Raw genomic sequence first — 52,577 nt, 5'->3', positions numbered from 1 at the left:
CTTGAGAATCAGCAGCAGAGGGGTGTCTGCCGACAGCCTTCCCGGCCTCCCCAGATCCAGGACCACCCCCCCACCACCGCCCCCCGCCGGACAGCGTCTCCCCAACCTCCGACACTGGCGCCCAGAGCCTGTTTGCAGCTTCCCCCAGAGCCCCCGGGAGGGGCATCCCCTGAGAAGGAGCCAGGAGGGAAGTCACCCGCCTTTCTTACGTTAGAACTAAATCTGGCTCAAGGTGGCCGGCCCTCCAGGCGTTTGGGGCCAGTGTGGACGGAAAAGGGAAAGGCGGACCCATCTGTGGCTGGGTGCTGAGGACAGGAATGGCGAAAATCCCCTGGGCTCAACCCTCCTTCTCTCCTCCCAGATCCACCCCAGGCAAGTTAAGGCTGCCAAGAAGAGAGAGGAGGGAAGCCCAGATCCCTTCTGCACAGGTATGGGGTGGGGGGGTGGGGCACGGGGGTTTCCACCTGAGCCCGAGAGAAGGGGTGGGGGGGTCTTTAGGTGGTCTGTCTGGTTTCGTTTCTGCTGAAACGAAAGAATGAGCAGCTGGTTTTAGGTCTAAATCTGTCCCCCTGCCCCCCCCCCTCCCAAGCCACCCGGGAGGAGGGGCCAGGCACCCTCTCTCTCTGCCCTGGCCCTGCCCCCTCCCTCACCTCTAGCAGAAGGTGAACAGTCCGGTAGAAAAGAGATCCTATTTCTTTGTCGGTTTGGGGCTTTTTCCTTTAAATTCAGCTTAAGGCAGAAGAAGTTTGGCAAAGCGAGTCTACGTAAGGCCGCGTGACGGGGGGACGAGGGAGCTGCCACGGGGGTGGGGGGAGCCGCCACTCACAGATCAGCAGCAGTGCCGGTCAGGGTCATGACCGGCTCCGCCTCCTCCCGCCCCTGAACCTCGTAAAGAGGTGTTTAAAAAACAAACAAAAAAACAAAAAACAAAAAAAACGAAGAAGAAGAAGAAGAAAAACTGAAAAAGCAGTTGATTCGGGGAGGCTTGCAAGTGAATGAACTGCCAGGAGAGGAGACCCGAGGTGAAGGGGCACGTGGGGTCAGGTGTCCCGGCCGGGCCTCCCCCTCCCCGAAAGGAAGCAGGTGCCAAGAGGGCTGGGGGAGGCCATCCCGGGGCCTTTGCACAGTGAGATCCGCCCGCTCGAGAAGGTAGAGTGGTTGTATTTTGCTGAATGACCGAAGAGTCCGTGCGGGTGTGGGTAGGAGCAGCGTTATAATTCGAGTCTAGCCTAGCAGGGCGCCCTGGCCGTTACCGGTGCTTGGGCGGGATCACCACGAGTGGCTGCCCGTACTTGGGCCGCCACATGAGGACCTGAGCGTCGTTGGCATTGGGCTTGACCAGGGCGCTGGGCGGTATCGGCTCGTTCTTGCTCAGGATCTTGGGCTGGTCCTGGGCGATGGGCTCCCGCAGCCTGGCGCGCTGGCCGAGGGGCCGGTTGGGGTTCACCTCGATGCTGAGCTGCATACGCCAGTGCAGCGTCTGCAAAATGATCATGTCATTGGTCGAGGTGTTGGTGGCCACCAGCCACGTGGTGAAGCTCTGGTCCCGGTAGATGTTGGTCAGCTTGGCCACGTTGCTCTCACTGACGGGCACGGCCCATGTGACGCTGGGGTAGAAGTTGTCGTTCATGCTGATGATGAACTTGGAGTCTCTCTTGGTGGGGCCCACGATGGTGCACGTCTCCGTGGTGTTGCCGTACCAGGGGTAGTTCACCCCGTCTGAGTCACTGATGGCCTCGATCTTGCCCTCCTGGAGGTCCGGGAGCTCCCAGCTGGACCTGAGGACAGGAAGACCAGTTTACTCAGTCGGCCACCCACAAGGCTGCATCCCTGAGGCTTACCTCGCGGGGCCAGGGCGGCACCAAATGATACACAGACAGCCACCGTCACGTCTGGGCTCCCCCAGACACAGCCCCCGTCAAAGCCACATCCTGTCCTCCTGCACCATCTCAACTCGGTCATGGCAACTGTTACTGTGACAGTAACTCTCAGGCGGAAGGAGACACCAACCTGTCCTAAGTTACTCTGGGGACACGTGCCCCCGGGGGGCTGGGAGCACAGCAGCGTCTGGGGCATCAACACTCATCAACAACACTCCTGTCCATCGTGCGCCCGGCAGATAAAGAGAGTGAAGCCAGGGGCTGGATTTTTCTTCCCCAAGCAGTGGGGCCTGGGACCCAGGCGGCCAGACTTCATCCAGGGCCACTCCCACCCGAGCCCCCGTGATCCCAAAGGTCAGGACGTGCTGCACCCAGACTTCGGCACAACCGAGGAAGCCAGCGGTCCTCTCCAGAATACACTGCTCCCTGCGACGCGTTCTGGTTCATAGCCGCATGATTCGCAGTGGCCAAAAGGTGGGAGAAACCCAAGTGTCCATCGACGGGAGCGTGGATAAACAAAATGGGGTCTGTCCACACAATGGAATATTCTTCAGCCTCGAAAAAGAAGGAAACTTTGCAGTATCCTACAGCGTGGATGAACCTTGAAGACATCATGCTAAGATAAGTCAGACACAAAAGGATAAATACTGTATGATTCCACGTATAGGAGATCTCCCTCGGGTCATCAAATTCATAGAAACAAAGTAGAACAGTGGATACCAGGGGAGTGGGGGCGGAGAGTCAATGTTTAATGGGTGTAGAGTTCCAGGTGGAGAAAATGGGAACGTTCTGGAAACAGATGCACAACGACGTGGATGGACTTAATGCGACCCAACTCAAAAATGGTTCAGATGGTGAATTTCATTGGGCATAACTTATCGCTATAAAAAGACGCACCCCTCCACCAAAATGCATCGCTTCACGTCAGCGATTAGCAAACCTGGGGCCACCCTGGGAGGGATGAAGAGGCATGAGATTTTGCTAATTCTCCTGTTTATTTCATTTCTGTTTTCATTTCATTGAAAAAGTCACAAATTAGGGTAACACCTGCCTACCAGGCCATCTCCTGCCCGGGGCCCTGAGCTCATCAAACTCCCAGGGAACTGGGGCAGCAGCTCAAACGACCTCCCATTTCTGAAGTCCCCACCGGTCCCCGAAAGCCAACAGGCCACAGCAGTCACGGGCAGGCGAGGCCGGGCAGGCCACCCACACAGCAGGTCGTGAGCCTGCTGACCCGGCTCTCCTCGAAGGTGGGTATCACGGGCCGGAAAAGGAGTTTAGGGTCCCTGTCCTGGATTTCTTAGAAGCCTATGCCTTTGCCCCACCTGTGTCCAGGCGCCTAGAAAGCACCCACTCTGTGCTCTCACGGTGACCGTACTCACTTGCAAAAGGTTTTCTTTTTTTTTTTAAGGCAGAAAGTAAACTTGCAAAAGGAACTTTACTCTTCAGTGGCTGTCTTTCACTTCCTAAGAGCTGGCTTGTTTTGAGGGAGTGGGGCTCAGCACCAGAGCGGCCCCCCTCTCCCCCAGCCTCAGGTTTCCTTTCCTCCCCAGCCTCCAAATGCCCGAGCCTCGGCTCAGTCACAAGCGGGTGACGGTCCTTATGAGCCAGCAGACGGTCGTGTCTCATGTGGGATATTACTCAGAATCAGGTTCTGGGGCCTTTGTCTTCCAATCATCACAGGCCCGCATGGGCTGCCTCTGTTCCCCAGGGCCCCAGCCACCCCCCGCCGCCCTCGCCTAGTCGACGAGGTGGGAGTGAATGCAGTTAAGGGAACAACTTCTGGGGGACACACGCCAGCCCGGATCTAGCCTCAGTCCAGCTACTAGCTCTGATTAAGTTACAAGTCTCTGAGCCTCCGTTTTCTCATCAGTTAACTGAGGATAGTCCTACCCACCTTGCAAGGTTTTTGTGATGATTAGATGTATTGATATAAACATAGAAACGGCCATACGTAGAAGCTTCCAGAAACCACGTTGGGGGGCATTTAGAGGTATGCCAGCCCTGACTGATCTGAAGCCTTTGTGACCTCCGCAGTTTGGGGATCATACATGCTTGGAGAGGAATGAATTGCATGCAGTGACTGCCTCCTCCAAGATTCCCTGTTTGTTCTGGGACGACCTTGAACTTCAAAGCAGACCCTCGGTTCTTTGCTCCATGGCAGAGAGGGGCGAGGTGGGACCCCAGCCCTGCACACACCGAACCTTTGCCTTGTTGCACGGCAGAGGTCCCACAGGCGGGCTGTGGTGCACAGAGGCCACTTAAAGGTGTGAGCAAGGCTCCCAGGACTGTGCACACACACGTCGGAATCAGACTCCTCACTCTCCCTCACATGCCCTGTTCCTGTGGCAATCCCCATCCACCATCCACTCACCAAATGTTTGCAGAGCACCCGCCATCGGTGTTTGCAGAGCACCTGCCATCAGTGTGTGCAGAGCACCTGCCATCAGTGTGTGCAGAGCACCTGCCACTGGAGGACGCTGCACCCTCCGGGCACCTGGCACCATCCTGGACTCTCTCTCTCACCTCTGCACACTCCCCTTCTCCTCTGTCTTCACCCTGGCCAGGACCCCTCCCTCCTCCCGGGTCTCCCGGCCTCTACTCCTGCCTCCTACAATATTCTCCCAGAAGCGGGAGTGATCTTGTCAAAACACAAATCTGTCTGCACTGTCCCTCAAAGCCAACGCATCTGAAGCCCAGGACCCCTCATGCGCACACACGCACACTCTCCCCAGGCTCCAGACCCACCAGCCGCTCTCAGTTCCTCTAATGGGCCGTGCCCCTCCTGTCCCCCCCTGTCTCGAGGCCTTCTGCCAGGACCAGTGTCCCTCCTCCTCCTGTGCGGGTCACTGCTCCTCATGGCTCAGCTCCGGAGCCCCCCAGAGAAGCCCACCCTGACCCAACCCAGGTGGCCCCATATCCGCTGCCATTCAGTCCTTGCCCTGCTGCTTCCTGGAGCATGCACAGGGGTGATCCGATGACCATGCGATCGCTTGGTGATGATCTCTAGAGGGCAGGGGCCAGGCCTCCAGGATGTAGGCAAATAAGTGTTGGTGGCCTGGATCGGTGACTGTGGGCGGCCTGCCCGGCCTCGCCTTCAGGGCCTGGGCCCCAAAAGCGGGTCTCCTTAAGGAGTTTAGAGTGCCCAAAGCCACCCCGTTCATGCATTGTCTCACCTGGAGTAGCTGTCCCTAGCACCCGCTGTCCTTGCAGTGACGCCGGTGACAATGGTCATGTTCCCTAAGCACAGAGGACGTGTCAGGTACCCTATGTACGTACGTCCCCCCAGTGCTTCTCCTCAACCACCCTGGGGACACGTCAGAGGGGCACGTTTTATACAAGAGGCTTGGAGACGGTACAGGCCTATCTCAAGGTCACACAACCACAAAGCCGCCAGGCCAGGACCCGCAACCTGAGGGAGCTCTTAGCCAGTGGTTTCAAAAGACCCTCACTCAACCATGCACACACACACACACACATGTGCACACACACACAGAGGCCCTTACCCACAGGCCTCCAACACAGGCCTCGCCCAACACTCACACACACACACACGCACATACACACACGAGCTCGAGCATCACAGCTGGCCGAGAGTGTGGGTCTGAAGGGGTTAGAAAGGCCTTCCCCGGAGACCGAGGAGGGTAGAGGCGATGCTGAGGGCCACCCCTGGGGGCCGGGGAGCATCATGGGGGCAAAAGCTTCTGGGTGGAGGTGAAGGAAACCAGGGATGCCCAGCGCGGTGCCTCGGAGGGAAGGTGAGGCTGGCCCTTTCATTGACCTTGGACGACAGGAGCACACCTCTCCCAGCCGCCCAGAAGAGCCTGAAGGGCGCTCCCCCCAAAACAGACGGCCCCTCACACCCCCCGGGGTTCCCCCGCCTCTCCCGGGGCTCTGACCGCGTTTTGAGTTCTGGACCCCAGAGCCAGACTGGACCTCAGACAGGGGTCTCAGAGAAGAGTTTCCAAACTTCCCATCTCTGTTCATTTTGGTCCCATCTACGTTCTATATACTTCCTGTACTATTATTCACTTCATTGTTTTCCTTAAAATCATTTTTTTTAAAAAACTGCATTTAGTTTTTCCTAAGAAACACACGGAAATAACATGTTGAGTATCCTAGATACATTTTTCCCCCAAATATACATTCAAATAAATACGTTGCTTTAAATTACAGTTGTATCGGGGCGCCTGGGTGGCTCTGTTGGTTAAGTGCCGACCTCAGCTCAGGTCACGATCTCATGGTTTGTGGGTTCAAGCCCCACATCGGGCTCTCTGCTGACGGCTCGGAGCCCGGAGCCTGCTTGCGATTCGTGTCTCCCTCTCTCTCTGCCCCTCCCCTGCTCGCACTGTCTCTCTCTCTCTCTCTCAAAAATAAAATAAACATTAAATTACAGTTGTACTTAGGCTTAAATGAGTTCACTTCAATATTATTTCACATCCCACAACTGATGCCCATTAGATGCTCTGAGAAACTCATTTACAGACAAGGAGTTGAGGCTTGAGGGCAAGAGGGCTGCTTGGACCGAGGCTTTTCTGCCCACACTGGTCCCGCTGGCACTTAGGGCTTATCTCGCCCAGTCCCCAGTTTTACAGATCTCATGGTCTTGTACAATTTGCAAAACGTTCAAATTCTGCAAAAGTTTGCAACCGGAAGCCCAGTTTCCTGATTTCTGCCCCGTGTGCCCGCCTGCCAGGCCAGCCCCTTCCCACCAGGCACCTGCTCTCCGAGGGAGGGTCTGGGGGTGTCCCCCCCACCGCCTGCTCCCAGGGCTCTCCCAAAAACCAAGCCCCACTCCTTTTGCAGCCCACCCCCCCCCCTTCATCCAGGCCCCAGCACCATATCCCCTGGAAAGGACCAACGGTGCCTAATCTTAATTTTTAGTTGTAAAAGCTGTGTTTTTCTTTTAAAAAAAAAATCGCTATAGAGAAGTATATGAAGTGAGAAAGGAAAGCCACGTCTTCCACGCCCGCCCCCACCTCACTGAGGTTACTCACCACATCACGCTTTGGTAAACATCCTTCTAGACCTTTCTCTGCATAGACCCACGGTACGTGTTCCCATTCACAGTGTTTTCTTTTAAACAAAAATGGGTTCCTACGCTACATGCTTTACAACTTTTAAAGAAACGTTTTATTTTGGAGAGGCAGAGTGAGAGCGAGCGAGCGAGGGCACAAGGAGGGGAGGGGCAGAGAGAGGGAGACAGAGGATCCCAAGCAGACTCCACGCTGTCAGCCCAGAGCCCAGCGTGAGGCTCAAACTCGCGAACTGTGAGATCACGACCTGAGCCAAAGTCGGATGCTTACCCGACCGAGCCACCCAGGCGTCCCCTTATATTAAAAAAAAAAATTTTTTTTTTTGCAAGTGCTGGAGTTTTCATCCTCATATATACATCCTTCTGGCCTGGGTCTTCCATTCACACGTTAGGCAATTTGTTGTCCAGATGTTTTTTGTACGCCTACCCTATGCCAGGCCCCGGGCCAGGTGCTCAAAGTCCCTGTAAGACAAACTCTACAGGTAGAACAGCACTGAAGGTTTGCAGTTGTAACAGAGCCAGCCAAACCCACCTTCTAGACGCTGCCTGAACTGTATGTACCCCCTCAAACAGCCCGTGAGGCGGTCCATTTCCCCCCAACCCCAACACCGAATCAGCTGCGTTTCTACCCGGAGCCGATCAGCAAAGAGCAGAAGATCTCAGGATTTAATTTGTTATTTCCCTGATTGCCACGGCTGTCGGGTGCCTCCTCGCACGTCTCCGGGCGCAGCCAGCTTTTGTTTTCGGCACTCGGAAGGTGAGGGTTGGAGCCATCGCTTGGCTGGGGCCGGTCCGTGGGGAGCTCTCTTTGGGCTGGGCAGTCCCCCTCACTTCCTCCCGCCCCAAAGCCTGGAAACAAGGACTTCCCTCTCCCACCCACGCCACCCTCGCCTCCGCCAGGGCCCAGCAGATGGGGGGAGGCAGCCTTCCGGTCCCAGAGAGGAAGCTTCGTCCTCGATTGTTCTGTGTGGGCCCGCGGCTGCAGGAAGGGGCCACGTGGTCACCCGCTGGAGCAGAGCAAGGCTCCTTGGGCAAGTGGCCTCAGGTCTCAGAGGCTGTGTCCTCGTCATGAAAGGAGGGCCCCATGACGTCCTTGGGACACAGGAAGGGGAGCCCGGGCAGCTCTGTTCATCACCCAGCTCCGGCGTCCTGCCACCGGCCTGTGGCCTCAGTCCCTGCGCCCCCGCCTGGCCCCTTCCCACCAGCCTCCTTGTGGTCCCGAAGCAGGTGTCCCCCCGTGTGCTGGCTGGAAGGACCTTGCAGATCTCCTCGCTCAAGGCTCTCACGCCGTAGGCGGGTCTGCGACACCCAACCCCGGAAGAGAGAGCGGCTCTACATACAGCAGTCTTCCCGCTGACTCCGCCAGGCATCCCAGATCTAATAATCAACTACTAGCAGCTATCACACCGACATCTGTCGTGGATCGAGTGCATCGTGTGTGCCGGGCACTGTGCTGAGCTCTTATCGTGCACTATCTCATTTAACCCCTCACAGCAACCCAAGGAGGGAAGGGACCATTCTCCCCATCTCACAGATGGGAACAGAGAGGCCCGGAAAGGCTAAGAGACTGGTCTCAAGGTCACAGCACCGCGGGAGGGCGGAGCTAGGATCTGCACCCGGCTGGACCAGGGGGACAAGGGTGAGGGGAGGTGGCACTGTCCCCCCTGAGAGACCCTGTCTCTTGAGCTATTCCCCCCCACTTCACCCCCAAGTCTGCCCTTTGGCCTTGGCCGTGGGCCGGCCGCCCTGAGGGCTTCAGAGAAGGGCAAACGAGGGACGACATGAAGCGTCTCCCGCACGGGCTAGAAACTGTGACTTGTCACTTAGAAGGCTGTGCCAGCTGACAGGTGGTGGCTGAGGAATTGCGGAGGATGGGGTTGTGAAGACAGGTGTCTCCAACAGTTTGGGGTGGGGGAGGTGGCTTTTAAAGCAGTGTGGGCTGGCCCGAAAACCATATAGAATCCCGTGAAGCTGGCACGGAGAAACTCAGCGCTCCATGGCTCTCCTCTGGAGTCGGGGAATCACCGAGGTGGCTTGTGTGACAGTTCCACTGCATATATTTCCAGCCCGGGATGTCATTCTGTAAAGTTCTCCTGGATTAGGGATTAATTTTAAGCAGGGATAACGTCAAAGGGTATTACGGGTTCCGGTTAAGGATTTGGAATTAATATTTTGAATACAAGCCCGTTCGTAGAGAACGGGAGCCCTGACCTTAACCTTTGCCACCTGGCTTCCCTCTCCCCTGGCCACTGAGGTCCCGGGCGTGGGTTTCATTCTAATGATCTCGATCCTCTGGGTCTAATCTGGCGGTTCTCATTCGAGGGTGGCTCTGCACCCTTCCCGGAGACATCGGGCAGGGTCTGGAGATCACAGCGGGGGCGCTGGGTGCTCCTGGCATTGAGATCGTGCCCCGCGATCGCGAGTTCGAGCCCCGCGTCAGGCTCTGTGCTGACCGCTCGGGGCCTGGAGCCCGTTTCGGATCCTCTGTCTCCCTCTCTCTCTGCCCCTCCCCCTGATCGTGCTCTGACTCTCTCTTTCTCTCTCTCTCTCTCTAAATTGAATAAACGTTAAATATATATATATAAAAAAAAACAGGAAAGAGCGTAGTTTGGGGTTGGGAAGATGGCACCTAAATGTTTCCAATGCTCAAGAAGGAGCAGACATCAGGCTTTCTCTAAACAAGCCCTTCTCATCTGCAGAGGCCGCCGGTCGAATACAGAGCTCTGCCCAGGATCGGAGGAGCCGTGCTCTCTGCTAATTCCACTTTTTAGCACGATTTGGCCAATCAGTGGTAAGTGGAGCTTTTTCCAACTCAGCGTCTCAGCCACACGGTGGTCACCTAGCACTGTCCTCTCCCTGGCCCCGCAGAGCCACCTGCGGGCAGTTCTCTCCTTATCCGCCCTGGCGGCTGTCACCCGGCACACGAGGTGGCTGGCGGGGGGATGACTCCACACGGCCCCTGTCCAGAGAGCCTCAGGTTCTGCCCTCTCTGTGGAGCTGGTCCTGCCCCAGCCGGGAGTGCGGAGGCAGGAAGAGCGGGTGCAGGGGGACCCGAGAGGGGGCGGGGTGGGGGGCAGGGCAGGGCAGAGGAGGAAACAAAAGGAAGCAAATGGAAAGCACACAAAACGGCCTTCAACCTCGGAGAGCTCAAATCATTCGTGACTTGCGCTATTTTAACATTTTTAAAAGTCAGGAAGTGGGTGCTTTGTGAACGAGAGAGACCTGGGCTCAGGAGAAACTTCACTCCCAGGAGAAGTTTGATCTGCCCGGATTCAGCCACGATTCTCAACTTTTTACGGACACCGTGGCTCACCCCCACCCACCCCCCAGGAGAGAAGAACGCTCACATAATAACCACGTTAAAGACCACCGAGGGCTTAGTGCCGTGCCGACTGCTTGACAAACGTCATCTCTCGTAATTCTCGCAGTAAAAGCTACAGGGCAAGGACTACGACTGGCCCTACTTGCAGACGGGGAAACCGAGGGTCAGAGTGGCTGAGGTCACACACCCTGGAAAGTGGCAGAGCCTGGACGCCCGCCCAGGTCTGCCTGACTGCAGTCTAGGTGCGCACTGGGTTCCTCTAACCAGGAACCAAGGACTGGCACAGAAAGGGAAAGTCATCTCGGGTCTCCGGCCTCAGGCCTGCCTCCAGCAACAGTGCCTGAAAGTGCTCAGAGCGGAGGCTTTAAGCCCCTGTGCGCAGATGGGGAACTGGAGGCCCCGGCCGGGCCTGTTCCTCCTCGCTGCCCGCCACGCCGCCTCGGCACTCGGCCCCTTTGGTTCTCCCCCAACTTCCTCCCGGCGCTCGGATCTTTCCAATCTTTCCATGGTCAGCAAAACCCTCTGCCTTCCCTACCCCTTCTCGGGAAGAACGTAGCCTGTGCCTCAAACCCCCAGAAAACCCTCTGCGCCTGTGTCTTGTCACTCGTCCCGGATCCTTTGCAGGGTCCAAAAAAGGTTTCTGGCTGAAGGCTTCCTAGGATCTAGTCCACACCGAATAACTCAGAATCATGTTTCCCTTCTTGCAATGGAAAGTCAGCACCCCCCCTCACACATACATACACACACACACACACACCGAGTTAAAAGCCACTTTGGAGAATGAAAGGGCCTTGGGTAGAGACATCGGGTTGATGGAGGGACATGCCCCGCGTGGGCCCCTGTGGGGTGATCCTGTTTACGCCCTCATTTTACGCTTTACCGCGTTTCTCGTCTGCCTTACAACTTCAGAGTCATTAAGGAAACGCAATGAGATTTAGCGTCCTGCCGCCTTCCATCCCCTCCCCGCCCCCTCTAACTTCGGAGGGGCCCAGGATGTCCTGAGACCCGGGAAAAGGCCCAAGTCCTGGGGGTGCTCCCCTGCTCCGCTCCTCCCTTGAAGAACCGGGAAGAAGCAGCGTGCACCTGGAGAGGCTGGCCGTGGGAGAGTGTCCCCCGCCAGTCCCGGGCACAGTTGGGAAGCTGTCCCTGGGGCCCGCCTCGCTCTCTCAGAGGGACCTCGTGCTCGGAAACAGCTATTTTCACCTCCCTGTCTTCAGGCGGCCCTGGAAGCTAAGTGGCTTTCCTTCCTGGCCACCTCTTCTCTTTCCACACTGGGACGACCACCCCCAGGAACCCCAGCGCATGCCAGGAAAGAAGGCGCCGGCTCCCCGTGTCCTGCACCCAGACGTGCATTGTCCTGGGAACGTTCTGGACCCCGGGCTGGAGGGAAGAGGCCAGTGGGCTCCTCTCAGCTGTGAGGGCCCCTCTGGAGCCTTCTGGACACTGACACAGGATGTCTACATCAAGCTGCCTTCTGCCTCGGGGAGAGAAAAACGCTATACCCTGAACCGAGAAGGCTCGGTTTCTAAAACGAGCCACCCTCTCAAACAAAACACCGGAACAGCAAAGCGTTTCCCTCCCCCCCCCCCACCTCCCCGTCCTGATATGCATGTGAAAACACTGCAGAGACAAGTTCGAGCCGGCACCTGTGCAAGTAACTATGGAGGGCTCCACTGTCTTCTCCTTAACTTCCGCCACATGGACCTCTCCGGGAGGCCTGAGCCCCGGGGTGGGGTGGGGGGCAGCGAGAGGGGGGTGCCAAGCCTCAGCCTCTCTAGCAGCCCCAGGACAGCACGCTTGTTTTGCCAAAGAGACACCTGGTGGAACGTGCCTCTGCTTTCTCAGCATCTCGCAGGGAAGGACGCAGGAACCCCAGGGGCCGGTGACAGCAGGAAGAGAGGTCCCAGAGCCGTGACCCCGATCCGAATCACCAGGCAAACCCTGGAGATCACCTGGCCAAGGAGGACACAGGGACGGCTTCCACCGCTGCCTGAAGCTTCCCTCCCACCCCAGGCCTCCAAGCTCCCCACCCCGAGCAGCACCCCCCCGCCCCCGACAGCCTGTGTCCGAGCAGTACTCACATGCCCTGTTCCCCATACTGGTTGTAGAACTCCATGTGGCTGCACGCCTGAATCCAGCCAACGACCCAGGTCTCTTTCTTGGGGATGGGTGGCATGACCACCTGGGCCGAGGCCCGGAAGTGGGGTGTCCTGTAGCGGAGCACCACGCTGGAGGACTCATCGATGCTGGTGGGGATGGGGTCAATAGAGGCTTTCACGTCAATCACGGTGATGCCTTCCCGGAAGACTCTGGCTTTGCCCCCGATGCTCTGAATACAGCCCATGGCACAAAGCAGCGCTCTGATCTCCAGGGAAGGCCAGCAGTCCCAGAGAAAACTGGGCATTGAAAGGACGGAGGTTGCGGGACCCAGTGCAGACAGGACTGCTCTCCGATCTCAAATCTCAAGACCCATATCCATAGGATAGAAAACTTCACTGAGCAGAGGGGGTCTGCATATCACTATCTCGGGCCTGCTTAGAAATAAGGATTTTGCTGCATTTCAAGAGCCCTGGGTCCTCTCCTCTTCTGCTAGCAGTGGACAAAAATCACCGATATTCTTTGGGTTAAGAAAAAGGAAAGTTTGGAGGTTAATGGGTAATCATGGTGCTCAGACAGCCAGCCCTTCCGTGCCTCACACGCGGGGAACGCAGCTCGGAGACGCTCCCTGAAGTCTTCGGGCGGCGAAGGCGAACGCCGGCAGACACATAAATAAGGAAGGCTCCGTCCCCTGCGCCGCGCCGCCACCGTCGCTGCAGAAGTCCTACTTCCTGCCCTCTGCCTTCCGCACGCGCTCGCTCGGGGCACACGCACCGGCCGCTCGCCCAACGGGGCCCAATCAATGGAAGAGCAGTTTCTGTTCGAGCGCGGAGGCCCCGGCGCCCTCGGGGGCGAGCGCCGACCCGCGGCTTCCAGGAGGCGAGCGCCGGGCACCGGCCGCCCGCGGGGTCCCCGAGGAGCGCGGCGCGGCGCGGGTCCCCGTCGGCGCCCACTCGCGGGCGCGGGCCGACGCCCCCACGCGGGCGCCCCGCGTCCCCCCGCCGCTGTCGCTGTCGCCGCCCGCCGCCGTGCGGGGCTCCGGGGCTGCGCTGGGGCCGCCGCCCGGCTCGCCGCGACCGCCGAGGACCTGGTCGGGGGGGTGGAAGGGACAGGGCGTCAAGGCCCGCCTCAAAGTTGAGCCGAACTTTGCTGCGGGGAACGCGCGAGGCGGCGACGCGTGTGCGCGGGCTGCAGAGCTGACGGCGCAGCTCTGGGCGGTCTCCCCGGAGGCGGCGGCCCCCCCCCACCTCCGCCCGCCCCGTCAGTGGCGGCTGCACGACCGCGCGCACCAGCGAATAATCGCCGCCCGTGACATCTCCGCTGACACCTCCCGGCCTGGGAGTGGCGTGGGGGGGGGGGGGGGGAGAGGGCGACCGGCTACACTGCAGTGGGCCGCGTGGACTTGCCCGCCCTGGCACTGCCCCCACCGCCTCGCCGCCGGCGCCCCTTCCCCGCCGGGTCCCTCCGGCCCCCTGGGGGCGCAGTGCCACCCCGCAGGCCGGTCCGATCGGGCGTGCGCCCCTTCCCGGGCCGGGATCCTCCGACTCCGGAGGGTGCAGTGCCCCAGCCCCGCCGCGTCGGGCGCCTCTGTCCCCCACCTCGCCAGCCCCAAGCGGCCCCGGGTCCCCGCGCGTCGGGCGCGCTCACCGCCGCCGGGCAACTTTGGCGCGCACGCCCCCACCCGGGCGGCGCCACCGACTCACCTGCCCCTCGGGCCGCTCCGCGTGCCCCGGCCGCCGCCCTCCGGACGCCCCTGACCCCGCCGCGGGCACGTCCTCGGGGCGTCCCCCCCCCCCCTTCCCCCGGGCAGTGTCCTTTGGCTCTACTGGGGTCTGGGGCGACCGTGGGCGCCCCCGGCCCCCACCTCCTCCTAGCTCGGGGCTGCCAGTGGGTGGCCGGGGGCGGAGGGCTGAGGCTCGGGGCTCTCTCGCCCCCACCCCGCGCGCCCGCTTTATTTTATGATCATTGTGAGCGTGCTGTCGCCGCTCAGCCCCGCCGCCGCGCCGCAGCCGCCTGGCGCGCCCCGCGCTGCCTCGCTCTGCTGCAGCATCGGAAAGGCAACCAGGTCAAACTTTGCAGAAACTCAGCCCCTGCGCCGGCCTGGCCCCGCGTCCGCCCGCAGCCGCCGGCCGGAGCGCAGCGCACGCAGGGACCGCCGCCCGCTCGCCGGCCCCGCGGGGATGCAGGTCCGCAGGCGGCGGCGGCGGCGGCGGGCGGGCGCCGCCTCCTCCTCGCCGCCCGCCCAGCTCTCCACCCTCGCTCCCCGCACACAGCCCGCCCTCCCCCTGCTAATCCTCTCCCCGTCTCCCCCCTCTCTCCCCCTCTGCAGCTTGTGGGGAGCTGAGCCTCTCCTTGCATAAACGACATTTCCTTTTTGGCCAGCCCCGGGAATTCTGGGTAGTGTAGTTCGGGTTCTGTCTCTGGTCCAGGGGGGGCTCCTCTGCCCTTTGAACTGGGCAGCCTGTCTGGGGAGAAGGGTTGCACCGTCCTGGTGTTCCTGGCCAAGGTGGGGCCGTGACGGAGTGGAAACAGGACAGGGGTCCCGGGAGGCTCCAGGGCTGGGAAGCTCGGGGTGGGGGAGAGAAGTTTGGGGAAAGGGTGCCTGGGACTGAGCCTCTTGGCACGCTGACAGGTGGTCAGGCCTGTTGAGCCCCAGCTGTGGTAAGTGCTGGACAAGCTTCATCATTTCATCCGCCATCAGGAGGTCTCTTACGCATTCCTCACAGAGCTGGAATCCAAAGCTGGGAGACCCCAGAGACTTGCCCTAGGGCCCTGGCAGGTGGCCCAGCCGATCCTGGGACCCCAGAAGTCTGAGTGCAGAGGTTCGAAGAGGGTTTGACCCTGGACGGCGGTAGGATAACTGTGAACCTCTCTAAGCTGCCTCAAGCCAACCGCCCCACCCCCACCTTGCAGTTTACCGCCTCCCCCCCCCCCCAGGGAAAGGCCAGGTGGTTTGTGACATCAGAAAACCTGGCAGCCACATTAGAGCCATGCTCTGCCCCCGCCCCACCCCCGTGACTCTGACTTCCAAAGGTACCCACAGCCGGCTGGGGGACAGATCATCCTGACCCCTTCAAGCCTGACCGTCTTGCGTGCCAGTGAGGGCAGGGGCTGGAGAGGGAGAGTTCTGGCCGCTCTGAGGTCTCTCCTTTGAGGGATGAGCAGCCAGTTTAAGTGATCTGTCTCATGCCAGCACCAGCTCGGGCCACAGGTACCTTATTTCTAGTCCTGCTGACTGAGACCAAGGCGGGGTGGCCTCGTGACCTGCTTTCTGCCACACAGTAGAACCCCAGACAGCAGAGGTCTCCTAAGGACCCCGTGCAAGTGTCCGTTTCCAGGCAGAAGACTTCCCTGAGCTCATAACCATGGTGGCCCCTCTCTCTGCTGTAAAGTCAGGGCACACCCCCCACCCCCGCAAACATTCTGCCCTCCTGGGACTCACTACAGCCTTCCACACCCCCTTTGCCGGCAGATGATTATTAGGATATTCAGTTTGTGTGTAAGTAAGATGTTAGCATTGGGGGACGTTACAGACATCGCCCCCAGCGCCTAGAACAGAGCAGCCTGCACCGGCCAGGGTGCTCTCTGAAGTCCCAGATGCCACCCTGGTGACCAGGACAGGGGTGCTCCATGAACACGTGCTGAGCCGCGCATTTTCCTCATTTGTCGTGGAAAGGACAGAGACCAGAGACGTAACCTGCTCACTAAGCAGCCAAAGCCCTGGATAGGAAGCTGCCTGAGTGAACACCGAGCCCGGGAAGTAGACTATACAGACAGAGACCCGGGGGTCGGGGCACAGTAGCTTTCCAGAGTCTGGATCTCCAGATCCCCAGATCTGGCCAAGTCCAAAGCCCGCTCAGTTCCTCCTCCTGGGATGCTGTCCTTGCTGGCTGGGGCCAGTGCCTCTGAATGGAAGGGAACCAACCCCTAGAAAGCCCTGTCTCGAGCGAATCCCACCGGAAGAGGTGCTCAGGTGCCCATGGGGTGAGGGTTCTTGCAAAATAGAAGCCCCCTCCTCCCTTAACCTCTCAGCCCCATAGATGCCTCCCCTTTCACATCACCCCTCCCCCATGCAGTGCTTTGTCCTGGGTTAGGTGAGGGCCCCTTTGGTGGGAAGAGGGCTAAGGCAATGTCCGTAGGCCTGTTGGTCAGGCCCTGAGCTGAGGAGTGCTCCCCCCCAAGGCCAGCCCTAACAGACAGAGGGGTCTTCCCGGGCTGGGCTCATGTCCCCATCCCATCCCAGCTCCCGATGAACACTTCAAGGCTCCCTAGCTGCTGCCCCAGCTGCCAGGCCCCTTTGGCCCTTCTGCCTCCCGACTCAGTCTTCCTCCCGCTCAGCATTTTCTGGAGCTTTGTGGGTGCTGCACACAGACCCACAGCTGCCTCGGCACATGTGGAAGGCCCAGGATGCATCCACACGTGTGTGAGGCGCTGGCGTCTGCAGAAGAGAGGAAGGGGACATCTGGGTGTAACATGCCCAACGCCACGGGCACACTCACATCACCTCCACCGCCGGCCTCATCCCCTCCCCCAGACCTCAGTCTCCCTAGACTCCTCGCTAAAGTCACCATTGAAGGGGGAGGAGGAGGGACTGGAGGGCCCAATCTCGGCCCGGAGATGGTGAACTCTCCAACGTGGCCACTTTGGGGACTCAGGGCATGGTCAGCGGGAGGACGAGGTCCCTCAGTTCTGGGCACGTTGGCCCAGAGAGGCCACGGAAAACCAGTCATGCAACTAATCTACGTGCCCCTGCCCAGCTGGGCTTTAACGTGCAGCCCAAACGAGCCGAGAGTCCTCCGAGGTCTGCAGAGACAGCTGGATGCAGTTTCTCCCCACCGAGCATCACCCATCACCGTCAACCATCATACATGGCTCCCCACAACCGCCCCACCAGCTGGCCTGTGTCACCACGGCATCCCGCAGATGAGGCCCTGAGACCTGGCGAAGAGGGTGGTGTGGACTGAACGCAGCAGCCTGGCTCTAAACCCCGGAGGCTGGTGATTCAGTGTAGCAGGTGCTCTCGCTGGTGTCCCTGCAGGGGTAGGGGCCTCGCTGTCGTGGCCATCGGAGACCCTCTCAAGGCTCCTCCTCCCTCATTGGCCAACATGCATCTCAAGGCCAAAGCCAGTCCTTCAAGAGCTCTCGGCCTCCAAGGGTGTGGTCATCATGGGACTAGAAAGGCATTTCTCAGGAAGGAAAAGCCCTTGTTCTGCAGATGGAAATGTTAATGCTGGAATTCTGTTGCCCTGGGAAACAGGGTTCTCTCCTTAACCGTTTGGGACCAGACTGGAAGGCAGTGGTAAGGCTTGGAATGTCCACCTGGGAGAACAGCGGGCAGGGCTGGACGGCCAGGCAGACGGCTGGAGGTGAGGCACCGGGGGACAAGGAGGTGAATCCAACTGGAGGGCCCACCTGACCTCCTCACTGTGTACCCAACCTGGGCCGGGAGCGGGCGCAGGCCTGGCAGAGATGGGATCTCAGACCGGGCTGGTCCATGGCCTCCGCTATGGAACACAGTCCCGGTGAGGTCATCCAGAGAGGGCCCCCGGTTTGGAACCTAGGTCACTCTCCCCGGAGAGGCGGCGACATGGCGCCGGAGATGTCTGCGAGGCAGTGTGTAAGACCAACTGCTTAGAGTGGCTGCATGTCGGGAGGTGCGGGCCTTTCCGGCCAGAGGTTCAGAACCACATTTCTTCCAGAGCGCGTTCGGGTTAGGGCTTCTCAGCTGGCCCTCCCGCCATCCGCAAGTGCCTCCCTTCCCCGGTGTTGACTGGACACCTGCCCTGGGCTGGACGCTCAGAGGACACTGAGGGCATGGGCAGGGCCGGGACAGCCAGCAGGTGTGGTCCCCACACCACTTAGGTCCCATGGGCTCGAGAGAGGTCAGTGTTAATCCAGGAATGATGAATGGAGGTATGAGTTAACATGAATAATAGAGAAGTACAAATTCATACTTGAAATGGTCACAAGTATTGCTTGCTATAAATCAGGACCTATGGAGTAAGTTGTTTTGATTTGTGTGTGTGTGTCCAGTGTTGGGCTGGGGGAAAGGAGGGGGAAGGAAGCGCTCTCAGGGGGGCGGGGGGTGCGAGGGGGCGCGCAGTAAGCACAGTAGAGGAGGTTAGAGGGTGTGATTGAGCGTACATGTGCGTGTGCGGGTGAGCGTGGCAGTGTGGGTTTGTGCGTCTCCGTGTGGGAGGGTAGAGTGACGGTCGCGGGGGGAGGGGGGTATGCGTAGGAGTGTGTGTGTCCGGGTTACTGTACGCGCCCATGAGTGTGAGGGTGTGTGTGTGGGGGGGGGGGGGGGGTGTCCGTGCGTGTGAAGTGTGTCGTGTTGCGACGAGCGTAAGTGGTGTGGGTGCAGAGGAGCCCGTGCGTCTTTACCGTGGACGACAGTGCGTGTGCCTCGTGTGAGGGTGTATCTGTAGGAGCGTGTGCGTGCGCCCCGCGCCCCACAGTCCGCGTTGGCCGGAGGCGGCGTCAGCGGGCTGGGTGCGGCCCCGCTCGGTGCGGCACTGGGAGTTCTCCAAGGTGCTAAAATAAACCCCGCGAAGGATCAGGTTTCCCGACCGAAATAACCCAGGAGCGGCCTTCGAAATGCGAACTGCGATAGAGATCCGGGAGGGAGCGCCCGGGGGCGGGCGGGCGGCGGTGAAAAATGCTCCCCTCCCCTCCCCTCCCCGCAGGGGCCCCGCCGCCGCCGCCGCCGCCCCTCCCTCTTCTCCCCTCCAGCTGCGCGCGCCCCTCCCCAGGACGCCGCCCTCCGGGGAGCAGAGCTTCTCCCCCACCCCGCCCAGCCCCCTTCCCCCTCCCTTCTGGGGTCATCGCCCCAAATAACCGGCCTCCTTTGGCCATCCGTCTTTGTAGGAGTTAGTAAGTTTGTAGGAGACTTGGCGCCCGGGTTCCAGAACCAAATAGTCGTTCATTTGATGAATATTTATTGACTGCCTTCTATAGGCCGGGCAGTGCCCCTGGGCCCGTAAGTGAACAAACAGACGGCTGTCCCTGCCCCCCCTCCCTCGCCGGGGCAGACCCTGTGTTAGGAGGACACTAGCCATAGACACGCACAGAATGAGGGTGACGGCACGTTAGAAAGGACAGTGACCAAGAGGAAAGGAAGAGAGCAGAGGAGGGGGCGGGGTATTGGGGTGATGTTTGAGTCCTGGGGTACCGTGCTGGCTCACTGGACGACCGGCAAAGAATCCCTTTGCCTCTGAGCTTTGATGTTCCCATTTGTGTGATGGAGACTAAAAGCTTGACTGTGAAGTTGGCCGGAGGGTTAAGGGACCCACACTTAGCTCCAAGTAGGCAAGAGCAACCGTTAAGTACAAGCTAACGACAAATGCACTTGGCGGTAGTAAGTAATAGCAGAGTGGTGCTAAATCGTAGCAGAGATCCATCTTAAGGCTTCAGAGACAACAAATAACCCGTGTCTGCCATGTGCAAACTGCTCTAGGCCCCACAAAGCTGCCAGAAAACCTCTCCTGCTCTCAAAGGAGAGAGAGGCAGTGTATCCAGCTGGTTAGAGGCAAGGACTTGAGGCTGAGACCCAAGTCTGAATCCCGGTTTCCCCTGACGAGCTGTGGGCCCTAGCAAGTCGCAGCACCCTCCACCCGGCCCTTCCTTCAGCAGCTGACAGGGCTGGGACAGGAAGGCTGTGTGGACCATGGGCCAGGGAGGGCAATGGCTCAGGGGAGGCCAGGTAGTCTGCGGGCATGGGGCCACCCCAGAGTCACCTTCGCGCTTCCCTCGGGTCCTTGCACGAGGCCTGGTGCGTAGCGGGCCTCAAGCAGTGTTCCAGGAGTGAACGAGTGAATGAGTGAGGGCCAAGCAGTCGGGAAATAGAGAAGCGGTGAAGCCTATGGCCAGAAAGACAGCCTGCAGGCTCAGAGTTGCAGGGACCAGCCAGCCCCCGTTCCAACTCTGGCCTCGACCCGCTGTGCGGCCTCACAGGTGATGTCACCACCCCAGGCTACTCTTCCTCATCTCTAACGTGGGGACGGGGTGGTTAGACTTGCCCTGTTGGCTAGACGTCTCTATAATCCGTGCTCTTCTGGGCCTGGGTACGGCAGTGGGTGGCTCAGGGTGACCCATCGGATCTCTGGGGGTGCACTTGGCACTTGCCGCTTTAACCACGTATTCATATTCTACTCTGGTGTGCAGGGGTGTAGTGTAAGGATGGCCATGCCAGAGGAGTTCTGGAGAGTCATAAGATGGGGGACAAACTACCTGTCCAATAATCAGGGGTCGCTTCCATAAAGTGTGGCCCCTCCACATGACCGAATGCCAAGGAACCGTTGAAAAAAAATGGTGGGTTGTCATGGAAACATGGTCAGGTTTCTGCTAAGTGAAAAGGGTAGGGTTTTTTAAAATTTTTTTATTAGTTTTCTTTATTTTTGAGAGGCAGAGAGAGAATGCATGTGGGGGAGGGGCAGAGAGAGAGGGAGACACAGAATCGGAAGCAGACCCCAGGCTCTAAGCTGTCAACACAGAGCCCGACGCAGGGCCCGAACTCATGAACCGTGAGATCGCGACCCGAGCCGAAGTCGGACGCTCAACCGACTGAGCCACCCAGGCGCCCCAAAAGGGTAGGTTATTTTTTTAAAGGGCATGTAATCCAACCATATTTTTAAATGCATTTCTGTGCAGAGATGATATCTATAGATACAGTCTGTTTAATATAGATTCTTTCTGGTTATTAAAGTAATACTTGCTTTTGTAAACTATTTCCGTAACCGGAGAGGGGACCCTTTATAACCTGACCGCCCTCGTGTTAACAAGGGGTGGTCGCCAGGCAGTGGGATTACACCTGTATCATCTGTATTTATTGAGTTTATTTGAACAGGCATGTAGAACCTTGACAGTAAGGAAAAAATAAGGGTATCGGTAAAAGTATACTGTTTTATAAACTGGCTAGTTATTTCATGGGTGTGTATCCTCTCTAATTAGACTTCAGGAAAAGATCAGTGACAGCATCGATTCAATGAGTGAATGCATTCTGAGAATTCTTTTTTTTTTTTTTAATGTTTATTTATTTATTTTGAGAGAGAGGGAGAGTGCAGGGGAGGGGCAGAGAGAGAGGGAGAGAGAGAATCCCAAGCAGGCTCTGTGCTGTGCTGTCAGCGCAGAGCCTGACCGGGGGGCTCGATCCCGTGACCGTGAGACCATGACCTGGGCCCAAATCCAGAGTTGGATGCTTAACTGAGCCACCCAGGCGCTGCTGAATTCCGAGAATTTTTGAGAAGTAGGACTGTGTGGCCTATGGTAGGGCCTCGTAAAGGGGTGGAGCCTGCTTCTCAGCTGTCTGAGAAAGTGAACAGGGCCACCCTACCTGAGAGAGGAAGGAGCAGGTCTCAGGCTCAGTGAGCCCCTCACACCACCCTTCCTTCAGCCCCCCGCACCCCCCCCCCCCAGGATGGGGAACAGGGGCCAGGAGGGCTCATAGGACTTACTCGTGGTCACTAAGCTGGAGGTGGCCAAGCCAGGGTTTGAACCTGGGGCTGCCTCACGCCAGAGCCTCCCCTTAACCACTCCTGGGTCAGAGCGTAGCTGGACTCCGCGGACTTCTTCAGCATGGGTCCCACTGTGGCCCTCAGAACCTGCTGGCCGCTCTGACCAGACCGAGATGCTGACACAGACCTCGGGGTATTAATAGCCCCAATCTGGGCTAGGCTCCTCTTCTCCTCCTGAGGCCAGCCCAGGTCATGGGCCCCACGCAGGGAGAGGGAGATGCGTGCCCTGGTGGAGGACTGAGCGAGTGTGCCCAGGTCCCTGCTGTCTGAGGGATCCGTGTCTGGACGCCCTCCTGTTCCACCCCAGGGGCTGGCTTGGGAGTTGAACCTCCACCCTTTTGGGCTGCTTGGCTGGAGGCCTTCATGCCTCTGAGCCTCAGCTTCCTCATCTGTAAAATGGGGGTGGTATCACAGCTTCACAGAAAGGCTGGTTATGGGGCGTGAAGGAGCTAGAGCACACAGCTCAGTACATTGCCCGCCACCCACGCATTCCGAGCACATCTGCATGTGTAGCTGTCCAGGAGCCAGGATGAGGCAGCCCGGGTCATCAGTGCTCCACCCAAGAGGCTGGGACGCCACCCAGTCTGGAACATCGTCTTCTGTGGCTGCGTGATCTGAATGGAACAGTCTGGAAGAAGGATGCCGGGGAGTCTGCAAGGGACCCCGGACTGAGGGCTCCTGGAGTCTGCCTTCGCACCAACCAGGTATGGCGTAGGTGTGGGTCCTTCTGAAAGGGACGCTCAGAAGTGAGACGAGACTGGGCCTTTTTTTGCCAAACAGGATCAATTCCTAACCCATAGGGTTGAGGGCTCACTGTGGGGCAGGGACCCTGCTCAGCATTTAACAGACGTCATCTCACTGACCTCACAATGGCCTTTGAGAGGTAGACGCTAATATTCCCATGTTACAGGTGGAGACACCAAGGCCCAGACGGGCCACGTGACTTGTTCAAGATCCCACGGCTTAGTTGGTGCCGGATCCCAGGTCATCCCCCATTTGTCAGACTCTGGAGACCATGGCTGGTGCCCTGTGGCCAGAGAGCACTCACCTCCCCACCTTGGAAGGCTCTGAACCTGGTACCTAGAGGCTGTGGGGTGTCACGGGTGGGCTCCATGATTGGAAGGGAAGGTCACAGCCTCCTGCCTCCATCCCAGCTGGATGGACAGGCCCTGAGCTGTGAGACCAGGGCATTCACTGCTGAGCCTTCTGGTCACCCTATATCAATGGCTTTCCCTTGAGCCCAGGCCCAGCCAGCCCTCAAAGGGCTGTGGAGACTTTGGGTTCCTGTAGTCACCCAGGTGGGGACAGAGAGGCCTGACTCAAACCTCAAGTCCTCAGCTGGGCCCTCTCAGCCTGCCCTCTTTGGCTCCCAGCCTCTCTTGTCCTTCTGCGTCATGCACCGGCCGCACAGGCCTCTGGGACTTCACGTGGGGTAACCTGTCCTCCCACCGTGATTCTCAAGACAAACCGAGGCTGTGGTTCTGTGACCCTATCCCACGTCTCTGCACCTGCAATCATTTCCATGTCATTTGTCTAACCCCCCCCCCCCCCCCCACTGAACTGAGCTTCCCGGGGACAGGACGGACCTGTCATTTGTGGCGTGTGCCAGGCCCCTCGGGTCGCATCAGGCATTTGATAACCACTGGTGGGCTGTCTGAAGCTGCTGGAGTGCCCCTGTCCTTCGAAAAAACTCTAAGCAGTGGAGGCAGCCTCCAAGAGGCAGATCCATTACCAACCGATCACCCAACCCTCCCTCTAATGGAAATCAGATCTTACAGATTATTGCCATTTGATTGGACTCTCATGCACCGAAGCCAAATTCAAGACTGATCAAAAAATAGGAATAAAGCCCCAACCTGCCAGCTTAATGAAATGTTGTCACGGGGGGGGGGGGAGGGGGGGGGCTGGGCCCGGCCCCAGCCGACCCAAGATGATGCCGTCAGTGACGTCCTTCACTCCGTCTGGTGCCCGGGGAGGCCTTTGGCGTGGCCCCACTGTCCAGTCTGTGGGACGGGGTCCCCGGGCCCAGGCCAATGGGGCGGGCGGGCCTGGCTCACAGGGGTCCGCGCTGCTCCGAGGGAACCTGGTAAGAGCAGGGGTTAGTTCAGGGCCTGCGTCTGGGGGCCTCTGGGCCAGGGCAGCGGGAGGACTACATTTCCCAGACTCCTCCAGTCCCGGGGAGTGAGCCATTGGAAGATTTAAATAGCCCAGGCCCCGAGGCAGCGAGGCCGCAGCTGTGGACTCGTCCGCCTCCCCGGTGGCTCCATTGGCGCTGGCCCGCATCGGTGGGCTCGATTGGCCGCGCAGCTGGCACTGACGTCCCCGTGGAGCCCGGTGGCAGCTGGAGGTAAACAGCCATGTGCAATCCTGCACTCTATATTTAACAGCTGCTGCGGAGAAGGCAGGGAGGCAGGGAGTGGTGGCGGGATCCCCGGGCGGCTCCCGTCTTCGGGGAGAAGGCCTCCCAGCCCGGCTGGCACCGGCCCTCGTGGTGCGAGGCGTCACCATGCCAGCCTCCCAGAGCCGCGCCCGGGCCCGGGACCGCAACAACGTCCTCAACAGAGCCGAGTTCCTGTCCCTGAACCAGCCCCCCAAGGGCGCCCCGGAGCCCCGCAGCTCGGGCAGGAAGGCCCCGGGCCCCTCGGCGCAGCCCCTGTCCCCTGGCGATGGGGCCCGCGAGAGGCGCCAGTCACAGCAGCTGCCCGAGGAGGACTGCATGCAGCTGAACCCCTCCTTCAAGGGCATCGCCTTCAACTCCCTGCTGGCCATTGACATCTGCATGTCCAAGAGGCTGGGGGTGTGTGCCGGCCGGGCCGCGTCCTGGGCCAGCGCCCGCTCCATGGTCAAGCTCATTGGCATCACGGGCCACGGCATCCCCTGGATCGGGGGTACCATCCTCTGCCTGGTGAAGAGCAGCACACTGGCCGGCCAGGAGGTGCTCATGAACCTGCTCCTGGGTGAGTGTGCCCGCCGTCCGCCACCCGCCCCGCCAGTTCCCCCGGGAGGGAGCCCACACCACCCCGCCCCGGCCAGCATGAGTGGGGCCCTCAGAAGCCGCCTGGAACCATCTAATGAGGTTAGGCAGGAAGGGTGCCCCAGAAACAGGCAAACCTCCAGCCTGGGAAAGAGAGAGCCGGGGATGCGCAGGCGGGGGCCCCCCTCCAGAGCGGGGGGCCTCGAGAAGGTGGAGGCCCTGAGGGAACCTCCAAGGAAGGGCCCGGCTCTTGGCAAAGTGCCCCCACTGCCCCAGAGGCGGCTTGAAGGGAGGGGGTGCTGGAGGATGTGGCCTCGAGGGAGGCCGTCAAGAATCTGGTGGGGGTCCTGGAGCTGGGATCCTGGTAAGTGTCCAGAGAGGGGGAGCTCCCATCCCACGGGTTGGGGTCCTGGAGTTCCTAGGCTGCTTGCAAACAGGGCTTGTGAGCTGCCCCCATGCCCCCCCCCGGTTGGTTCAGAGCCCCTGCCTGCTGCCCAGGCCTGGGGGTGCCGGAGGTCCAGTCTGGGGCTCCTGCCCACTTGTGGCCGCCTAGAGTCCTTACCTGCTGCTTCCCTAGGTGAGTCGCTGGAGGAACCGGCCAGGTGAGCTGGTGCTGGTTTGTTTTACCACCGTCTCTGCTGCCGGTATCTCTCCGTTTGGCACCGTCCTGTGCTGGGGGACCCACTCCCCTCCACTCGCAAGGTGACACCGACCCCCATCCTGCGCACCTGCAGATCCCCAAGGTGCTAGGGGAACCCCGGCTTCCACCCTCCACGCCGGGCCCACGTTGGTCCCCTCGGCCCTCTCAGCGCGGCCACCAATTTGGGCACAGGCGGTCGGAGGTCTCAGGCCAAGCAAACCCTGCCGAGGGAACCCAGCTCCAGAAGGGGGGTAGTAGGCTGGGCCACCGACAGCTGCGATCCCAGATGAAGTTAGGATAATGTGCATCTCGCTGCTTAGGTCTCAGAGGGTCTGGGGCTGGACATGCTGTGGGTGGGACGTGGGGAGGAGGAAACGGTCAGGGGCTTCCTTGCAACCCCCCCACCACCACGTTTTTCCGTTCTTCTTATTAAATCGTTTACGTGACTTGTTGTTTCTCCCGAATAGACAGTCCCACGTGACTGGTGCTATTATCGCTCCCACTTTACAGATTAGGAAATTGAGGTTCCTATAAATAAAGCAACCTGGCCAAGGCTTCGGGGCTAGAGATTTGCACCGGGCCCGCCTGACACCAGGCTTGTGCTCTTTCCAGGCGCCCTGCCACGGGCTTCCCGGGGCAGAGCCCTGCGCTCATTATCCAAGGTTTCCCTGGGGCTCTTACAGCCCCAGACAGAGCAGCCGTTCCAGAAAGCCGTGTTGGGAGTTAGGTTGTCTGGTGTCCGAGGACAGGGGTGAGAAGGGACCCTGAAGCCTCCCTCTCAGCCCTGCTCCCTAGCCCCTGTCCGCAGGTCCCTTCCCTGGGTGAGGTTGGAGGTGATAAAGCTGTATTTGTAATGTGTTCAGTGTTAACTGTGTGCCCAGCACTGCGTGAAACACACCTTCGCTTCTAATCCTCTCACAGTCCCGGAAGGGAGAAGCAGCATCTTCCCCTTGTAAAGAGGAGGAAACTGAGGCACAGGGCGGCGGCTTGCCCATGGTCATGCAGCTGGTCAGAGACGGTGCGGGGAGCACTTCTAGCTTGTTAAGAGGAGGTTTCTGGCTCATTCCGGCAACCAGCAGCTGTGGGCCCAAAGGCACCTGCTTCAGATTCGGGATGCCTCCCTTCTCGAATAAGAATGGCAGTCGTTCTTAAGTTTTTAAAAACCTCATTCATTGAGCTTCTTTGTGTACCGAATACGATGCCATGAATGTCCTGTATTTCATAATCTAAAAATACTTTTAACGACTTAATAAGCATTCGTGTGCCCGCTTTACAGATGAGTTAACCGAGGTTCAGAGGGGTCCAGGGACATGCCCACTCCACACAAGCGTTAGTGGCAGGCCCAGGGAGCAAAGCCACGTCCTCCAGACGGCAAACCCTTTGCCTCCCCGCTCGCCGTCAGCCCGCAGGCTGCGGGTACCACCCCATCGTGCCAGAAGCATGAATACAGCAAGGAGGTGAAGGGTCTGGGGGGAAGTTTTCCACCTGCCAGCACCTTCGCTGGTGTATCTGGGCGCTAAGAGCACAGAGAAATAGGGGCCTGGCACAAAGCAGCCTCTCAACAGCAGGTGCTCAGAGCAGGCAGAGTGGTCCGTGGGCTCCACTCACTCTGTGGGGGTGCAGACCGAGCCCCTCAGTTCCGTGGCAGAAAGCAGGTAGCCAGGGTGGGTTCAGTGCAGAGTTCGGTCTGTCCTTCAGTCTTTGGGGGGACGGCGGGGGGTAGCTTTCCACCCTAGAGCACAGGCTCCCAGGTCAGACTGGGCTTTTTCCAATCCTTCCCTGACCCTTTCTCTCTGTGAACTTGTTCAGGCCAGTTCCCGTCTCTGAACCTCAGTTTCCTGATCTGTACGTGGGGCCCCAGGGCTTAGGGGAAGCTGATAAGGCACTTGGCACAGTAGGTTGCAGGTGAACATCCCAGTCCTGCCCTCCTGCCCTGAGCACTGGGGCACCTAGCTAATTCCCGGGGGCAGTCTCTGGGCTGGGAGCGGAGGCCCCGCCTGTGTAGTTGGGACCTAGGCTCCCTGCGGCCCCAGAAGGGAAAACTCAGGTGCCCTGGGAACTGAGAGTTCTAGCCGGTCACCCTGGGAGCGGTCCCAGCTGGGCCAGGAGGAAGTCCTCTGCACTGCCTCCCCCACCTCCGTGTTCCCTCCCCCCAGGGCCATGCTGCCCAGCCTGGAGAACAAGCCAGAAGGGGTCTTAGCAGCTGGCAAAACCTTGGACTCCAGAGTCGGCTGGACCTGGGTGCAAATCCTAGCCCCGCTGTGGGAACTCGGACACGTGACTTTGCCTCTCTGAGCCTCATTTTCCTCATCCGGCAAATGGGTGGCTGGGACAGCTCACTGAAGAAGCACGCGTGAGCAATCGGCTCATACTAATGCCAGTTAACGCTTGTGCAACTCTGCATAGCACTATCCTTGCCCCATCGCCATTATCAAAAGCAGTCCTGGGTCCCCCCCCCCCCCCCGCCCAGGCCCCAGACACCTGTGAGATGACTCAGTCCCCTCCCTCGGCCCTCCCCTGCAGCGTCAGGTTTGATGATCCCACAGAGAGCCATGCGATAGGTGACCTAGGCCAATCCCAGCTCACCAAGCCCATCCCGGTTTCTTCGTGGGCCTGTCCTTGGCGGACCATGCCTCCCATGTCTTGTTGCCATGATCTATAAAAGTGCCTCTATTGAGATTGTCCTGTCTATTAAAATTTTAGCCATTTTAAGTGTTCATGGCCATTGAACACATTCGCAATGTCATGGAGCCATCACCACCGTCCGTCTCCGGAGCTTTTCCTCTTCCCAAACGGAACCCCCATCTCCATTAAACGTTGACTGCCCAGCCCCTGGCACCCACCGCTCTCCTTCCTACGTCTCTATGAACGTGACTTCTCTAGGGGCCTCAGAAAAGTGGAGTCACACACCGTCGTCCTTCTGTGTCTGGCTGATTTCACTTTGAGTAATGGCCTCCAGGTTCCTCCGTGCTGTAGCGGGCATCAGGAGTCGCTTCCTTTTCAAGGCTGAGTAATATTCCGCGGTATGGCTACGCCACGTTTTGTTGACCCGTCACCCATCGGTGGACACTTGGCTTGCTTCTGCCCCATGGCTGTCGCGAACAGCGCCGCCGTGAACACGGGTGCGCAAGTCCCTGCTTTCGGCGCGTTGGGGTAATTTTTCGAAGAACACCCGCACTGTTGCCCGTGGCCGCTGCACCATCCCACCGGCGATGCACGAGGGCTCACGTCTCTCTGGGTCCTTGCTAACGCCCACTGGTTTCCGGGTTTTGATAATGAGCGTCCTGGTGAGCGTGCAAAGTGGTATCTCGTGGCTTTGAGTTGCATTTTCCTTAATGATCAGTGACGCTGAGCACTCTGTCATCATATCCTCTTCTAGCAAGGGAAATTCGAACATTGCGAGGACAGATGACCAAAACAGTGAGGGCTTCCTTTAAACCCCCTCCTCCCCAGGAATAACATCCCCTGCGGCTTGGGTCACGGGCCTCTGGGCGCGTGTGACAGCCTAACTCTGGGCACATGCTAACATAGCGTAGGTTTCTCAAATGACCTCCTGCAGTGTTGTTCCCAGCAAGGCCTCCTTCTCACAGGACCCACCGGGCCATGAACGTGCCCTTTGGGAACGTGGTCTCAGCCCCGCGTCCCTTTACCTCAAGCTTCAAGGTTCAGAAACCAGAACTGGCCCCTCAGCCTTGCAGCAGCCCTACACCCACCCAGCCCCCTGTGCAGACCCTCTGTATAATCTGTGATGTCATCTCTCCCTCACCACCCACTGGGTCCGCTCTTAGCGACGCCTTGGTGACGACCGCCCCCCCCTCCCTGCCTGCTGTCCCTAATTGATGGCTACCTAGGCTGACCGGCCTTCCCATCTGGAGCTCTCCTGTGGAGCCGGTGGCTGCCAGATCTGTAGGGAGAGAACATTCCCTCGCCTTTTCCTGGCTTCGCTTGTCATGTCTCTGTGCGGCTCAGTGAGACATCGGTCCCTCCACGGTGGGGGGGGCCTTCAGCCGCCCCCTGACCACGCACCGTCCTGACAGCTGCCCTTGTGGCCATGCGTGATTGGGCAGGCTCCTGTCTACACTGCCTGGTGCTCAGCTGAGTGAATAGATGATGCTGTCAGAGTCCTGTGCCTGTGGCTTTGATTTCCTTGTCCCCCAAGAGTCTTTGGAGAGAGCTGGAGCCGGCCTTGGTATCTGGATTCTTCAGATGAGAAAGCAGATCGTTCAGGCCAGGGGAGGTAGAGACAGGCCAGGGCCCTCGCATTGCCTGCCCCCCCCCCCCGCCAGGGTGCCCAGGGCTGGGGGCGTGGCTCTGGCTGAAGTCAGGGGCTGCCCAGGTCGGGAGAGGTGCCGGGCATGGGCACATGCGTCTACACACACACACTGCTCACACCGACAGAGTGGAGGTCCCAGTGCTAAAAGGCTAGAAGGTTCCCACCTACCCTCGGGACACCCGCCCCCCACTCCACCCCTCTGCTCGCTGCGCACCTCCCTGAGAGCTACATCCTGCTGGAACCGTGCACTGGTTTTTTAAAGAGATTTCGCATGCCTGTGCTGCAACACACACGAAGTTGACCACGTGAACCATCTTTAAGCGCTAAAATGCAGCGGCATTAAATGCATTCGCATCGTAGGTAACCGTCACCCCCACCCACCTCCAGAACTTTTCCATTTTCCCAAACTGGGGCTCTGTCCCCACTTACACAAGAACTCCCCATTCCCTGCCTTCACTTGAGAACGTCCCCAGGGTTCGTCCATCCCCCAACCCTTGGTAACCGCTGTTTACTTTCCGTCTCTATGAATTCGTCTATTCTAGGGTGCCTCCTAAAAGTGCAGTCATGCACCACTTGTCCTTTTGTAAAAATAACTGTTTAACAATGTGCCCAATAACGCCTGTTCGTGGGAAGAAAACGATTAAATGCAGGATGACAGAAAGACAACAAAAAAAAATCACCCTCGTCTTCCTACCTAGAGAGAAGCACTCTTAACCAGTCGGTGGAGCCTTCCGGACTTTGTGTCTCTGCGTATAGACACATTTACATCTTATTTTATAAGAACGGCATCATACTGCCAATCCCGTTTGGTACTTGTCCTTCTCCACTTAACAAAAAACCCCACAGGGCTCCTTCGGTGGCTATAAATACACACCTGCCTCATCGTTGGCCGTGGCCCCGGCACGCCATTGTCTAGACTTGGCCACGACACATCCCATCCGTCTCTGACTCAAGGGCATCGCGTTGGTGCGGTCCTCGGTGTTAGGAAGACCGTGAATCACGGTGCGTATCCCTAATTATTTCCCAAGGAGATATTCTACGAATGGAAGAGCTGAGTCAAGGAAGTCCGGTCGCAAAGGCTTCTAGGTCTGAGGCCAAATGCCCTTCAGAAAGTTTAGAGGGATTGGTGCTGCCCCAGAGCCCTGCCGGCCGGTCCCCCAGCTCCTGGAGGAGTTGGAATGGGGGGCTAAGAGGCAGGGTCGGCCCCCGGGGCCGGAAGAGCTGGGACCCCTCCTCCCTGCCCCAGCCAGTGAGAGTCACGGCCCACAGACCCGTCCCCTCGCCGGCCAACAAGGAGCCCCCACCCCACCCCCGCCCTGGTCAGGCCGGGTTTGGCTCTCTGCCGAGCGCACAGCCTCCCCCTTCCCACCTCCTGCCCAGCCTGATTCCCCCATGCTGGAAAGCAGCTGAAGCTCCACGGGGGCCAGGAGAGGTCACCTCAGCCATTCCTCTGCCTCCGGGCAGACACACACGTGCACACACACACACACACACACACACACACACACAAGCGGCCAGCCACAGGCAGGCAGGAGGCCTCAGGAGCGGCCAATTCCAAATCTCCCATGATAGCAGCTCTTTTCTCAGAAAGCTCTGGCCCCTGGCCTCGGCCCTGTGACCCCCCTGGTTCCGCAGGCAGCACAGGCCCCCAAGGTCTCTGGGGTGGGGAAGGACAGGGGACGCTGAGATAGGTCTCTCGCCCTGCTCTGAGGCGGGGAGGCTGCCGGGGCAGCAGCGCCTGGGGAACGGCTGTGCCTCCTGCCTGGGGGCCCGGACATCTCAGAGCCCAGCTTGCTGAGAGGGGCCGGGAGTGGAAATGGCTACAACCGGGATGGTGAGGGAGGCCGAGCCCTGTGTCCCAGGTGCCGTTTATGGAGCGCGTCCTGCGAGCCGCGCTCTGAGTGGCCTCCGGGACTTTGTCAATGAGGGGAAGGGAGGCTGGGAGAGGCGGACGTGCCAAGGTCGTGCGGTCGGCAAGCAGCTGACCTTGAAGCTGGCCTCTGATTCTGGAGCCCAGGTGCGTGCACAGCCACTGCCCTCGTTGACCGCAGGGGGTGAAGGCCCGGGGAGGCCAGGTGGCCCGCTCTGCTCGCACGGCGCGCCAGGGGCGACGGGCTTCTGCCGCCGTCCTGCCCCTCTCCCCCGAGCATCCTGCCGGGCCGACCTTCCCCGTCGGCCCCCGTTGCCAAGGCCAGGAGGAATGTAGGTCAGGGAAGTTGACAGTGCTGTGCGATCGGAATTCACGGAGCCCTGAGTGACGGCTCCATTTGCTTCTATTTCTGGGCCCTAGATTATGCGCTGATAGTGTAAGAATCATGGTCACAAGGAGGGCTGGCCGGGGTGCTGGAGGAGGGGCGGGCAGCCCCGTCCTGGCAGCAGGAGGTGGGGTGGGTGGGCAGAGGCCCAGGGAAGGCATCAGCTGTGCTGGGGAGCCGTCCTGCCTCTTCCTTCCTCCAAGCCTCAACACCCAACGGCCACAGCGTGGGGACTGGGAGACCACTGTCCCGTTATAGAGAGGAACTCTATAACCAGTGCTTACTGCCCACCTGCTACCTCGGCCCCACGGCACTCGGCCAGCCGGGCTCACCAGCCCGGGGCCGGGCCCGTGCCTGACCTACCCGAGAGCCAGCCGTGCCCAGGAACTGGAGGTCCAGTGAATGAATGAACAAGGCATAGGATGGGCGGGGCCAGACGGACAGCCAGCGGCAAAGGGGTAGAGTCTCTACCTCGTTATGGCCTCAAGAGACAGAACCGGCCAGAAATAGCAGCGGATTCCCCATGGCCCAGTCACAGGGGCGCCTGGGTGGCTCAGTCGCTTAAGCATCTGACTCTTGCTTTTAGCTCAGCTCACGATCTCATGGTTCGGGGGTTCAAGCCCCACGTCAGGCTCTGCCCTGGCAGCATGGAGCCTGCTTGGGATTCTCTATCTCCCTCTGTCTCTGCCCCTCCCCTGCTCGCTCGCTCTCAAAACTAAATATTGAAATCAGGGGACACAGGTAGCCTCCGAGGCCTCTGTGGGGGGGGGGGGACCGGGGAGGGTCCCCAAACGGAGCCCCCCCCCCCAGCTTCTCCACAGGGCCGCCTCTCTTATCTGTTCCACACCCTGAATCTTCGTATTTGCTTTCGACGGGGAAGAAATGCTTGGCTCCTAAAAAGTGAGGAGGGTGTGGGTCTAGCTCAGTCCTTGGCCTGTGGTTCCTGACCAGCCATGACGGGGGCCGGGGCATGTGGGGAGACCCGGGCACAAGCCCTTCGTGCCTTCAGCCACCAAATCTGAGGATGCCAACGCTGCCCCCTCCCTCCTGCCTTCCTCTGTGCACACCTGCTCCAAGATTCACGCTTGTCTGGGAAGGCAGCTTTTAAACCAGCAACAGCCTGCCAAGGTGATGAGCCTCGGTTTCTGGCTGAGAAACTTGGTCACCAGTTGGACAGACGACTATGCCTTCCAGTGACTAATGTCGCGTTTGGCTCCTTCTCAGGGCCCGATCCTGGTCCACATTAACCCCCCAGACCCCAGCAGCCCACCCGACACCCAGGCTGTGGCTGGCCACCACCCAAAGCGCCAGGGAAGCTCTGATTTCCCTGCGGGTGGCGGAGGTCTCGGAACAGGCGTCGGGTAATTTCGACCCTGGGGGGAGCCCCAGAGAAGGAGACACTCTCACCGACGCACCTGCTGGATGCCGGCTGGCCGCCAGGATCAGGCCGGCTGGGACTGAGAAGTAATAAGGGCAAGTCCTGAAGGACGAGGGAGAATAAGTCGGCGGGGGAGGGACAGGGCGGAACCTTCCAGAAAGGACGAGCCGCAGGTATGAATACTCCGACCTCTAAGGCTTGGTCTTGTCCTCCGTAAAAGGGGGACGATATGGTTCGGCTGCTGCCGCGGCCAATAGTGTGACGGTTCCTCCAGAAGTTACCAGCTAGAGTTACCATATCACCGTGCGACTCCGCCATAGGCCTGTCCTCACAAACACCGGAAACAGGCGCTCGGCAAATACTTGGACGCGAGCATCCGCAACAGCCAGAAGGTGCAAGGAACCCAGACGTCCCCTGACAGGCGAACAGATACACAAACGGCGGGGGGGGGGGGGGGGGGGGGTGTCCCGGCAGCGGACTGTTATTCCGCTTTAGGAATAACGTACCAACGCATGCTGCGTGGACGGACCTCGAACACACGATCCTGAGTGAAAGCAGCCTCACACAAAAGGCCACGTGTCTGACTCCCTGCATGAGAAGTGCCCACGGGAGGCAGATCCGTAGAGAGAGAAAGCAGATCGGTGGCAGCCAGGGCTGGGGGCAATAGGAGAGGGACAGGTCGTGTCATGGGTCCCGGACTTCCTTTTGGGGGTGAGAAGCGTGTTTTGCAACTGGGAACTGGTGGATGTACAGTCCTGTGAATGTATTTTTTTTTTAAGTGTATTTATTTTGAGAGAGAGAGAGAGAGAGAGAGAGAGAAGGCGTGCGTGGGGAAGGGGCAGAGAGAGACAAGGAGAGAGAATCCCAAGCAGGCTCCGAGCCGTCAGCACAGAGCCCGACGCGGGGCTCGAACTCACGGACCGTGAGATCATGACCTGAGCCGAAGTCGGTGGCCCAACCGACTGAGCCCCCCCAGGTGCCCCAACCCTGTGAGTGTGTTGAATGCCACTGTGTTGAATGTCACCTTCGCTTCTCAAAACCAGGGATATAGTCGTGTGCTGTTCCCAGGACCGCAGGGACGTCAGTGAGGTCCTTCCAGAAGAATCACCAGCCGGGGTTGGTGGGTCAGGACCGAGGCCCTCCTCAGGGGCCCGTGCTGCCCCCGATCACCCGCTCTGTCGTGCTGGCACCTTTACCGAGCCCCGTGAACAAATTGGGTCCGGGCCCTCGCGGAGCACGTGTGGCGTCAGGGAAGAGAGACGAGTGTGATGCTGAGAAAGCGTGTGATGGGCCAGGGCTTCGGTAAACGGGCGGTCGGGAGGCCGGTCTGCCGAGGAAAGGGAGGGCCCGGGCCGGGTGGGCGTCCCAGGAAAGGGCGTTCAGGTACAGCACAGGCAAAGGCCCTGGGGTAGAAACGCGCCAGGGGGGTCAGCGTGGCTGGAGCGAAGGAAGCAAGGCAGGGCGGGGGTGCTGAGGTGTGAGGGGACGCTGACGGTCCCTCGGGGCCTCTCCCTCTCGCCCACAGCTCTGCTCCTGGACATCATGACGGTGGCCGGCGTGCAGAAACTCATCAAGCGCCGCGGCCCGTTCGAGACGAACCCCAGCCTCCTGGACTACCTCACCATGGACGTGTACGCCTTCCCCGCTGGGCACGCCAGCCGCGCGGCCATGGTGTCCAAGTTCTTCCTCAGCCACCTGGTGCTGGCCGTGCCCCTGCGCGTCCTGCTGGTACTCTGGGCCTTCTGCGTGGGCCTGTCGCGCGTGATGATCGGACGCCACCACATCACGGACGTCATCTCGGGCTTCGTCATCGGCTACTTCCAGTTCCGCCTGGTGGAGCTGGTCTGGATGTCCTCCAACACCTGCCAGATGCTCATCTCCGCCTGGTGAGCCGCCTGCTTGGGGCTCCGGGAGCCGAGAGAGGAGGCAGGCGCGGCGGCCGACCGGCGGCCTCACGTCCCCCGTCGCGGTTGGAGGCTGGCGACCGCGGCCGGGCCGCCGGGAGGCTCGGCGCGGCCGGCAGGGGCGGGTGCTCTCTGCCCCTTGGCCTGGACCGCGCGTGTCCTCTCTGGGCCACGCTTTGCTTCCGCCACGGAGAAGGCAGGCGAGAACTAAAGGCGGCGGGAGCGGGGCCGGGTCTTGTCCCGTCCCTCGGTCGCCGTCACGACCGCTGAGTGCTTGGCTGTGCCCGCCGTGCCCACAGCACGATGCCTGGCAGAGCGCCCCCCACCCACCCACCGCCCAGCACAGGTGCCACTGCCATTAACGGTCATCGGTAGCTCAGGGCAGCACTTTCCGAAGGGCGCCCTGCCGGCAGCCAGCCTGCAAGTCGCTTTGGGAAGGAAAAGGGTTTTGTGGTCAAATAAACTTGGGCAATGCCGCGCACCGTGCCCCCGTGCCGGACGTTCACGAGGGCCGTTGTCGCCACAAAGGCTCTGACACGTCCTGTGCAAATGCTTCCTGTCAAACTCCGTGTGTCCTCAGCGCATTTGACCACAGACCCCTTTTCTCGAGGAACAGCTACTAACCCCCAAAGAACCGCCGTCTCCTCAAGCGCGTTTTGGGAGAGGCCGCCCGGGAGCCGGAGGGCCTGAGGCGCGCGTGGGCCTCTCCCAGCGCCTGCGCAGAGCTCACGGCCGCGGGCATCGGTGCCGCTTTGGCCCCCAGGGGCCGGACTCCATGTGACCTGATAGGTCGTTTCCAAGTACCCATCATGGATGTGCATTTCATGTGACAATACAAGGCGATATGCAGCGGACCCCTCTCCTGCGTGCTCTCTCCTCGTGTGATGCAAGTTTCCAGGCAGGAGGGTCTCTGTTGACACAAAAGGGTGGGATGTCTTCAGCCCCGGATGGGCCGTGGTGTCAGGTGGTCAGAGGTTAAGGGGCTCCTAGATTTTTCCGGGCTGGTTGGTCGTTCTCCCTGAGGTCACGATGCGGGGGCTCGAACTCACACACTGTGAGATCGTGCCCCGGGCTGAGATCCAGAGTTGGACACTTAGCCGACTGAGCCACCCAGGCGCCCCCATTTTCACTTACATCTTAATCACATCTGCAAAGACTCCATTTCTGAATGAGGTCACATTCACAGGCGCTGAGAGTTAGGACTTCAGCATATTTTTCGGGGCCCACGATGCGACCCATAACACCTACGATCCTTTGGGGGAGGAAACCGCCTTCCTCTCTCAGCCAGGCCATGGGGACAGGGCAGAACATTCCCGTCTGCAGAGGGGTCCAGCTGCCCGTGGTGAACGGTGGGTGGGGGGGGTCTCCGGACCCAGAGCACTCCACAGACCTAGCCCTCGGGCCTGACTACCCTCCCCTCCTGCTGCAGGGAACCCACATCCCCCCTTCCCCCCCCACCCCCGCCTGGGACTTGCCCCAGCAGACAGGACCCGCCCTCCCTCCCCAACCCACCCCCCCAAGGCCCCGGGCTTCTCTCCTGAGCCTCCAGTGTTCCCTTTGCTGCTAGAGGTGTGGGACACCTGCACCTTGTCTCTTCCCTTGAGGGGCTCTGGGGCACCCACCCGGCCGGGCCACCACGATTTAAACCCCCAACTTGCCACGTTGAACATCGGCCGCTTCTGGAGCCTTTGAAATACATTCTGCGCGTTTCCACGGACGCTCCCAGGTGGCGAGCTTACGGGATGCGGAACAGAGTGGGGTGAGGCTGTCTTCCTTCTTCACCTCGCCCCTACCCTGGGAACCTGCCGTCCACGGTAGATCCCGCTCCAGCTTTGGGCTGGGGACGGGCCCACGTCCCCAGCAGGCACACAGGTCCCCAAGGGCTCTGCCTCTGCAGGGGGTGGGTGGCGGTCTCTGGAGCGTCTAGGATGAGAGGGGATGCTGGAGAATGGAGGCCCCTCGGCGGCCCCCCTAAAGCTTAAGGGGAGCCGGTGGCACCCCGAGCGCCTAACAAATGCTTAAGAGGAAAGGCATCCTGGGAAGCCTTGTCTGGAAGGCACATGCTGTGGGGTGTCAGTTACACTGGGTGCTAGAGACCCAGGCTCAGGCCAGTGCCAGCTCTTCCTGGCAGCGGTGACATCCCCTCTCGGAGCCCTCGTGTCCTGATCTGTCAGACGAGGATGACAGTGATCCCTGTGAGGGCATGCGTGACCCCGGGGCGCCCTCCGTGGGGGAGCCTGGCGTAAGGTCTGTGCCCGAGGATGTCACCCTGGCATCCTGGACGGACCCCTCTGAGGGAGCCCACGAGAGCGGAGCTGGGGGCGGGGTTGGGACGAGGCTGTGAATCCTCAGGAACCCGCCATCCCCCCACTGTTTCTGGAGAGAGCCTGGGGGCGGGGACTGGGGGCAGGGGAGACGAGGGGACAGCTTCCAGAGCCCCAGCGATGCAACCGGAAAGTATGGGTGTGTTGTCGCATGGGTATAGGGACCGCACTCCTGTGACCAAAGCCAATACCTGCTCCCTCTTTTTTTTTCCTGGTGAATTTTAAGAAGTGATGTTTGAATGGTAAACCAAGCCTGCGTGCCCGGGATAAACCCCAGGGCTCACGACGCAGTACCCTTTTCTAAATACTGCTGGATTGGACTGGATAAAGATCTTGTTAAGGATTTTTGCCTCTAGAGCCACGAGGGCCGTCCTTGATCTGTCTGTGTCCGCTTGGGTCATCAGGGTAACGCTGACCTCGTCTATTTTTCTGAGAGGCTGTGCAGAATCGACATTTTCCTCTTTACCCCTCAGATCTCAGGCCTCTCCTTCATTCCTAACCTCTCCGGAACCACCTGTCAGTGGAGCTGACATTCAGTTCACGACTGACTCTGGGAGAGGAGGGGAGGGGAGGGGAGGGGACTTGGCCCTATTTTACAGGCGAGAAGACTGAGGCTCAGAGAAGGAAAGTCGTTTCCCCGAAGTCACTCAGCTAGGATGTGGCACAGCCAGGATTGGAGCCCAGGCCTGAGCGGCCTCAGAGAAGCCCTCTGGAAAACAGAAGGGCAGGGCGCCCCCCAGCGTCGGGGCAAGGTTGCCGGCAACGGGTCGGTTGGCGTTTCGTATTATTATTTATTGACATCTAGTTGGTGCACAATAGTTGTATTAGCTTCAGGTGTGCCACTTTTTTATTTAATTTTTTTTTGAGAGAGAGAGAGCGAGAGCACACGTGACAGAGAGAGTGGGGAGAGGGGCAGCCACGCCCAGCGCAGAGCCCGACGTGGGGCTTGATCCCACGACTGTGAGATCATGACCCGAGCCGAAATCAAGAGTCAGACGCTTAACCGAGTGTCTGCCTTCCAAGAGGCAAGGCAGAGGCCTGAGGACAGGTGCCCTCAAGGTGGCCCGGCCCCAAAGGTGTAGGCCAGAGAATCGCCCGCCTGGGTTTCCTCGGTAAAGGTCACTTGATTGGAGGGCCAAGGCGGGAGTGGGGGCCAAGCTGGAGTTGGGCTGGGCAGGCCGGTGGGGAGGAAAGAGCACACACATGGGAGTCAGACAGATGCGGCTTCAAATTCTGGCCCTGACGAATCACTGAGCCCTCTGAGCCTCGGTGTTGCCCTCCATAAAATGGGGCTGAGGCTGGCCGTGCACAGGTGTGAGCATTAGAGAGACAGAGCCCCCAGCTGAGGCCTGCGAAGGAAAGAATGAGCTGCCTGGGCCACCGTGCCCCTGGAGAGGACCACGAGTGCTCCCTGGGCCCTTGGGGGCGGGGCAGGACGCTAGGGGCTTGGCTGGGCAGGTGTCGGTCGGGAGCTGAGGAATCTGGAGGTGGGCGTGTGCCCGTGTCATGGTGGGACCAGTGGGGGCTGGCCTCTGGCGTGGTTTGCCTGGACCCCGGGGTGGGGGTGCACAGGGCAGGGCCGGGTGTACAATCACCTGCAACCTTCTCCATGGCAACCGCAGAGCTTCAGGGATTCTGTGCTCCTGGTCACCGCGGTTCAAATCCCGGGAGAGGGATGAACCCCACTCCAGCCCCAGAAAAGGGACAAAACAGCTGTTCTGTCTGTTGAGGATTTGGGGATGGGGTTGGCGAGGGCGGCGGGACAGAGGGACAGAGCTGGGTGTGAAGACTGGGGCCGCCACCTAGGAGGGGGCGGGCGGGGCCTGTGGCTGGGGTTCAGAGACCTTGCTGGCTCTGGGGCTGTGCCCGCTCTGCCCCGGGGAGGGGCTGCACCTCCAAGTCCAAGTTCACAGGTGAGAGAGGCCGCTGGGAGCCGGCTTGGGGACAAGCCCTGGGGGGGGGGGGTGGACCCTCGGGGAAGGCCAGAGCACTGGTCTCATCACAGTTACAATGAGGCTCTTGGGCGCCCAGATGCTGCAACCCCACCATGGAAAGAGGTGGCCCTGGGGCACGTCTGTCCCGGTGATGCTTCTGCGCGCTCACGCAGGCACAGAGACGTGTGACAGACACGCACAGGTGTCAGCCTGGGCCATAGCTCAAGCCCGGGCGTCCAGAGTGCCCACCACACTCGCCCGACTCGCGAGCCAGCAGGAGGCGGGAAAGGTCACTCATGTTATATTCAAACTCAGGTTGCCCATATGGTTTTCTTTTCCTATGAAAAGGATATACGTTCACGCTGGGGGAAATGGAAAGATGGGCACGAAGAAAATAGCCTTTCAGTTCATCTTGGCGTCATGTTGCCTTGAGATGACCCTTAACGAGACCATGCCCTGTGCCATCCACCTGAATTCTCACACACACACACACACACACACACACACACACGCACTTCAAACCAAGCAGAATGGCACATATTCTTTTCATAATCTGCTCTTTTATTTCATCGGATGTCACGGACACGTCTCTGGGGCAGGCACGTCTCCGGATGCCCTCCCAGTGTCCCACCCAGCCGTCAGCTACACACATCACTTCCTCTTTTTTTTATTAACTTTTTTCGTTTTCATTCCAGTATAGTTAACGTGCATCCATTTTCTTTCTTTCTTTTTAATGTTTATTTATCATGGAGGGAGAGCGCAAGCGGGGGAGGGGCAGGGAGAGAGAGAGAGAGAGAGAGAGAGAGAGGGGGAGACACAGAATCCGAAGCGGGCTCCAGGCTCCGAGCCGCCAGCACAGAGCCCGACGCGGGGCTCGAACCCACAGACCGCGAGACCATGACCTGAGCCAAAGTCGGACGCTTAACCGACTGAGCCCCCCAGACGTCCCGCCATGCATCTGTTTTCTTAGCCAGGCCTCTCTGAGTACCTATTGCTTGATTAGGCTCCTGGAGGTTTTTCGCGGCTGTAAACCACGTTCCCGTGAAAACTTGCGCCATCATCGGGCACATCTGTGATTTTCTCCTCACGGGACATTCCCAGGGGCGGGAAGGAGCGAACAAAGCCTAGTTGGCACAGGGTGGGGGCCTCCGAGCCAGGCGGCCCTGGCCTGAGACCCCGCTTTTCCGCTCTCCGGAGGGGTCGTCAGCATTGCAGAGCTGCAGATAAATCAAAGGTGACGATGACAGTCCCCACTGCCCGAGGATCTGGGGAGGAACTGATGACGCATGCAACGTGCTCTGGCGGACAGAATAACGGCCCCCCAGGGACATCCACGTCCCAGTGCCCAGAATCCGACATTAGATGGCCCTGGGAATTAGGGCAGCAGACGGAATCAGGTTTGCTAATCAGCTGACCTTAACTAGGGACATAACCTGGCAGGTGGGCCCGGTGCAATCACATGAGTCCTGAAAAGTAGAAGGGGGCGGAAGGAAGGCCAGAGCGCGCAACGTGGGGGCTCAGCCTGCTGGCCTGGAAACTAGGGGAAGGGGCTCTAGAAGCCGGGAAAGGCAAGGAAACCAATGCTCCTCTGGAGCCCCCAGAAGTAACCAGACCTGCCACACCTTGAACTTAGCCCAAGGAGGCTGTGGACCTCTGACCCTCCAGACGGTAAGACGATAAACTGGTGGTACTTTAAGCTCCTGAGCTCGAGGTGCTCTGTTATGGCAGCGATAGGGACCTCGGCCCGGTGCCTCACTCGGGCCCGCCCCGGCCCCCCCCACCTCCGCTGCTGTGTCCATTGGACTCGCTGCCCCTGTCCCAGAATCAATGCCAACCATCAAATCTGAGGTCTCTGGGATCACGCAGCCCAGCAGCCCCTTCACAAATGGGGATACTGAGGCCCAGTGAGGCTGTCAGGGCCACACCAGGTGCCCAAGGCACCGTGCAGCTGCCCCTGACCCTCATCCCCAGGCTCCTGGCTCCAGGCAGAGCCGCAGGGGGCCTGAACTCACCCCTTCCTGCCCTGAGCGCTCTGAACTGTTAAGTTCCCCTCCATGTTGTCCGAGCCCTTTCCCAAAGTCGCTGGTGGCCGGGCGCCCCCCCCCCCAGCCTGGAACGTTGTCCTCCGTTAGAGTTGTAATTTGTCAAAATAAAGGCCAGGATCTTGGGGTTTCTGAAGATCCCCCCAACAACTATTTTCTGGCCACGGTGGGGCTGGGGTGGAAGGAGCCCTCTCCAGGAAACACGCCAGCGTGGGTATCACGGGCTGAGTTGTGTCCCCTGCCGCCAGAAAAAAGACACCGAAGTCCTAACCCCCCCGGACCTCGGAACGTGACTGCATTTGAAGCCGAGGCCTTAATGATGTGCTTGAGTGAAAAAGAGGTCATGAGGGTGGGCCCCAATCCAGCAGGCAGGTGCCGCACAAGAAGAGGAAATTTGGACACAGACACAACAAAGGAAAACCATGTGAAGACACAGGAAGAAGACGGGGTCTAGCAACCAAGGAGAGGGGGCTTTGATCTTGGACTGCAACCTCCAGAACCGTGAGTGGATAAGTTTCTACTGTTTCAGCCCCCCGCCCCCCGACCTAAGGCAGCGCTGGGACACTGATGCAGCGAGCTTGTCAGGTCGGCTGGCTCTCACCGATCGGCACAGGAAGAGCGAGCCTCGGGGGAGACGGAGACACGCGCCAGGCTGGGGCGGGTCTGGAGCGTGGAGCCCTGCTCTGCGACCGGGCCTGCCCCACCCTGCCAGAGGGGCCGAGATACTTCTGGGCAGCGCGGGGAGAGCACCGTCCAGGGAGCCGCCCCGGAGGTCCTGGCGCGTCTGTAGACCCTACCACGGTGTCCTGAGCCCCTGCCCAGGGGAAGCTGAGGAAAGCGGTATGGCATGACGTCCCCGTGTCCCCGGGCCCTTCCCTGCTCGGGGAAAACTCCGCAAGGGGCAAGCAGAGGGACATCAGGAGTTAGGAAAATGCACGGACTCCCGGATCAGCTGCCATCTGGCTCCAGGACGAAAGTGAACATCTGGCCATTAGAGCGTTTATGTAACCCACGTGTGAGCACACGTGTCTGGGCGCGGGCTCGTGCCCAGGCCGCGCGCCACCCCCCCCCCCGACTTGGCCCCGCGTGTGAAACGGGCCTCATAATAAGAGGGCTGTTGTGGGGGACCGGGTGATGCTGGACCACGATGCCTGGCATGAGGTCAGAGCTCAGCGAGCCCTCCCCGTGCCCCACAGAGCTCGTGCACTCGGGCACGTGTGCGCACACACGCACGCACACGTGGCTGGCTGGCCGGCCTCGGCTTTCTCCCGTGTAAAAGTACACACGGGAGATCTCTCAGCTGGCTTCCGGCCTCACTATTCTGTAACCTGCACCTACATAGGAAACGGTGCCCACACAGGCTCACACACTGTGACCCTTCTACACCTGCGTTCTGATGGGCATATTTGCATACGTGGCCCTGCTTGTGTTTATACACACGCGTGTGTGCCCTTGCACAGAGGCACACACGCACACACACATATCTCTATGGATCAGGCTTGCCAGATTTAGCAAACGAAAATATAGGCTGCAGGGGGCGCCTGGGGGGCCCAGTCGGCGTAAGCGTCTGACTCTGGGTTTCAGCTCAGATCGTGTTCTCGCAATTCTTGGGTTCGAGCCTCACGTTGGGCTCTGTGCTGACAGCTCGGAGCCTGGAGCCTGCTTCCGATTCTGTGTCTCCCTCTCTCTCTGGCCCTCCCCTGCTCATGTTCTGTCTCTCTCTGTCGCAAAAATGAATAAAAACATTTAAAAAATAAATAAAAAAATAATAGAAGGCAACTGATCTATGTTTAAAAAAAAAACATATAGGTGCAATATTTGGGACATACTTAATACTAAAACACTGTTCATTTATTCAAAGTTCAAATTCACCGGGGTGTCCTATATTTTCTCTGGCAACCCTAATGTGTATAGGTCTGTGCACGCACACACACACACACACACACACACACACACACTTTTACTCACGAAGACAGCAGGGTCCCCACGGCCAGCCTAGAACATGCCATCTCGTCTCCCCATCGGAATTTCCAAGGCCTTCCTGCGTCTCATAATCGAACCCACAGCTGTTCCCCTGGCCACGGTGCAGCTCCGGGCCCCCCGTCCCTGAGGTCAATAGCCCGGCCCAGGTCTAGGCCTGCTGGTGGGAAGGGAACACTTCCAGCCGGAGCCTCGGGGTTTGCCGGGACCCCGAGAAAGCACTCGTTGCCAACAGCCCAGCTGTGAAGTCTGGCAGGAGAGGCCAAGCCCTGGGAAGAGCCCCACCCTGAGCCTGGCCTCGAGGAGAGAGGTCCAGTTGGGGTCAGAGATGTAATCTGAGCCCCCTGAGGCCCAGCGTGGCCTCTTCTCCACCCGGTGCTGCAATCCCCTGGTGGTAGAGAGTCAGCACAAGGGGGTCCTGAGTCCCTCATTCCTCAACTCAGATCCTTTGGTGCAGAGAGAGGAGTCGGGGGGGGGGCGTGGGGGGCGGGGGAGGACCCAGACCTACCCCTCCCCGTGTGACCTGGGTGGCCACCCACCCCCACCCCCCTTTAGAAGAGAGGAAGTCTAGTCCGGAGCCCCACAGCCCCAGGCCAGCGGATGTGGGAGCAAACATTTTTTGGTTGTTCCTCTGAGACATTTTTTTATGCATTCATAAAAATATAGATGTGTTTTGACAAAAAAGCGACCGTACCCTATAGTTTTGTGACCTACTTTTTTCATTTCCTAACATAGTGCGAATATCTTCCTGCGTCAATAACTAAACATCTACCTCTTGACTTCTAGCGGGATCGCGGTGATTCCTTCTATAGAAGAGCCACATATATGAGTTTGGTTTCTAATTGAGAAACATACCATGGCATAAAATGAACCGACTTAAAGAGTACACTTCAGGGGTATTTAGTATATTTGCAAGGTGGTACGACCACCACCTCTACCTGGTTCCAAAACCTTTTATTTTATTATTATTTTTTTTTTTAATTTTTTTTTTAACGTTTATTTATTTTTGGGACAGAGAGAGACAGCGCATGAACGGGGGAGGGGCAGAGAGAGAGGGAGACACAGAATCGGAAACAGGCTCCAGGCTCTGAGCCATCAGCCCAGAGCCTGACGCGGGGCTCGAACTCACGGACCGCGAGATCGTGACCTGGCCGAAGTCGGACGCTTAACCGACTGCGCCACCCAGGCGCCCCTATTATTATTTTTTTAATGTTTACTCATTTTGGGGGGAGACAGAGACAGAGCACGAGCGGGGGGAGGGGCAGAGAGAGAGGGAGACGCAGCATCCCAGGCAGGCTCCAGGCTCCGAGCCATCAGCACAGAGCCTGACGCGGGGCTCGAACTCACGGACCGCGAGATCATGACCTGAGCCGAAGTCGGACGCTCAACCGACGGAGCCACCCGGGCGCCCCTCCAAAACCTTTTAGTCACTCCAAAATCAAACCCAGGGGCGCCTAGGTGGCCTCATAGGTTAAGCGGCTTCAGCTCTGATCTTGATCTCAGGGTCGTGAGTTTAAGCCCCACATCGGGCTTCACGCTGGGCATGAACCTGCTTATAGAATAAATAAAGCTTTAAAAAATGCGAAACCCATACCTCCTACTCCGTGAGCCCCCGTCCTCCTTCCCCGCCCCCAGCCCCTGGAAGCTCCCAGTCTGCTTTCTGTCTCTATGGATTTGCCTCTTGCGATGGAATCCTACAATACGTGACTCTTTGTGTCCGGCTCCTTTACCGTCACGTCTTCACAGTACATCCGTGTCGTAGCAGGTGTCAGGACTCCATTCCTTTCTGTGGCTGAGTCGTCAGGGATGACATCATGGATGCGTTGTGTGGGTGATTCGCGTTTTGGGTCCCTCCGTCCTCGGGTAGATATTCGGGTGGTTGGCGCTTTCTGGCTGTTGCGAACGGCGCCGCCGTGAACACTGGGCACAAGCATTGGCTGGGTGCCCGCTGTTAGTTCTTTTAGGCACGCACCTCGGAGTAGAACGGCTGGGGCGCGGGGCAACCCCGCGTGTGACTCTCGGAGGGACCGCCGACTGGTATCCACAGCGGCTGCACCGTTTTACGTTCCCGCCAGCGGGGGACGAGGACTCCTAATATCCCCACCTGCCTGCCCACACCTTACCTGCCTTTTCACTGTGGCCCTTCTAGCGGGCACTGAGGCAGAGACCCGGTTTTCGTGTAAATACAAGCAACACGGTTACAACCCTTGTCCGCGCCTCTTTGCACCGTTGGCTTCTTGTGTTAAATTCCTACCAGTGGCATTGTTCCGGCCAGGAGTGAGTGTGCCTGGGCTTGTGTTCTTGAAAAGGTGTTTGGGGGGCGGGGGGCGGGGGCGCCTGGGTGGCTCAGTCGGTCGAGCACCTGACTTGATTTCAGGTCAGGTCGTGATCCCAGAGTCATGGGATCAAGCCCCTCATTGGGCTCCACACTGAGCATGGAGACTGCTTAAGATGCTCTCTCTCCTTCCTTCTGCCCCTCTTCCCTGCTCGCACACTGTCTGTCCCTAAAATTAAAAAAAAAATGTAAAGGATCTCGGTGAGTGTTCCAAATGGATCAATAAAGAGGTTGTCTACTAGGATAAGAGAATTATACCAAAATGGGCCCGAGAAGTAGGACACTTGAATATAACCACTAAAGAATATTAGAGAATTAAATATTCTTTTTTTATTTTTTTATTTTTTTTTAATTTTTTTTTCAACGTTTATTTATTTTTGGGACAGAGAGAGACAGAGCATGAACGGGGGAGGGGCAGAGAGAGAGGGAGACACAGAATCGGAAACAGGCTACAGGCTCTGAGCCGTCAGCCCAGAGCCCGACGCGGGGCTCGAACTCACGGACCGCGAGATCGTGACCTGGCTGAAGTCGGACGCTTAACCGACTGCGCCACCCAGGCGCCCCGAGAATTAAATATTCTTTATTCAAGGACTGTGTTAAGGAATGGAACAATGACAGACAACGCCAGGACTAGAAGACTGACAGGTGACCCTACCAGAACTTCAAGGGGCAGATCCTTCTAATAGTATACAAAATTCCCAGAGGACCGATAAGGAGGGACTCTCTCTTCTAGACCAGTCTAACCCGGATAACTAAGCCAGACAAGAACAGGACAAGAAAGGAAAATTATAGACACGTTTCACTCATGAATGTAAAGGTAAGACATCAAACAAATACAACTAATGCGTTAGCTGAATACAACACTGTCTAAAAATACATAACGCAGGGGCGCCTGGGTGGTTCAGTCAATTGAGCGTCCGACTTCGGCTCAGGTCACGATCTCACAGCTCATGGGTTTGAGCCCCGGGTCCGGCTCTGTGCTGACAGCTGGGAGCCTAGAGCCTGCTTCCGATTCTATGTCTCCTTCTCTCTTTCTTCTGTTCCTCTGCTCATGCTCTGACTTTCGCTCTCTCAAAAATAAATAAACTTAAAAAAAAATTTTTAAAGCAAAAACAAAAAACTGCTTCATGCACGTGATGAAATGAACTATATCCCAAGATTTCGCCAGGGATGGTTCACCATCAGGAAAAATCAATCGGTGTCATTGAACACATTCACTGATTAAAGGAGAAAAAAACAAAATACAGGATCATCTTAACAGATGCCAAAGGAGTATTTGTAAAAGTTCGACGTAAATTCTTGGTAACAGCTTCTCAGCAGTTCAGAAATGGAAGGGAACTACTCCGGCTTGATAAATGGGGAAACATTAGCAGCCTTCCCTCCAAGGTTAGAAACAAGAAACATTCAGGGCACCTGGGTGGCTCAGTCGGTTGAGCGTCCAACTTTGGGCTCGGGTCATGATCTCACGGTTCGTGGGTTCGCGCCCCGCACCGGGCTGTCAGTGCGGAGCCCGCTCGGGGGTCCTCTGTCCCTCTCTCTCAGCCCCTCCCCAGCTTGTGCTCTCAACCATCAGTAAAACATGAAAAACAAACGAGAAGTGTTCTGTGTACTTTACTGCTTCTTCGGTCAACAGTGAGTATTTCTGCGGTTTGGGACACCCAGGGCGTGGGGTTTTGCAACGGCAGCCCTGGCAAATTCCTGCAGAGACCGAACGTTTTCTGGCGAGCTTGTTGACTGTTGGATTTGTTCTTGGCGAGTTGCCCGTCCCTGTCATCTGTCCTTCCCTTGTTCAGGAACCTGAAGTGTGCTGAGAGCCCCTCACCTGGGCAGGTCAGCGGCCCGCCATGCTGAGAGTGAGATCTTGCTGGACAGAAGTAAAAAGGTCCCCAGAAGCAGGTGGCCTCTCTTAGGACGGTGGGAGTGGCTTTCAATTATTCAAGGAACCAGGAGCCCACCTGCAGAGGTGTGGGCGTGGTCTCCCCAGAGTGATTGTTTCCAGGCTCCCCAGGTGATTCGAGAACCAGCAACCTTGACCCTCAGCTGGAGAAGTCAATGGCGTCCAGCTGGGGTGGGGGGTGTGTGGCCCAGGCTGATTCAGGAAGGCCCGGGTACCTATTTCTACCAATCCCGCTGCGGGCGAGGAGCAGGGGCGTCTCACCCCCCCCCCCCGCCCCCCACACTGGTTTGTGTTTATTCTGTTTGCACAAGTCATGCTGTTGCCAGAGCCACTGCGTGTTAATCCAGTGGTGTTCCCACCTGCACATGAACCCAAACCAGGCTCTGGGTCCGCGGGACTGGACCGCAGCACCAACTTCCCATCAGCATCTGCGCAACTTTGGGCAAGGCTCTCGACTGCTCAGGGCCTCGGTTTTGGCGCCTCTAACTTGGGAGGAATGGGGTTGTTTGGAGAATTAGCTGTGCCGGAGTTTCAATCCTGGGACGGCTCGGGTGCGTGAGTAGATCAAGCCTGTCTGCCGCGGGGTGGGGCTGGGTTTCTGTCGCTTGGAACCAGTAGGGACTGGAACGGACAGGAGGCTGTTGGGAGGTGGGGGGGGGGGGCGGTCATGGAGGCGAAGGGTGTTCACTGTAACCAGGGTGGGGTGAGCAGGCTCACTGGAAACTGGACCACTCCTCAGTCCCCTACCCCCAACCCCAGGAAACGGGGGAAAGCCACGTTGACCCCCTGCCCCTGTCTCCAAGTCTAGGTGATCCCAGACAAACGTAACAGTTGCTTGCACAGATAAAATCTACAAAAATATTCTGCCGACACTCACCCAAACCTCTGAGCTGGCCACCTGTCCTTACTCGCTAGGCTCACAAACAGCGGGTCCCGAAATCACGAGGGGGCTGACCTACATTTCCTGGCATCTTTACGCGATCAGGCCTCCTTATCTGTAGTATGCATCCTCTATTTCTCTTACCTGCTTTCCGTGAAATGGTATCATTTGCTGCATAATTCTTATATTTCAGATATATTAGACTTATTCTCTTTTTTTTTTTAATGTTTATTTATTTTGGAGAGATGGGGGGAGGGGGAGGAGACAGAGAATCCCAAGCAGGCCACGACTGTCAGCGCAGAGCCCGGCGCGGGGCTCGAACCCACAGACTGCAAAATCGTGACCTGAGCCGCAACCAAGAGTCGGACGCTTAACCGACTGAGCCACCCGGGGCACCCTCCCCCTGCCGCCGTTTTTTCAGTAATCTCTACACCCAACGTGGGGTTTGAGCTCACAACCCCAAGATCAAGGGTCGCACGCTCCGTCGACTGAACCCCCCTTCTTGTCCCTTTTTGAATTGAGTTTTTAAAAATTTTTTTTAATGTTTTTTATTTCATTTTTGAGACGGAGACAGACAGAGCATGGATGGCGGAGGGTCGGAGAGAGAGGGGGACACAGAATCCGAAGCGGGCTCCAGGCTCTGAGCTGTCAGCCCAGAGCCCGACGTGGGGCTCGAACTCACAGACCGTGAGATCATGACCTGAGCCGAAGTCGGACGCTCAACCGACTGAGCCACCCAGGCGCCCCTGGAATTGAGTTTTTAGGTTTTTTCCTTTTCACTTTACTCTCTCAGATTCACAATACATGCTATTTCTGTTGCTTTACTTGCCTCGGCCCAAACGTAAGCGCGCGCAGTCGGCTTGCAGCCGAAACTTCTCGCAAATGCCTGCCTCTGTCCCGAACAACACACGGTCTGCGGCTTCAAGCCGCCCCCTCTCCGGTTTCTAGGGTTGTCCAGTAAGTCCCGAGTGTCTCTTGGTGGAAGCCCCAGAGGAAACCCTTGTGTTCTATGCCCTGACCTACGCTGTTTGGGCTTAATTTACTCTTCCTTCTTGGATCTTCAGGCACCTGATCGTCTTATTCTCAAATATTTCCTTGTGAACTCGTGAGCAGGAAAGCTCTGGAGGTGCGTCCAGCTGTGGCTTTGAAGTCCTTACTTCCCCCGTGTCTCTTAGCTTCTCTCCCCTTCCCTCTCTACTTTGCATTCTGCGAAAAAAAAAAACAACTCTGATACATCTTTACTTTTGTTTCAAATCTAGTCAATTGATGGCCATTTTTTTTTTAATTTTTTTTTCAACGTTTATTTATTTTTAGGACAGAGAGAGACAGAGCATGAACGGGGGAGGGGCAGAGAGAGAGGGAGACACAGAATCGGAAGCAGGCTCCAGGCTCCGAGCCATCAGCCCAGAGCCTGACGCGGGGCTCGAACTCACAGACCGCGAGATCGTGACCTGGGTGAAGTCGGACGCTTAACCGACTGCGCCACCCAGGCGCCCCAATTGATGGCCATTTTATTGGAAATACATTTTGCACGTCGAGGGGCGTCTGGGTGGCTCGGTCAGTGGAACATTGGCTCTTGATTTTGGCTCTGGTTGGGATCCTGGGGGAGTGGGATCGAGCCCCGCCTTGGGCTCTGTGTTGAGCGAGGAGCCTGCTTGGGATTCTCTCTCTCCCTCTCTCTCTCTCTCTCTCTCAAATAAAATTAATTAATTAAAAAATGAAAGATATTTTTCACTTCTAAGAGTAGCATTTGCTTTTTTCAAGATTTTATTTGTTTTTTAAATTTAATTTATTTTTTAAATTTACATCCATATTAGTTAGCATATAGTGCAACAGTGATTTCAGGAGGAGATTCCTTGATGCCCTTGACCCATTTAGCCCCTCCCCCTCCCACAACCCCTCCAGCAACCCTCTGTTTGTTCTCCACATTTAAGAGTCTCTTCTGTTTTGTCCCCTCCCTGTTTTTACATTATTTTTGCTTCCCTTCCCTTACGTTTGTCTGTTTTGTCTCTTAAAGTCCTCATATGAGTGAAGTCATAGGATATTTGTCTTTCTCTGACTAATTTCGCTTAGCATAATACCCTCTGGTTCCAGCCCCCTAGTTGCAAATGGCAAGATTTCATTCTTTTCGGTTGCCGAGTAATATTCCATTGTATATACATACCACATCTTCTTTATTCATTCACCCGTCGATGGACATTTTGGCTCTTTCCATCCTTTGGCTGTTGTCGATGGTGCTGCTATAAGCATGGGGGTGCATGTGTCCCTTCAAAACAGCACACCTGTATCCCTTGGATAAATGCCTAGTAGTGCAATTGCTGGGTCATAGGGAAGTTCTATTTTTAGTTTTTTGAGGACCCTCCATACTGTTTTCCAGAGTGGCTGCACCAGCTTGCATTCCCACCAGCAGGGCAAAAGAGATCCTTTTCTCCGCATCCTCGCCAACATCTCTTGTTGCCTGAGTTGTTCATGTGAGCCATTCTGACAGGTGTGAGGTGGTCTCTCATTGTGGTTTTGATTTGTATTTCCCTGATGATGAGTGATGTGGAGCATTTTTTCATGTGTCGGTTGGCCATCTGGATGTCTTCTTTGGAGAAGTGTCTATCCATGTCTTTTGCCCATTTCTTCACTGGGTTATTTGTTTTTGGGGTGTTGAGTTTGATTTTAAGATTTTATTTTTAAGCAATTTCTACCTCTAACATGGGAGTTGAACTCACAATCCTGAGATCAACAGTTGCACATTCCACTGAATGAGCCAGCCAGGCTCCCCCCCCCTTTGACGTGTGTGTGTGTGTGTGTGTGTGTGTGTATACACACATACATTTTAATCAGGGTCATATATATGTTTATTTATTTTGAGAGCTTGAGCAGGGGAGGGACGGAGAGAGAGGGAGAGAGAATCCCAAGCAGGCTCCACACTGTCACTGCAGAGCCCCACGCGGGGCTCGATCTCACAAACCGTGAGATGATGGCCTGAGCTGAAATCAAGAGTCAGACGCTCAACCGACTGAGCCACCCAGGTGCCCACCCCCTCCCCCCCATTTGCCTTTTCAATCTGTCCTTTCCCGATCGCTCTTTTTTGTCACGTTGTGCCCTTGATCTCTGGACGTGGGGAACACTCTGGCCGTTTTGGTTCTGGACCTGACCATTCCCACACCCGCAGTCCTTGAGGGGTCATGCTCCTGCTGACTTGCCTTGACTATGTCATTAATCTCTGTCTGCGAGTTCACGGCTTGGTCTTGGTCTGTGAGCACCCCCCTGGGGGCCTCCTTTGGCCACGGCATTTTCTTTCAGTGAGGGTTCGCTCTGGTTCTGCTTTAAAGCTGGGATGTCCCCTTCCAGGCTCAGAACTGGGGCCGGAAGCCAGGTCCTGCGCCGCTGTTGCTGGTGGGGGTATCCCCACAGCACTGTCGCCATAGGAGCGTGGCCTCCGGGCACCTCTGTGCGCGGGCTAAGCTGGACGAGTTTCCTGCTCTCTGGCCCTAACGCTGCCCCCTGCCTCCCCCCAGCTGCTGCCACCCTGGCCTCAGCACCTGGCTGTCCACGCGTCCCTCTTCAGCTCCCGAGGCCCCAGCTCACATTTGTTCATTTGTCTTCTGTTTGGGGATTCTTCTTTTATGACTTTTCCATCCGGGGTCCGTTTTATGTGGCAGGCGTGTTCCTCAGAGCTCCCACGGTTCTGATTGAAAAACCAAGGCCCCTCGAGCCCCGGAATTTGAGCCCACGCGTGTGCAGCTGAAAACCCACGATCCTCAACCACGTCCCAGGCTTCTGACTGTTGGTGACGGAGCCACGATCCTCCCAAAGGCTGGCGACGGGTGCCGGGTGCCCCCACACTGAATGGCCGGACCGCTTTGCTTTTAGAGTTCTCCTGGCTTCTCTGAAGGCTTTCCTGCCTCCCCTTTGGGTCGCCTC

General features: G+C 58.2%; 2 protein-coding genes across 2 annotated transcripts; one reads left to right on the top strand and one right to left on the bottom strand.

Moving 5' to 3' along the window:
• Nucleotides 1-273: 273 nt before the first annotated feature.
• Nucleotides 274-13,199, bottom strand: FAM78A (family with sequence similarity 78 member A). The gene is made up of 2 exons (XM_047098159.1): nucleotides 12,319-13,199; nucleotides 274-1,778 (listed from the first exon to the last, which is right to left on the bottom strand). The coding sequence occupies exons 1-2, from the start codon at nucleotides 12,639-12,641 to the stop codon at nucleotides 1,250-1,252; spliced, it is 852 nt and encodes a 283-aa protein (XP_046954115.1). The 5' UTR covers nucleotides 12,642-13,199; the 3' UTR covers nucleotides 274-1,249.
• A 10,861-nt stretch (nucleotides 13,200-24,060) lies between these two features.
• On the top strand, nucleotides 24,061-36,117 carry PLPP7 (phospholipid phosphatase 7 (inactive)). Its single transcript, XM_047098191.1, has 2 exons — nucleotides 24,061-24,803; nucleotides 34,892-36,117. The coding sequence occupies exons 1-2, from the start codon at nucleotides 24,353-24,355 to the stop codon at nucleotides 35,254-35,256; spliced, it is 816 nt and encodes a 271-aa protein (XP_046954147.1). The 5' UTR covers nucleotides 24,061-24,352; the 3' UTR covers nucleotides 35,257-36,117.
• The last annotated feature ends 16,460 nt before the right edge of the window (nucleotides 36,118-52,577 follow it).

This window comes from Lynx rufus, unplaced genomic scaffold (genome assembly GCF_022079265.1).
Source record: "Lynx rufus isolate CCGP_SWC_20201006 ecotype Redwood Valley unplaced genomic scaffold, mLynRuf1.p SCAF_44, whole genome shotgun sequence".
NCBI classification, from domain to species: Eukaryota; Metazoa; Chordata; class Mammalia; order Carnivora; family Felidae; genus Lynx; species Lynx rufus.
Note: the sequence above shows the minus strand (reverse complement) of the source record. Positions and strands in the feature narration are given on the sequence as shown.

What these genes read in the sequence shown, in the direction of transcription:
- FAM78A (XM_047098159.1), bottom strand. Translation starts at nt 12,641, where the DNA reads ATGCCCAGTTTTCTCTGGGACTGCTGGCCTTCCCTGGAGATCAGAGCG. An exon ending in CAGTATGGGGAACAGGGCAT is followed by an intron (nt 1,779 to 12,318) that starts GTGAGTACTGCT and finishes TCCTGTCCTCAG; the next exon opens with GTCCAGCTGGGAGCTCCCGG.
- PLPP7 (XM_047098191.1), top strand. Translation starts at nt 24,353, where the DNA reads ATGCCAGCCTCCCAGAGCCGCGCCCGGGCCCGGGACCGCAACAACGTC. An exon ending in GCTCATGAACCTGCTCCTGG is followed by an intron (nt 24,804 to 34,891) that starts GTGAGTGTGCCC and finishes TCTCGCCCACAG; the next exon opens with CTCTGCTCCTGGACATCATG.